Genomic DNA, 72089 nt, shown 5'->3' on the forward strand with positions numbered 1-72089 from the left:
TGAGGTGTGTAACTGGCATATTGGCTCTGCTGACATGAACACCATATGCCCAGTGGAGCCAGGATTACACCCACGGTTACTCTGGTTTGCCTTGCATCTCAGGGTGTAAATACATTGCAGATGTAAGACTTTGCAGACAACCCCTCAGAAAGTAAAGCAAATGTATGTGTGGGTTTGGGACTGGAGATGAGAAGGACTGTGAGCACACCATCAACCAGAACAGCGCAGCAGTGATTAGTGCTTCAGCATGTCACCAACCCCTGTGGCCAACCTGTTGGGGCTTGGAGTCTCCCTACTACTCCAAGTAGCACATAGCACAAAGCTTGGGAAGGGGAGGGGGGACTGCTCATAATAAATAATTTGGAAGTATTTAATGAGCTAGAGAGGATTTCTTGGAGGATCATTTATCCTCTCTCACCTCTTCTGTTTACTTCCAAATGGTATCTTAATTGCTTTTCTCCTACTTGTCCCTCAATTAAAGCCTCTCTTCACTTTCGCCTTTATTTTCAGCAGATGACTTAATTTTCCTTATTTACTTCTTAATTAATGATCTGGCACTTTTTGCCTTCTCTAAACTCATTGCATTGAAAACTGTCCTTAACTACTGTTCCTTGGGAGCAGGAAAATGAAATTTGTTTGCTCCAGACAAAATTAATCTGACTCTTCACTGTGTTTCCTTTCTTCTAATGAAGCCAATGTAGCTTAAATCATTGATTGCATAAAATTATTTTCTGGGATCAGATACCCCTTCTTCTGTCATTTATGGTAATGCAGATACATTAAAGTTAGTTCTCTTCTGTGATCAGTATTTTTCTGCAGGAGAAATCAGTACCTGCAAGAATTGTTTGTGGGATTTAAACAATAGTAGTGTTTTCTACAGTTTTTCACAGGTCTACAATTTTTCCAGTGTCTTTTCTGTGGATGTCCTCTTGGCTATGTGCAGCAGATGTGCATATAACTCTTGAATAGCAAAGTGAGATACATGTAATATATGTGCTCACTGAAAAACTAACAGTGTAGAAAAAAAGGCAATGTACTCACTGGCATGGCTTTTAAACAGATGTAATTTATTCACTTCCTCATAGGTCTGAATCATTTATTTGCTGTGATTTTTTCAAGTAGCACTCTATTTCTAGCTTTTAGCCATATCATCAGTTTGTGAGTAGGTGAAGGTGAATGTGATGCCTACTGCCTGTTTTCCAATTATGCTTAAAATATCATCACACAGAGAATACTAGATTTTGGGTTTCCCAGGGGCAGAGCTGGCCCACAGCTGTGAGCAGGTTGCCCCAGGGCAATTCTGTCTCAATCGTTCCGTACTACAAACCCACTCTATCCCAAGTCTTTCTGCATCATTAAGTGGGGCTGCTTCTCATTACCTAAACAGGATAGTCTTGTGCACAACCTAACAGGTTTTCCATGTGGAGAAGCACACAGCTAACCAATCAGTCTACAGGGGCATTACGTTCTTCAGGAGACCATTGATCACCACACAGAAGTGGACAGCAGCCTCCTGGGAGACCAGGTAAGCAGTGAATGAGTAAGACCGTGCTCACATATTTATGTTGACAGTCAACCCCTTATTCACCAGCTGCTGATACTACTGAAACCCAAGACTACACACAGATCAAAGAAGAGTGAATGGGAAGACTTGAATTCTATGGAAAGAAATTTTCCATATTCTCTGATTGAAAACTGTTCATAGCATCTCATGAGACATACAGGAGACATCCCAAATGAATGATGTATCTTTAGTGCAAAGCGACACTGTGGTGCTGCTGAAGGTAGAGGCAGTTATTTGTGTTCAGCCACATGACACAAATCATTGCACTCAACAACTTTTTTGCCTCAGTCTTCACTGGCAAACTCTCCCTCCACACCTCTTGACCGCAAGGCAGGGACTGGGTAAGAAAAGTCCCTCCCACTGTCAGAGAAGATCAGGTTCATGACCACCAGGGGAACCAGAACATACAGAAGTCTGAGACCAGATGAGATGCATGCCAGAGTCCTGAGGGAATTAGCTGGTGTAGTTGCCAAACCACTCTCTGTGATATTTGAAAAGTCATGTCAGTCAGGTAAAGTCCCCGGTGACCAGAAAAAGGAAAACATTGCACCCATTTTTAAACTGGGTAGAAAGGACAACCCTAGGAACTACCAACCTGTCAGCCTCACCTCTGTGCCTGGGAAGATCATGGAACAGATCCTCCTAGAAGCTCTGCTAAGGCATATGGAGGACAGCAAGGTGATTCAAGACAGCCAGCTTGGCTTCACCAAGAGCAAGTCCTGCCTGATCAACCTCATGGCCTTCTATGATGGAGTAACTACATCAGCGGACAAGGGAAGAGCTATGGATGTGGTCTATCTGGACTTCTGTAAGGCCTCTGACACAGTCCCACACAACATCCTTCTCTAAATTGGAGAGATACGAATTTGATGGGTGGAATGTTTGGTGGATGAGAAATTGGTTGGATGGTCACATCCAGAGGGTAGTGGTCAACAGCTCAATATCCAGATGGAGATCTGTGACAAGTGGTGTCCCTCAGGGGCCTGTACTGGGACCAGTACCGTTCAATATCTTCATCAATGACACAGGCAGTGGGATCAAGAGCACCCTCAGCAAGTCTGTGGATCACATCAAGCTGAGTGGTGTGGTTGACACGCCTGAAGGATGGGATGCCATCCAGAGGGACCTGGACAGGCTTAAGAAGGGGGCCTGTGTGAACCTCCTGAGGTTCAACAAGGCCAAGTGCAGGGTCCTGCACCTGGGTAGGAGCAACCCAGGGTATCAATACAGACTGGGAGAAAAAGGGATTGAGAACAGCCCTGCCAAGAAGGACTTGGGAGTGCTGGTGGACCCAGAGTGCTCAGCATGACCCAGCAACGTGCGCTTACAGCCCAGAAGGCCAACTGTATCCTGGGCTGCATCAAAAGAAGTGTGGCCAGCAGGTTGAGCGGGGTGATTCTGCCCCTCTACTCCACTCTGGTGAGACCCCACCTGGAGTACTGTGTCCAGCTCTGGGGCCATCAGCACAGGAAAGACATTGATGTGTTGGAGCAGATCCCGAGGAGGGCCACAAAAATGATCAGCGATGTGTTGGAGCAGATCCTGAGGAGGGCCACAAAAATGATCAGAGGGGTGGAACACCTTTCCTGCAAGGACAGGCTGAGAGACCTTGGGTTGTTCAGCCCAGAGAAGAGAAGGCTCCAGGGACACCTTATTGCGGCCTTTCAGTACTTAAAGGTGGCCTACAGGAAAGATGAGGACAAAGTTTTTATCAGGGCCTGTTGCAAAAGGACAAGGCTTTAAACAAGAAAAGTGAAGATTTAGACTAGATATAAGGAAGAAATTTTTCACACTGAGGGTGGTGAAACACTGGAACAGGTTGCCCAGAGAGGTGGTAGATGTCCCATCCCTGGAAACACTGAAGGTCAGGTTGGACAAGGATTTGAACAACCAGACCTATTGCAATATGTCCCTGCTCATTGCAGGGGGGTTGGTCTAGATGACCTTTTAAGGTCCCTTCCAACCCAAACTATTCTGTGATTCTATGATTGTCTTTTATGTTTGAATTCTTTGGTATACCTGCCAATAGAACTGCTAAGCAAGTACAGCCGTTGAAGTACATTTTATATGTTGGTCCTACCAGTTGCTTACTACCTCTCAATGTCTCCAAGAGATATTTGTGTGTGTACTAAGGTACGTTTGCTGTATAGTTTAAATTAGCATTAATAGAACAGTATAAAAAATAAGGCACTAATAGCTTTATGAATATTCATGGTAAAGTCATGTGGCTTTTGGTAACATATTATTCTCTTTTGTGAGTGCTTTAATGACTTGCTGTTTTATTCATGCAAACAGTTGCAACCCCTGGGTGTTTCACAAATATTAGAATGCAGGTCTCCCTATCCTCCAGAACAGTAATTAGAGTAATTGTCCCACTCTAGATTTGCCTTCAAAAAAGACATCCATTTGGAGAGCAAAAACACATGACTGGGACAAGTCATTGAGGCACTTTACTTAAAATACATTAAATACTAAGCAGTGACTACTGTACAAACAGCCTGTAAGCCAGAACATGGTGAACCACCTGAAATCAGGCCCGGTTCACAGAAATGTTCACAAGGAGGAATACAATAGTTCTTCAGATGATTTATTTGAAAAGAAAAAAATTAATCAAACTGTGTTCTCCCTCATGAGTATGTAAGTCATTCACACACTGCCTGGGAACTGGTTTAACGACCAAGAACTTGCCAGAACCACACTTCTGAGTCCTATTGCATCTTCAAGTCTGGTCGTAGTCACTGAAGTCAGACCAGCAGCGCTTTGCTTATAATTTCCACACCCACATTGCAGTATGTTTCTGAGAATCACAGAAATATTTTTGAGAGGTGGAATAAAGGTGTTCACTAAGCTTATCTCTAGATTTAATAAATGTGTTAGAACATCTGCTAGTATCGGTGATTTTCAGAGTTCAAGATTATAAATATGTTTCACTGTAATAAAAATAATCTCTGCTAGGTTGCACTGAATCCAGGAAAAATTGATGACAAAACTGCAGTCTTTTCAGAAAGAACCATTAAGAAAATTCATTCTGTTTAAAAAGAACTTCTGATGTTTGCCAATGATGTGCATTGACAGAAAGGAAAAAAAATGAAAGTTTCTAAAAAGATTTCCAGCCAAAGTGCTGATTTCTCTTTCAAACCTATGACGTTGGTAAGTCCAATAAAGCTCTTTCAGTGGATGGATAGTCTATATGGCCCTTCTTAGAGAATAAGTCACATTTAAGAACAGTACTGAATGCCCAACATACAATATTAGTTACCATGTTAAAAAAAAAAAAGTCATATAATTTCCCATTCTGCAGAATCCTGTGAATTATCATCTTCTGCAACTTCATGCAGTTCTTTAGCTCTGTCCTCTGTGTTTAATAGTAAACTATGATTTTTAGGCAGCTTCCTGTTGTGATACATTAGAAGGAACTGTTAGATCATTGTACTGCTCCAGAGCAGATAAAATTGCTATTGCTTATAGAAAATGGCATATGATTCATCTGATTAAACAGTCAGCTGATCAACTGGGAAAATAAATAAAATAAAATAGAACAAAATATACCATTAGACTGAACCATGTACTGTTATTACTATTCTTTTACTAAAAGAGAGATAAAGGCAGCAATGAAATCTCAAGAATGTGGAAGAAATTGTACAGCCATCAAGTGAAAAAAAGTCTTTGCCCCAAACTTCTAATAATCTTAGCCTCATTCTCCAATGTCATCTCCCAAACCATGCAATAAAACCCACCCCTTCTGTACACCCATCTCAATGAAACAAAATCTCAGTCTTATAACCTCAGACCAATGTATGCCTTCCAGCTGTAGCCACAGAAGCTCTGGTCCACACTCAGAGCCCCAGGACTGTCCTTACAGACACCTAAAGCAAGTCCACACGTCCATACTCTGCCCTCGTGGGTCTGGCTCTGTGTCTTGAGCTAGAAACCTAGGTCCCAACATTGGCAGGGTCCTTGCAGTAGATGTTGTACTGGGACAACCACCCCTCCTGTGACATAAGTTATGCAGGAGGCAACTCCAGCACAGAAGGATTTGGTGAGCATCAGTAGCTGCCTGTGTGTATCTGCCAGGGAAGTCACTGCCAAGTGGCAAGTTATCTGCCACTACAGCCATCGCATGCCTTTTTTGAGATGATCTCCGTTCTACCAGCGGTAGATTTACTATACCTTGGGATCTTCTGCTGCTGACAGGGGCAGCACCATGGGCTTACACAGAGAATTTTCTTCCTTCCTGTAGCTTTATAAAATAAACAGGAAGTTTTGTCCACTGTAAAAAGAGGAGGAGACAGCAAGGAGGCAGAATTACTGTTTGAGCAAAAGAACCCGGCAGTTTCATGAATAAATTTGTTGTAGCTCTGAGAGTAGGCTTGCCACACAGACTTGCAATTTGCCTTCAGTTTTCATTGTACCATCCCAGTCCCTGACACTAACACTGGTACAAATCTTACAGGGACTAACATCAGATAATCTCTTTATGTGGTATTTAAAGCAAAATGTCACAAATATTTCCAAACTTGTCCTCGTATGTACTACAAGCATAAAAAGAATTAATTCAGCATGAGTCTCCCTCTCAAGATGAGAAACACGGGTTGAGAGGCAGATCCTCGTCAGTAAAAATCCCTGGGTGTGCCCTAAAATGACATTAATACATGAACTTGTGCCCTTGTGTGAAGAAAATGTCTTCAGACCTAATTTGGCTTCATCCTTCCAGCAGAGAGAGAAGCAGACCTGCAGTGATGGGAACAAAGGTTGCACTTCAGAAAACAACTGTTGGGAAGTGAAGGTGGCCCTAGGAAGGTTTTAGGAACCAAAACAAGAAAATAGACTGTGTGCGGACTCAGCATGTGCCACAAATATAGAAACCCTCACAACCTAAAACCTCTTCCCTAAAGTGGTCCTTACTGTGGACTCTGACTCACTATTTGTTAGCTGGGCAATTTAGAGCTTCTTATAAGAAATCTCAGAATTAGGCAAGAAAACGTTATCTGCCTTGTAGCTTGTTTCATGCTGAAAGGGAAAAGTTTGCCATGGCAGAATAGGGAGGAGGAGGGACAAAGCCCCAATTGGGACAGAAATCCTGCCAGAACCAGTCTCTGCAGAGGGAGGCAGACTGGGGATGTGGCTGGAGATAAAACTGCGATTGCTCTGGTTGTGTCTGTGGCAGGAAAAGGTGTGGACGTCAGCTAAGGTATTACTCTTAAGCTTTTTGCTATTCATGTATCCAGAGCCAAGACGTCTGACAAAAGCTTGCTTCATTTTTGGTCTGAGTCTATCCTGACAAGAACAGGGTGACATGAGCATCCATACAGCACTGCAACTGCTCCTGGCCCTTTCAGGCCAGAAACTCTTACCCATAATATTTGTCCTGTTTCTCTTTTCACTGCCTGCAAGTGTTTCAGGCCAGAAACTCTTACCCATATCCTGTTTCTCTTTTCACTGCCTGCAAGGAGACTTCCCATGAACTTCGGGAGATCTAGCTGGGTGTCTGGGGAGCTGCTCTTCCCCATGGCAGCATGGTCTGTCTCAGTGTCTTGTTTCTCAGAGTTATTGACCACACACCTCCTAGGTCAGTGATTGTCATCGGGTGGCTGGTGACCAATTTTCTGGGCCACCAGCGGGCATTTGTGTTTCTGACAATATAAACAGTAAGTATTCATCCAAGTCTTCTTTCTGAGACTGGTAGCCGGAGTTTTGCACCTTTCCTTACAACACTCTGGGATCATGGAAAGCTTTGGCAGCTCTCCCCCGTGGTGCTGCTCAAGAGAGCTCTGACAGAGGTACCCAGGCGGGCAGTGCAGCTTCCACCTTGGAAAAGCACTGACTGTGGGCATGAGGAGATCTGCACCCATGATAGGGAGGTTACCGTTACACTAATAGCGCCGTCTTAGTGGTCTAGTTAATGGTAGGTGAGCGTGAAGCATCCTAGGAGACTCTAGACAGTGTTCTGCATGGGGGCTTGGACTAATCCTGTTACAGATAGCTTTGGTCCTTTAGGCCCCGAACGCACAGGAAGAGGACTTACACGGCTGACCTATATGGTCTTGTTTACAAGAAGCAGCATATCTTCACTCTGTGCTTTCCATTCCTCTTGGATGTCTTCACACCCTTTTTTAAGGATATGCAGAGTCCGCATTCTTTCTGTAATTGCTATACTCCGTGCAGTGTATGCTGTTCTGGAAAGAAGATGCATTCAGTAAACATTGGCATAATGAAGCCTTCTCTCTTCACTTGTCCACTGGGGAAGAAGAAGTAGCGCTTGGAGGATTGAAGCAACTTTATCTCAGAGAGCTTTTTAAAAGCATTTTTTCTTATTCTGTGAAAAATGGTTTCATGATGGGGGAGGTCAGAGTAGGCTCTTGCCATACACTGCGGTAGCTGAGAACTTTGCTTACTCATTCTGAAGGCGATATTACTAAATTGAAGCAAAAATGTTTTGGTTTTCAACTTTTTAAAGGCAATTTTTTGCACTGCTGCCATCAAAACATTATGGTGCCAGGTGAGATAGCACCTTGAAAGAAAAGCTGCTACTGAGCTGCTTGACAAAAAAAACAGAAAAGCAAAGATTTCTGGGAGAGGATTTAGATTTTAATTTTGTGGACTCATAATGAAACACAGATAAAACGAGTTTATGGAAAATGAATGCATGTTTGTCAGCTGAAATTCTCAGAGGTTTTAGTTTTATAATTTAAATGGCCCAGATTTTACGTTAGTGAAACCTCTTTCAATACTTCAGTGCTAGAATGTACCCATGTGATATAACTCGTTAAATTAATCTTTACAAACAAAGAAAACAGGTAGCATCTCTAATTTATGTCAATTCACATTTGCACACCTCTTGTCAACTCGACCAGAACATTTACTTCAGCTGTCTGAAGAGAGAATCAGATCTTTGAATTTACTCTAAATGCATACATTCGATCAACTACTTCTGTTAAACAGCAAATTGAATTAAGAATATGTGGATTACAGCTGTACTGGAAACAGAGAATTAAAACTAAATTCTTCAAGACAATTGAGCTTGAATAACTCTGAGCGCTTCCTTCAAAGAATCATTTTAAGGGTTTCTGGAGAGATTTTGCTGGGCATTGTATCTCTATTCTGAAAGGAATTATGACACCCTAAATAGCATGACTTCAGTATTGTTCAATGAAGTGCTGTAGTTCATTAAATGGTAGAGGACGGGTAAAGCTTCTTTTGTTCACTTTCATGTAAAAAGCCTAAAGCAAAAGTGTTTAAGCAGTTTGAAAGACAGAAGTTTACCATATTGCAAAATGTTGAACTTGTTCCCCAACAGTTAAGTGGTTGTGAAACCTTTAATAATATGGACATTTCCACTGTGACAAGCACTGATGTGGTAATACATGAGTAACTCACCCATCTTTAGAGGTACACTAACTGGCCTTGTGCAACGAAGAAGCAGATGGGAAGAGGTTTTAAAGCTAGTTGGTTGGATCCAACTGGAGCAGTAAGAAGCTTCAAGTTAGCTGTGAACTCTGCAATTGTAATATCTTACATCAGCTGTCCAATGAGTCACTGTGCACGGTTTTCACTAGACTAGAGAAATGCCCTGTGCTAATTTTTCACTAGTCAATATTTGGGTCTAGATCCTCAAAGAAACTTCACTGCTGACCTGATTTTAGGTGCCTCAATGAGAGCATCAGTATGCATCCCTCTGAGCCCAGCTCAGAGTGCTCTTCCATCCCAATGTCCCAAAGGAAACAAACCGGCCTCTCGATGGATGAGCAATCACTGAAGGGGAAGGAGCACCAGAGAAGTGTTGATGTGGAGCAGGACAGGGCACCTGGCAGCTCTTTTGTGAGGACAGGCTGATTGGGGTCCCGGCTGCTCAGGTGCATGAGATGCCTGTCTACTGCTCTAAGTGAGATGCCTGTATTTTGGAAAGAGATCAGTCTTACAGACATCCCCATGGGCATTTCTAGAAGCTAGCTGAGATGACTACCAGCTCAAGGTCTTGGCTTCTCATAGCCACAAGCCTGTGCTCACTGTACAGAGCAAGGAGAGTGCAAAGTACTTTGGTCATGGCTGTGACTTCTCTAGGAAGTTGAAGACCAGGTCCTATATGACTGAATCTAGGAAAGTTTATGTTCCATGTCAGATCTAGTCCTTTGTCAAGAATAATTTTCTAGAATCATTTTAATCATCACAACTTATTACATATGAGATATTCCCAGAGGTAATTTCTTTTATAGAGGGTGTTTTTCTTATCTACAGAAGACCTTCATTGCTTAGATCTTATTTAGAGAAGTCAGTCTCTGTAGAGAGGTATTTATTTTTAGGTTAAATTAAGTATGCTATTTTTGTATAACGTGCAGTTTATTTCCCCCTCAAATACACTTACAAACATAATGGCCACTGGCTGCTCTACTATGTGTCATGAAAGTCTTCTAAAAATTTAGAGAGTGTATTACATGCTTGAAAACAGTAAGAATCTCTTTGCTTCATAATACCAGATATTATTGTGTTGAGTAGTGACTATTTAAAATTACTTTTGTACTTTATTAGCAGTAAGGAATAGTTTAATACATGATTTTAAAAGCAATGACATTTATGGATATGATGTGGAAAAACCTTTTGGATGGAGAAGCTTATCTTGTACTGAGAGAGAAAATGCTGACTGATGCCAGGAGTTTACAGTAGTGTGCTGGCCTGTTCTAGAAAAAGAGTGTGCATGTTGAGCACAAGGCTGCACTGCTACAGACTGTAAGCAAGATAAAACCTGCTTTAATATGAAAAGCCATTCACAAATCTAATTGCTAGACTTCCTCTGTAGGACTTACTGAAAACTCTTCCACAAAAGATGATTTAACGGGTCTGAAGGCACAGACTCTTACTGGGATGCCACCAGTCATGAACCATTGCCAGGGAAGCCAATGATATTTTGGCAAGAGGCTGCTCAGGGCAGGGCAGTGAGGTGACCACCCTGTGGCTTAAAGGAAGCAGTCCTATGGGAAGCCCGGAGGGTAAGAATGGAAAGTGCAGGAGGAAAATATCACAGGGCAGCAGCTTCTCACCACAGATGGGACCATCAGTGACCTTGGCTGCGGAAAGGAAGGCAGGATTAAATCTCCACGGGGATGCGGAATGATTTACAGAACTTCACACATTCACATGAGAGGACCACAGTCCCAACAAGAGACATATATTGTTCTTTCATCCCTGCATATTTTCTTTCCGTAAAATTAACCCAAATGCAGATAGCACTTCTCCCTGATAAGGCTTAGACTTTGTCTTCAAAATATGACATCATGTCTGCAAACTTTTAACATGAGAATAACTGAGATAGATGAGGGCTTCAATAAACCGTGACATGATATTGTACAGGGATACCTGCAGATGTCTGTTCTGCATCAGGGTGATGGCGGTTAGTGCAGGATTCTTTCTGGGTTTTAGTAAGAAAGGCACAGCTACAGATGCTGTAATAAAATAACTGTTTTAATTAGGTAGAATAAAAAGAGGAATATAGATAGTGAGCAAATCTTGTCTCCCTTCAGATTCTGGGAATCCCACTTTCATGCAGCATCAGATGGACCCTGGCTGCATTTTCCCACAACACACTGCACAGATCCCATCCGTGGAGATGTTCCTCCTCTCTCCCACACAGTGGTACCTTTTATTCTTTGTAAAAAGCAAAGCCATATACTCCCTCCCATCAGGTATCTTCCATAGCACCCACCAGCATGCAGCGCAGGCCAGCATGGGATGTTCCAGCATGGTCCCCTACAGCAGCTACTCATGCTGCTCTCTATGGGCTCCTCAAGCTCTAAGTACAAGGCCCAGTAGAGCAGATATGGCTTGCCCAAGGTCACTAGCTCCTTGAGTACAATGTCTTCCTCAAGGCTCCTGATGCAGTATCGCAACATCTACTACAACAGTACTTAAACAGAAAGGAAAAAATAATTAGCTTTTAATGTAATTAACCATTATTTTGACATACAGTATGTCACAGAAAAAACCCCAACCTTTTAGCTCAGTGACTATGTCACACAGATTCTTCAAAGAGATAATTGAGAAGTATCTTAATGTCTCAGAGCTTAAGCCTACAGTATGATGAGGGATTGTTCAGAGCTCAAGGAAGGATGTGATCATTCTGCATCACTGGGATTTTTTGGTAGCTTAGACAACTTCATAAACTAAACCATAGTCTAACTAAACATCCTGTGACCTCTCTGATCATTCAACCATCTGTGCTCAATTTCAGCAACAAGATAATTGTGGAATTTACCCAAAGAAATATTGCATTGAATGCCAGGTTAGTAACCTGAACAGGTCCTCCTGGCCCTGAAATAGACCAGTGAGAGCTTTTCACCTACTGCAAGCATGGAGCTCACCAAACAGCACATCCACCGAAAAAAATGAAGAAAACAGCAATAAGACGTGAGCACTTGTTTTTTCCCCATGAAGATCCAGAGTTAATATTGAAGATATTTTCACAAAGTAAAGAAAAGTTAGAGCCTTAGATGGGATCTTGGCAAGTGTGCTGAGGCAGTGCAGGTTGAGGGTCCATGTCTGACATGCACAGTGCAACCCATGTAGTTGTATGAGAGTATACATTCATTAGGTCCAGTGTGTCATCAATTTTATAACTGGCAGAAGCTGCATTGTTAACAGGTCTTGAAGCACAAGCTTATTCCATTTTCAATACCACCAGGACAAGTCCTGTCTTCAGCAATTTCCTCTGGTGTTATGTGAATCAGAGCATGACACTGATTGCCTCATGGCCTTCAGTTAGGTATTAAAAGAACAAAAAGATTTCTTTCCTTTAACAAAGGGTAAGAAGCAATCCAGCAATTACAGCTTTTGTTCTCCAAAAGGCCAAATGTATTTGAAGAATTTTGGGTCATAAAATTACTTTAATTAAACTTGAACCACTTCAGGTTGATAGGCTTCTTTTGAGATGTTAATGACTCTCTTGAACCCAGAGAGGTGGTGATGCTGCATCCAACCCCTAAGCCAGCATGTCCCCATCCTTGCAGTTACCATTGCACTTTTTATAGCTAAGCATCAGCTTCAGGTTGAACAGTAGGACTCCATAGCAGAATATCCACAAAGCTGGCAGTGTCGGTCAACAGCTTCATACAAAAGAGAAGCTCAGAGCCCAAATCAAATAGTAGAAACAGGTATGATGTTCTAGCATGCAAAAAGATGCCCATGAGATATACGTATGTAGGGGGAAAGGGAGAAAAAGTAGTAGAGACCGTTTGGAAGCCCATCAGTGGCTTAGTTTTGCTAAAAGAGATTGCCAATTTTTCCATGTTTAATGCTATTCTAGGATACTGTGATGAAGGGGGACTCTGTCAGATTAGGTAGGAATTGATGGGTCTGAGGAAGTTCCTTTTCAAAACAAGATTGGAACAAAAAGAAAATTCAAGAAATTAAAAATAATTGACTTTTATTTTCCTGTCTGCTTCCCTGTTTCCAGCATATCAAGTACAGCAATTCAGACTTTTAAAAACTGTGTCCCCAGGCTATATTTCCTCTGTTAGCCCCACTGTGGCTCTGCCCTGAAGGTAGTTTTTCTTTAAGGGAAGGAGTATCATCCTTAGCCATAATGTCTTTGTCACAGTGAAAGGCTTTTGTCCAGGACCACGTTTAGCTTTTTGGAGCTTTTGATTCTCTTATTTAGACAGGATAATACGGCTCTGGGAACACCACAGGGTTTGGAAACCCTGCTACATGCAGCATGGCATGAAAATAAATACCCTGAATTTGATGGTGTTAGCTTTTGCTCTTCCATCCTTCGAGTGCCTGCTGAAGTAATCATCAGCATCAGCCACTTGCTGGGGACAGGAGATTTTCTGTTGTTTGCAGGTGCAGCCCAAGTCCCTTCCCGTGGTGCTTTTGAATCTCAAATGCCTGTTGGGAATTCCTGAATGCCCAGAGAGCTGCACTGAAAGGAAGAAAGAATTTGGTGAAAACCACAATCTCTCTGTCCTCCTGACAAATCTGAAGTGAGGTCAATACAGAAACGGTTTACTGCTATTTCAGACCTGCCAGATCAACTTCTCTATTGCTTCTACTGGTAATTGCCCAAATTTCCTGACAGATCAGCACTGTGGAAGAGGCCGGCACTGTGTGGGCATTTAAGACTCCCTGGGGAGATGACCAAGTGTCACTCTGGTCGCCTGGGGCAGTGCTTCCTGCTGCCCCACAAGCTGCTGCAGAGGGTTTCCTCCAGCTTCTAAAGATGGTCAAAATGTGATGCCTACGTCCAGCAGCTGCTAGGAAAATGCCCGCTCTTTCTCCTAGTACTGGGTGCAGGCAGCAAACCTTTGATATCTGGGTGGCTGCCCCATGCTGGACACAGCTGGTTCCAGATGGCTCCAGTGGACCCACTGCAGGGCACAGCTGAACCTGTCAGTGAGTCTAGTGGCAACTCTGGGAAAAGATATTTAAGAAAGGCCAAAACACCACATTGCAAAGAGAGGAGTTAAGAAGAAAAAATGTGAGAAACAGCACTGTGAACACCAAGGTGAGAGAAGGAGGAGGGGGAGGAGGTGCTCCAGGCACCAGAACACATTGCCCTGCAGCCTGTGGAGAGGACTTAGGTGGATCAAGTTTACCCCGAAGGACTGCTGCCCATGGAGTAGACCTACTCTTCCCCCGGGGGAAGGAGCAGCAGAGAGGAGCTGCTATGGACTGAGCACCACCACCCATCCCAATCCCCCTGCGCCGTTCAGGTAGTGGAGGAGGTAGAGGATTCAGGAGTGTAGGAGTGAAGATGAGCCTGGGAAAAAGAGGGCAATGGGGAGGAGGTGTTCTATTTTTTGTCTTTCTTTCTCACCATCCCACTCTATTTTAATTGGCAATAAATTAAATTATAATTTTCCCCAAGCTGAGTCTGTTTAGCCCATGATGGTGACTGATAAGTGTCTTCATCTCAGCCCATAAGCTTTTTCATCCTATTTTCTTCTCCTGTCTGGTTGAGGGTGGGGAATGAGAGCAGCTGGGTGGGTGTCTGGCAGCCAGGCAATGGCAGCCCACCACATTCTTTTACCAGGATCCTTTTACTGAATTCTTTATATATACCAGGCATACAGTGCTGACACAGGGAAAAAAAGTATAATTTAGAAATGGCTTAAAATGCAAGAGCCCCTGTTGTCTCCATGCAGACCCCATCACAGTTTGGGTAAAACACATAGATGGAGTATGGTGAGCTATGGTGACAGGTGACAGATTATGAAAGCAGGCAGTTTGGGATTCGCAAAGGCCCCCAGCCCAGATGAAAGTGCCTCATTCAGACAGATTTCTGAATGTTGATGGATTCTTCACCACTTGCCATTCCTTTCCCTTTGTTTCATGCAGATGGATTTTGGTCTTTGCTAGAAACCTTCTGCAGTCTTAGGTGGTGTCCCACCTGCCAGCTGTCTCTGCTCACAACCAACGTTGCGCTCCAGGGTGGAGCACAGTCTTTAGTTTGACTGAATTTGTTAAACACCTGCTGGGACGCTTGAAAGCAGAAGTGTTCTGTTGTCTGAGGCCTGTAAATGGGAAAAAAAACCTGCAAGACAACTGTTCCCCTATGAAGGGAAGAACAAAAGGGCGCTAAAAAAAGACCTTGTTTTCTTCCTAGTAAATACTGCATGAAGGGATGTTTTCTTTAAAGTAACCTTTAGCTCCAGTGTGCAGCGATGCTTTTACTCAGCTAGCTGCTTTTAAAGTTTTTGGCTATGCTTTATAAATGGCAGGGATGTACTTGCCAGGGTGGTGGGAGACTGACATTAACTTCGGTCTGGAGAAAAGAAAACATTTTGCCTGAGAGAGTTCCTCCAGAATTGCCCAGTGCTACTATTTAAGTAGGGTGGCCATCACTTCATTGTTGGGGCCCCCACAAAGGGGTATTAAAAAGGAAACATAAAAGTGTGGCTGTTGCTTCTTGATGTGAAATGCCAACATCTTTCTATCTAAGGCTTAAGGTCTGTTACTGAACAGCCCAAGATGCAAGTTGTCACTCAAGTCCAATGTCTTAGCAAAACCATAGACTTGCAGCTGGTTGAACAGAAAAACTCATATTAAAAATTGTCTGGACTGTGTGTACCCCCAGAGGTCTTTCATGGAGAAGTAAGATGTAGGAACACACTAAAAATAAATGGGGGACCATCTGAACAATCTTCCCACTTTGGACAAACCATGTCTCATTCATCATCTTGATGCCTCTGTGACTTCGACAGATTTTTTTGATAGATGTTCGCAATATTTCAGTACTTTCAAAGATGGGCCTATTCATCTCACAATAATGTCTAACACCTTATTTCTTAATTAATTTCATCTAGTTTTCCAGAGAGCAATAACATATAATGCTGGGCTGAGAAAGAAAGCTATAATTTAATAATCTGCTGATGTCATGGGCTGTCATGAACAGTGGAAAACTACAATTAAATTATAACCATTGGCTCTCAGTGCAATCTGGAATTGATGGCTGTTTCCATATGTAATTAATATACCTATTCTTATTTAGAAACCTTGGGCCTGGCCCATGGTGGCTATAAATTGGTGTTTCCTTGCGGACTTCAAAGGACTACAGCAGCTTAAATTGGCTGGAGATCTGGCTAGTCAGACTTTGGTGACTTATTCTGGGAACAGTGATGAAGTATCAATCCCTTAAAAAAGACAGCCAAGCAGTATTGCCTACAGAAAGACATATGGACTTGCAAAATCACCTTTGTCCAGCTTGATACTGCGTTCCCCGTACCCTGTGCACGTTTGTGCCTGCTTGTGACTCTGCTCCCAGTACTCAAACCTCCCTTTCAGCGGTAATGTTGAGCCTGTATCTAAAGATTTTGGAAAAGATGAACACAAATGACGGCTGGTCTCTTCGTCCCCGTTCAAAGCTATAATCCCTACGCAACCTCCATTTTCTTTTCCTCCAGGTCCTTCTGTTTAATTTCAGTGTGCAATGCTTATACAAAAGCCACGCTGAGTTGCTATTCATTTCATTTCATATTCATCACCAAAAAATGAGGAAAATCATAACTTTTTAGCATGGTTTGAGAGGCAGTGAGCTTTCACCACTCTTACCAGAGCTCGGTGGGTACAGCAAATGTTCAGGACCTTTGAAAATCTGACCTCTTTCTCCTTTATACTTTGTGTGTGCAAGGGCACTGAGCAACTGATCAGATCACATTTTAAATAAGCCATACACTCAGACAAAACCTGTAACTTCAGAGGAACAGTACCCTGGTTTATATCTGACACATTAACAAATTTTACAGGAAAAAGCAAAATAAAAATTTTGCAGCCTCAAGTAAACAAGCTGATTTTTTATTTTTTTAATCACCTAATCGTTCTTTCCCCGATTTCTCTTTCAGAGATTCTGGAGTCTTTTTCCCAACTATCCCTTCTGCCTGGCCATGGGCTGTAATTTCTACCCATGGATTACCCAGCAGAACTGGGCTGTTGGCCATACTCTGCCAGGCTACCAGTGCAATGCACCTGGCTATTTTCAAACAGGTACACAAGATTTGGCAAAAAGAGGCAGCAGCTGTAGAGGGCAAAAAGGTTGAGGAGATTCCCAGACTCTCCCATTATCCTTCAGCACATATGGTCTGCGGACCAGAGCATCCTATCGCACTCTGTCATGGAAAAGTGGACAATTTTCCCTGCTGTATATTCCCTCATTCAAAAATACTCTTTAGGCAAAGCTGAACATTCATGGAGTGAAGAATTTAATTTTATCAATGGGATGGTTTAAATTCTTTTTTGTTTGTTTGTTTGCTTGGGAATGCCTAATCTTTTCCTGTCTTTTTGAAATGACTTTGTAATTTCTAAATATATTGAATCTTATATTGGGAGGAGGGGAAAGAGAAGACGAAGTGAAGTGGAACATTTTACATTACCTACCTCCCACTCAGCCTTTTCCTCAAATATTTTTCATCAAAATTTTCATGTGGCTTCAGAATGAAAACAAACTTCAAACTAGTGAAATTTCCTATAAAATGAAAATCCTGGTTGCCACCTTGCACTAATTTTTACCTGTCTCAAATGTTGAATAAAACCTTTGAAATTCCCGGGGGCACTAAACAGTAGAAAACAGGTTGTGGTTAAAGCTGACTCCTGTCCCTTGCTAGTCCTCTCGCACAGTGAATCCAGCCTTCCTTCCAAATAAGAGAGAAGGAAGCAATCAGCATCGTGCAGTGTTATTGACATTTAATTGATGAGGTGAAGGAACGGTGCATCTGTCTCCATGCATATTTCTGAGTTTTGTGTAGTGCTGGCAGAGAGAAGGGATATTTCTGAGGCAATGTGTGCTGGACACAACTGATGTTTCCATTAAATATCTTTTCTCCTGACGACACAAACTATAAATGTTATGAAATGTCCCCCCAGGTAATTTTGGTGTATGAAGTTTGTTCATACAAAAAACACATATATCAGAAAAGTAATAAACGAAGGGCACAGTGTCATTAAGCAGTGTTTTCATATTAGCATTATGAGGAGTTTGTAACAGGATCTAAACAAAGCCATTAGTCACTGATGGAACCATTAGTAGAAATAACATCACTTGAAGTCCTTTTAGCATTTTTCAGTACACAGATAATAAGAGACTTCAAAATGAGTTTTAAAAGTTCATTTCCAGTCCAATAAACTCTCCTACAACTGGCTAATACCTTCAACGGCAGACTTTTTCATTTTTCAGACTTGGAACAGCAGCTGACCGTTGCTAAAGCAAAACTGAGCTCAGCAAAGGCAGGGAGCTGGTAAACACAGATGTACTGCAGACACAGAAACCTCTCACTGACTTTCAGCTTCACCAGCTTTTCTTTGGTTTCAGGTTGATTGATTAAGACAATTTTGAATCACAGAATAAAATTAATTTCATTCATACATCATTTTGTACCATGCTTAGAATTTTTTTAAATTACGTGCTTTAGGTTAAAGGCATGATCTGGGCAAGAGAGGAATCTTTCTTCCGTCCTGAAGGGCTTGGTTTACCTTATATCCTTTCACATTTTAAAATCAGTTACAATTTGAAGCAGTGATTTTCCTTGGGGGAAAGTGTCATTTTTGTTTCTTACTAACGGTCAGATCAAAGCTAAAATCTGTCATTGATTACCAAAGGATAAAACAAGCAGATAAAAGCAACCAAGCAGCTGCTCATTGAACAGATTTATAGCTGTTTCTGCCAAGGACTTGTATGTCCTTCACAACTCAACAGAGCTGGTCAGAAAAAAAGGCCACATAACACTGGCTTAACTGCAAATCCCCACTTACCACTTATTCTGTTTATTCTATGACTCAGAGAGATAAGAAAAATAGGATAATTACCAAAGACAATAATGCTGTCAGCAAACTGGAACGTTTGGCATTATACCACGACATAATCAGAACTGCACCGAAAGAGTCTCTCAGCTACTCTAACACCAAGGAGAAAACTTCTGAACGTGTCTCAGAAAGTATCCTTCGATCCTGACAGAGGAATCGGAGCATGGAAATTATGCCTCAGGAGGAAAAAGATTGGAAAAGGGGTTAAACGATCCAAAAGAGAGCTTTATCTGACTCTGGCTTTCCTTGCCATTTCCTCAATGAAATTGAAAGATAACAGGAAACACACTGGTTTTAATTAAGTGTTTTAAGAAACACAGTTTTTTAAACCAATTTCTTCTTTTCTCTTTTTTTTTTTTTTTTTTTTTGGTGAAATATTGCAACGATAGCCAGGCTGTAAAACCTGAACACCTCAAAAATATATAAGCTATGACCATGCATAGGCTTGATTAGCAGGTAGGGTGATGACACTGCAGCCTGCGATGTAAGCTGACTTGGGCAACGCTGGGAAGCAGTGTGAGCTGGTGTGCTGGGAACCATGCACCGCCACAGCCACTGGCTCCCAGGCGCTCACTGGGGCTCACTGACCATCACTGGGGGTTCGGGTCTCTGCCTGATGCTGGGGCATCCTCTGGCACAGCCCCCCTGAGTGTAACCACCACTGCACCTTTCAGATCAGGCAATGATGGCAACCAATGCGCTATACCACAGAGTGTTTCAATTGCTTAAAATGACACCGTGACTTCTCATTCTATTCTGGCAACAGATGATGCACAAGCCTTTGCTTTGCTTCAGTCAGTCTGCATCGGTTTTATGAGCTTTGCATAACTCATGCTCCTTCTAGAGTGGGAAATCATTGTCTTTCACGCTCTTGCTCTAACTCACATCTGCATTTAAATAACCCTAATGAAACTAGTAATAGAGTTGCTGAGGACTGAATACGTCAGTGAGTGAATATTTGGATGTAAGTTTCCACCAAGCTGATTGCAGTGGTCTGTCATTCAATTATCAGATCACACTTCTACCATCCAAAATGAAGGAGCCCTTCAAGCAGCAGTAGACAGATGAGTGAAGGGGGAAAAAAATGATCATCAAGCAGCACAAATCACAATTTGGCACTGAAGTAGCTATGACAGTGCCTGTAATACACGGAGTTAAACTGTCATTTATTATGTTAGATAGCCAGATTGGCCATAGTTTGCAATGTCACAGTTTAGAGTGTGTATATAATAGTTGCAGGTCATGCATCATATGCACATAAGTAAGAGTGATAGATTTTGTACCAGGGACAGCTGGAGTCTACGCAGTCATTTAGCTCTTAGGCTTGAGCAGGGCTGAGCTGTGATTTCATGATTTCAGGCAGTGCTGTGGGTCCAGAGAGGCTTCGAGGTCCCTGTGGTGTGGACTCCACAGTTTTCCCATGGTGAGCGTGAGGATGTTGTGTGCTTCAGGGACCTTTGTCTCTGGGTTCTGCTGGATCTGGCCCTTGTTCAAGCCCATCTCTGAACAAAGCTCGCACCTTATTGCAATGTCAACAGTTTCAATGGTGAATAGTCTTTCTTCTCTTTAATTTGTCTGCCAGGGGATGATAAAACAGAAAGATGTGCTGAGGGCAGCAAGGCTAAGACTAACACAGTTCACAGTGCAGGGTTGGTAGAGATGACATGAGTGGGTTTGGTGAACCAAGCACTCTTTCTCCTAAACCTAGCCTCTCAGCACAGCAGGTCCGGGGAAGTCATTCTTCCTCTCTCTTTCCCCCAGTGAGACCACACCTGGAGCACTGGGTCCAGTTTAGGGCTACCCAACATAAGAAAGACATTGCGACACTGGAGCAAGTCCAATGGAGGGCACCAGGAGAGGTGGGGGCTGCAGCATTGAGGGTAAGGAGAGATGGGGAAGCTTCTGGCCATTGTAAGGGCTGGTGATGAGGGGAGCTTACTGCTCTCTTCAGTTACCTAGTCGGAGGAGATGCAGTGCAGGGAGCCAGACTCTTCCCAGAGTTGTGTGTGACAGGACAAGGTGTGACTTCACACAAGCTGAGACATTTGAAATTTGTAAAGTAGTAGCAAATGCATGTCTAACCACTGGGCCCAAGTCTAGATACGAAAAGGAAATAAGGAATGAGCATTCACTTGTGTAGGACTTCGTTGTCCTACTTGGAAAACACCACAGTGATGAGAAAATGGGATATAATGCTCAGATGTAGTATAAATATCAACTATCTGGCTTTTTTTTCCTCTCATGACAATGGTTTGGAAACCATGCCAATGTATTAGCAATTGAAATAATATTACCATAGCAAAACCAGGGCGTACTGAAAACCACTCACAGGCATCCCAGCTGTACTGCATCAGCCAAATATATAACTTGTTGGTAATGTGAAACACACTCTGGGCAATGGGAACTGACATGTCAAGCAAGACAGTCTCTCTGACTATGGAGTCATGGGTCTGAGGGTGGGTGTCTCTCCTGTACTTCCACAGCAACATGTAGGAACAGAGGAGACACAGGAGTGGGAAGTACAGGAATAAGAAAATGTAGGAGGGCATGGGAAAGCTATCAAGACCATTCAGACTGTAGAAGGCGACTTGGGAATTGGTGTTTAGATAAAACCTGTGCTGCAGGCCCAGTAAATAAGGACTGCAAACATACGAGCCCAGTTCAGAGTATGTGTTTGTGACAGAGAGATGCTGATCTACAACAGGACTGTGTCTAAGCTTGCGCTCATCTTGAGGCAGTGCATAGATCTGCACTTGGAAGACTGTTGGAAACTGGGAGACTTTGATTTCTTTCCCTGAATGCTGTCTGGGGTGTAGCAACATGGATCACTTGGCAGAAGCAGTCTGGTGACCAGCCCCCTACACAGCTTCTCTAACAACTTCTGATGTGCAAATAGAAGAGAAATCATCTTCCCTCCACACAACTCCTCTGTTTGGCAAGCCTGATTGTTGGGAAAGGTACCAACAGCATTAGCTTTTCTTTTTCCCTAGGCTTTCAGGCTCAATTATTAAAATGTCTTGAGCCATACTGAATAATTAATTCAGACTTTGTTTATGTCATGAGGGAGGGCAGTTGTTGCCTTGGAACGACCGCGGATAACTTTCAAAAGACAGGGTCTGAGCAAGGAGGACATTTCTGAGCCTGGTCAGTGGCATGGAGCAGCCAGAGGCAGCTGGTGTTCCTGCCTGCAATCTTGTTTGAAGCTGTTTGAAGCAGGACTACCATGCTGAAGAAAAAGTTCCAGGATAAGACATCCTAATGAAAAATAACCTCAGGTGACCCTTCACAGTCAAGGTAGAGAGGAGTTTCATAAAGCCTAGAAGTTCTTCTTTGCTGTCACTACTTTCAAAACCATTTCAACTTTTGAAGGAAGCTTGCTGTCAACACCAGTATATATTTGACTCTGTGGAGACAAAAGTGGTTCAGATGTGCCTTCCCCCTGTGCTGATGATCACCCAGCATTGCCACCCCGGCTACAGCAAAGCATACCTTGCAGGTGGTGGAAAAATCAGGTAGAGTTTTATCAAGCCAGAGGCCAGGCATTGTGGGCTTCCTCAGAAATTAGCCAATGGGTGGGGGAAAAATTCTTTTGACAAGGCATTGCTCTCTCCCACCTCTCAGAAAATACACCTTTCAAACCCTCACTTTGTCTGCCCCTTCCATTGCCTCTGTTGGTCTTCCAGCCACCACTTGCTGCTGAAATACTCCTTGTACCATCTGCTGTATTCAGTCACATGTTAGTTCCTTTGAATGGCTTCTGATGACTTTACAGCCCTCCAGTGACAGCAGCAGTGACAGAGAAGTGTCCTGTGATCCTTGCCTGTGGCAGCATAGTCCCCTGGGAAATGGATCTTCTCTAAGAGACAACTGGGGGGAAAAAAAGTCTCTCATATTTTGGGAGAGTAATCTGGTTTCTCCTGGCAGTGGGCAGTCATGTACCAGTAAGGGTGGGAAAATTTGTCATCTTAGTAGGGGGCAGGAGGAACTCAGTGTCTCTCCCAGCAGCTCTGCAATGCCTGGGATGACCTGATCAGACTGGTCGGGAGCACCCCTTGACATCTCTTTTTCTTCTGTGGAGCAGCAAGCGAGAGCAGAAAACACCCCTGACAGACACAGCTCTAGAGACACCGGTGAGAAGCAAACCAGCATGTCCTCTGCAGTTCTGGCAATAAGAGACCCTTTAGAGAGAGCTGAAGATGTGTATCAAACCATAGTCAACCACAGTGATTTGGGCCAGATGTGAAAGAGCTGCTGTTTGCTCCTCTGCCCCTCTGAATATTTTGTCCATACCTGTTTCCTCAGGTACAAAACCAGCATGTGGATTTAAGTGGCCACCACTATGAAGACTTTTTGGGGAGCTGCTCAAACTGAGGCATGGATAGGAGCAAATAAGTGCATTTGCAGCACCACAACAGTTTTCAGTTGCTGGTTCCTCGCAGCTGTCCTGTTCAGTTTTCCTCTCCATCATCCTTTCGAGGCAATCTTTGCAAAGGAGAGAAACTATGAAGTGTCTGCGGTATCTCTGTTTGCCAGGGGATATCTGTGAGTTGTCCTCTAGCTCAGCAGCGCAGGGTATCTGGCAACGACCAAAGCAAAGCATTAAATAGAATGTGATCTCAGGGTAAATATAATGAAGTTCAGGATCAGCCAATTTGAAGGATGTCACCAAAAGCCCTCATACAAGGCGGGAAGATATTTGCTGAACAACAGCACTGCTGAGGAACACCTCAGAAAATCATAAACATCCGCCTGGTGCAACAGCAGTGGACAAGCCTCATACCCGGGGTAAGCATCACACATTGCACTAGGAGGGAGTTATTTCCTCCCACTCAGTGCTGATGAGATTGCACGTAATTGGCTTCTGGCTCGGTCCCTGAGCAGAGAATTCAGGAACAGGATACTCCGATGCTGAGAGGCTTGAGAAATCAATCATCTAAGGATCTTTCCACTCAGCTTAACATCTACAAGGCCAGATACTCATTCAGGCAACGCCTTCATTGATTTAGCTCAGGTGTTTTGCTTGGAAGATGTTTTTAGCATGCAGGAGAGACAGCCCACTGGAGCTAGGGGACAGCCAGGTGCTTCATGAGGACTTCACAATGAAGAGAGAAAGAGCTCTTGGGACTTTTTTCAGTCAGAAATGAGAAACTGATGATAACTTTCTCCATCAAGGAAAGCGTTTGTCAGCAACTACTGGTCTGAAATCTGACTTCAGAGCTGTGGGCCTTGATAAAAGCTGCCTTCCTACCTGTCTGTCTGTAGTACCATTAGTTTTGCAGCTAATAGCTGATAGACACATCAGTCAAGATTAGTCAAGCTGACATGCAGAGTGCAAATTCTTCCCCATTGGAAAAGGGGTTTTTTAGCCCACTTTGCCTTTGGGAAACAGTCCAGGCTCAGGTTTTTATTTTTGGAAAGAAAGTTTCACTGAAAAGTTTGAAGGAGAGTCTCTTTCGTATTTAGGAGCTGGGTAAGTATCCCTTCATCCTTGCAAAATATCTCCTGCAGGCCTCTCCTGCAGGATAGTGAAACCAATACTCAGGAGGCTTCTCACTAAGAGCTAAATACGTTTCCATTGGTGGGGAGTGAGTGGAAATATATTTACAGGAGGAGGCGAATGCTGTGTACTGTGCTTCTGTACACAGCGTTTCTGCACGCAGCAGACACCTGACCTCGCGCTGCCGGCTACTGACCACGCATGTGCTGAAGCCTCTGAGCCCTCATCAGCTGCACTTTTCTGCATTGGAAGAGGCTTACCAGGGTGAGGGGCCAAAATACAGCCTTTGAGCAAGTGTTGAAGTTCAGGACCGGTGAGCATGAGAAGACAAATAGCTCCTGAAAAGACTTTATTTTTTATTGAAATCTAAGGAAACTGAATGGTATGGAAATACTAGTAAAGTCTATATGTAGAACACAGCAACATCCTGCACTAAACTGAAGATTTTCATCTTCAAGGACTCTGATTTTTCTCAATAAATTTGAAAGTCGCATTCAGACCAGACTCCACATGCTGTATTCGCATCGCCTACTGATGCACAGAGTAAGTCGCTGAGCCACACAGCTGACACTCAACCTGAATAATAGCATCAGGTCACATTTTTAATGTTATGCCATAGTTAGTCGGTTCCTACACTGTGGGCCATAGGTCAGCTGGCACACAGTGACATATTAAGCTGGATACTATCCACCTCACCTCCATCTTGCTTTCAGGGACAGACTTGAAAACAAGGGATTCTTTTGGCTGATGGGAAGTGCTGGCCCACTGCAGGAGGCACAAGGTTACTGGTATCGTCTTTGTGACCATTCCTAATTTTCCCAGTACATCCATTGTGCACATAAACTCTATGCTAATAGTCAGGGAGATAGAGTTTTCACGTACAATGGCTCTCATCTGGATTTGTCCTTCCTTGTGGTAGGTTGGCAGTGGGGAGAGCAAAGCATCCTTTGACCATCGCAGAGGCTTGCTCCAAACTCAGCTTTGAAAGTTATGCTGAAAAAGCAAATCTACAAACCCTCAGTGCAGGACGAGTTGTTGGGTGAAAGCCTCAGAAGAGAGGTAGGTTGTATGTGTGAGCTCCTGATACAGAAACATCTCTCAGTACAACTGGCTGTAGGACTTTGGAAGGTAATAAAGAGTTCAGAAGTAGTAAATGACAGAGTGCTTTTGTGGAGACTTTTCACAGCTGTGTTTGGGGAGGAACCAGTAAGAGAAAGAGGGGAAGAATATCTACCGCATGAAGCCACAGACATATAAAAATGAGAATAGGGCATCATTACTAGAATGTTTTCTGTGGCGATATGAGAAATATCAGTGCATGTGACTTGCAAATGATAGACCACATGATTCCTCACCTGCTGTGTTTTCTTTGGTTATATTTTTAAAAGTTACCGGTTTATTCTCAAATGGTTAAAAGTTGAAGTCCTAATACATCAAATGGTGATTGTTCACCAGGGTAGAAATAGGAGGTTTGGGTTTTAAACTCTTTTTTTGGGGAGGTCAGCTGTGCTGATTTTCCCAATCTGATGGGCACAGTCTCTGCTGAGGCATCTTGCAATGCCCCGTGATCCTCTCTAGACACATGAGAAATGTTCACCTTAAGCCTTTTGTCTTCTCTGCTTTAAAAAGGTCAATTTACACTGACCAGCTTGAAGTGGATAGACAAGAAGACACAAAATGTTAAAATACCTTTCTTTTTTTCTTTTTAAATTCAGAAATATTCTGCAATGGTTATAACCAGGTATCTCAAATGTACCCACAGAAAATTTGTGTTCAGTGCAACATCAGCTGGCAAAGGAGCTGGTCACTACCGAAACAGAGTCTAATCCCTGCAGTGACGCATTTTGGCAAAGAAAAGGTTCTTACTTTGGTCTCAGAGACAGAGGTTTTGCCAAGTAGAAACTGTTCATTTATTTATTATGGTTCTGTGGGACTGAACAAGGGACGTCCTCTCAGTGTTTTAAACTATCCACAAAATGTCACAGCAACGCTCTGCTTTGCGCATATTAATGGTAAACTAAAACTGGATTGCCACAAAAAGGAAATGGCAGGGTTGGTTTTATAGAGTAATTATTCTCAATTAGATAAAACATTCTGCCTAAACATAGCGTGCAGATTCGCGGAGGGGGAAAAGGTACAAGGGATCTTTCCTTTTCCACTTTAACACTAGTCAGTCCTAATGGGGAGTGAAATTCTGCAGAACCCTGTAATTTCCCTAAAAGCTCCCAGACTGAAAATGCATCTCCTACTGATGTCTTCATGTTTTCTTTGTGTGCTTGGCACAGCAGGCAGACATAGAAATGACAGGGGAGATTTGTCCCTAACTCATTGCTTAATCATTTAAATAGATACACCAGCTACTGTATTTTATTCAAAGCCAGAGGTCATTTGTACTATCATGGGTATGACAATATAATATGTCGGAATTTTCCACAGACATAAAATGCTCCATCAGGCTGTGGCTGTTGCTGCTGTAGAGGTAAGACTTTTTCACAGTTAAAAACTATTACCAGCTCTGTCACCAGGAACCTTTAGGCAGGGAAAGTCACAGGCCGATCTAGCTCAACCTTCTTTTTGTCTGACTTTGTAAACAGTTTTTAATTATTATAATTAAAAGGCTGTCAAAAATGTGTTTCATAAAGACAACATTTACAGCACTTGCACATCCCGTGAAGGGTATTTGAAGTGAAAGAGAAAAAATATTCTCACATTTTAATAATAGCAACAGAAGTTCAAATCACTTCATCTGGGGAGTTGTCTCGTAAAAATGCCATCAGAGGGACTTGATTTTAACCTCTTTGAACCTTCCCAGCTTCTACGCTCCTGCTTTTCTTGAAGGTCCTGGTATTTGCAGGCAGCATCGTCCCTGCCTACTCCAGCAGCAAACACAGGCTTGCACTCTCTTCCAAATGCCTGTGTAGAAGCTACTCCCTGCAGGAAGGAGCCTTTGAAAAAATGAATATTTTTAATATTGCAAAACAATCTGTGAAAGAATATAATTCCCTTCCTCTTGCTGTGTGATTATAGTTAGCAATTTTATTATTAGCTGATAGCTCTCTGGAGGCTCTTTTGCTATATTTTGCAGCATGTTGGGGGTGGGTATAAAGCACTCCCTTAAGCAACCAATGCCACTGCTCTATCAGGAATCTGTACAGCCATCAAACATGTCCTAGGGCCCCCAAATTGATCTTTTTTATGTTCCGTTCAATGCTTTTTGTTCAAAGAGGTAAGGAGAAACTCTGCTCCCTGAACCAAGGCAGGGCACAGGATACCAAAGCCAGAGTATTTCACAGGATTCAAGAAGAGACCTTTTCCTCCTCCCTCGCTTTCACAGGACTGTTTCTCGCACCCCAATTTTGGGTGCAACAGGTGCCATTGGGTGGGTGCTGCAGCAGATTGCCTTTGGGCAGGGCACGGCGTCGGGCAGCAGTCCTGCTTCTCCCTCAATTATACGGCAGGCACAGCACTCCAGAGGAGAACGCTGCCAGGCGAGCAAATGGGTCTGCTGAGGACTCCGACAGACAGGATTTCTCACCATTCAGTGCTAACTGGCCAGAGATGGGATTTAATTTTGTACAGCGGATGTATGGGAGTCAGGGCAGCATCTGCCTTATTGCTGTCTGCTCCCTGGCAGCCAGACAGCTGCAGCTTTAATTCAAGAAAAGCTGCAGCCCAACATTTTGGGCCCTTATTTTCTTTTTCAAGTTGGTCCCCACAGCTTTCAAACCGGAATGTGGGGATTTACTCAAGTGTTTCTTATATTTTTTAACGAGAGAAGCTCCAGCAAGAGGGCATCCACTTTTCCTGGACCCATGTATATTTAGAACTGCAGAGCAAGCGGTGATGGTTATAATGCGCCCATCGCTGGATAATGTCTCTGCTTGGTCCTCAAGCAAGAACAGGGACAGTAGTAAATATTGTGTTGGATAAACACAGGTAAAGTGTGCAGCTAGCTGCACATGTGATATTGGGAAAGTAATAGGTAAAAAGCTGAATGAATTGGTTTTCCCCTCTCCCCCCCGATGAAAGAAAGGGTGTGCAGCAGGAGGAGTGGAAAGTCCTGCTGTTTGCTGTTGTCACCACGGGGCATTTCTCAGAAGTAAACACTCACTCAGGGAAAAGCAAGACCAGAATCTGGCCATGTCATGAGCCACCAGGCTGGGACCGTTCCCAGGCAGGGGACACAGACCTCCTTGTCCCACCAATTACAAGTCCCCGGAGTGATGCAGATTCTGCTGCTCATTCTGGAAGAGCTACACAGTGATCTGGTAAATTCAAGCTAAAATGTTTCTCAAGATGGTCTCAGTTTTAAGTTACCTAATATCTTCCGGACCTCCTTGCTTTATATGAGCATAGTGAGGCCTCGAAACCCAGCTGAGTGCTGCAATCAAGGCCTGGAAATGGTGTTATCCTCATGTGCTAGGTTTTCTAAGATATTCTGTCAAGCTTTACGCAGTTCCTTGGGAAGAAAAAGTCATCTCACCCTCATGTGCTAGGTCTTCTAAGATATTCCTTTACGTAGTTCCTTGGGAAGAAAAAGTCATCTCACAATAGGTCTTTCTGCTGTCTTGATATTTAGCTGTCACTACATTTTGATTTCTTTCATTTCAGTCCATTTGATTTGGGCATTTTTAACCTGAACTGATGTGACTTCTGAATTAAGAAATGACAAATTCCCACCACATGAAAAATATTCATTTTTTTCTTAAGAAAGGGCAAAATCAATTAAAAGGACTTGGCAGAATTTTCTGCATTAATGCACATGCAATGTGTATTGACACACATTACGCTTACATTGGAAGTTTAATCATCTTCATTGAACCTATAGGTGAAATGAGTAGCATGTAATTTTCCCTTTTATTTTAAGGCACTTGAACAAGGTGCAGCTGATGCAATCCGAGTTGGTATCACACTGATGTCTTCAGGTACCAACAGATATCTATGGTACAACACAGATCTATGGTACCAACAAATAAATACAAAATACTTTTATACACATATTTAAATGCAGCGTATTTAAACTACCTGATGCAATGAAGATGGAGAAGGAAAGTAAATACAAGGAAAAAACCTATTGTGAGGTAGTCTTTACTTGTTCTAAAATCCCTTTTCAAAAAAATATCTTTAAGACAATATTTTACCATTAAGAGGAAAAAAAAAATCCAATAAAAAGGGTCCCAAATGATGAGATACCAATGACTAGCCACTCTGGTAACACAAGTCAAATGAAACTAATAAATCTGCCATGTAATAATCTATTGCAAATGTGGTTTATGGTAGATTGAATATGAACAAAGACAAACATAGGGTAGAATATAGGTGATGGGGAGAAAGAGAGATTTACTGTCCTCTTAAGCAATGAATTTAAGAAATTTCATTATGTATAAATTGTTGGGTTTGTAGCTTAGAAAATGAAAGTGGGAGGAGATCAATAGCCTTGGTGTCAGCTCCTAGTGATACACTGAATTTTGTAGGCCTGGAGGCACATACAGTTGCCCAGGTGCTTATGCAAATCTCATTTAAAAAGTCAAATTTCACAAGTCTTCAAGACTAGTTTGGAAATTTTGCAATTCCTTGCAAGATTCTTGGTGGTTTCTGTTCCTAGCTAGCATGGAACAATGACTATAATTAGAGACTCCTACTGGTGTTAGTATTTTGTCCCCTGGCCCTAATGAGCACGTCACACGCCCTCCTATACGTCTTCAGTAGTTTCCAGACTTAGTACTTGCTGAAAACCTATTACAGAGTTTGTGACCAGAGTTGGATTGTTTTTTCTTTTAAAGAAATTGGGAAAGAATTCCCAACTCTGCTGATCTTGGTAGGGATAGCGATGCCGCTACAGGGAGCTGGCCTCCTCTGCCACACAGATCTCAGACATACTTTGTACTACTGGGTACGACTACAGAGGACACGCAAAGACCACTGCCTTCCTGGCATTAGTTGCTACCAAGGAAGATGGGACCCATCTCATACAACTACATTTTTCTAAAATTTAACAGCCTAGTCTGATAGAACCATCTGGGCTTCCTCTCTAACCAGCAAAGGAGGAGCAACGCTTCCATGGGGAGATCAGATCAGTCCTGCTGCTGTCACTATGGAATTGGTACCTGTTTTCCTCTATAGATGACAGCAGTGCCCAGATTCCTGGCTCACACTGGATCCCTAGCCCTTAAACAAGCGGTATTAGAGGAGATGAGCTCATCTGGTCTTGTCCATTCAGCCACAGTTCCCACTCCTCTTCCCATCTTGCTTACGGTGCAGCAGTAACCAAATTCCCATCTGGTGCTGTCAGGCTACATCACCCCCACATCAGCCATGCAAGGATTTACCCATGTGTTAACCAGATGTTAACCATTAGGAGGTAAGGGTTCACGAGCACTCATGGAGAATTTGTCCTCAAGAAATTGCTCTGTGCTCAAAATAAGCACTGCCTGCACATCCCCACCCAGGTCATGCACAAATGTATTTAAATTGCAGAGACCTAGAGAGTCCTGGCTTAGAAAGAAAAGCCAGGAATCTCAGTGTAACACAGCAGGTCATTGCGCACTGAAGAGCTAAATACTCCCGGCAGTCATTAAACTTAAGTGATTAGCTTAACTTAAGATCAACTACTCTTTCTGTACTGACATCAGTTGAAAAATTAGAAAGTTATCTGAGGTCATGAAGCTTCTTTTTCCCTCTCAGTGTTTTTTTTTTTATTTTCATAAGAACTTACTACATCCTGATTTTGGCAATTTTTCACCATTTGCAGTAGTAAATAAAGTCACTAAAAAATCATATTAATGTCACTATTTTACTGGCACAGCACTAAATTTTTAAAAAATACTCATCCGTTGTTAGGCAAGGGCTCCACAAATACACAGATCTTCAGGAGATGTATGATGACTGAGAAGCCAAGTTCTTTCTCAGTCCGTGATAAGCTTTTGTACCTTGCGGAGTTTTGTTATAGCTTTTCAAGCTCCTGGTGGTGTGTTTTAAGCCCAGCCAGCAACTAGGACCACACAGCTGTTCACTCACTCTCCGCCCAAGTAGCGTAGGGAAGAGAGGGAGAGAAAGGAAAAAAGAATCATGGGTTGAGAAAAAGACAGTTTAATAGAATAGTAATGGAAGAGAAAGTAACAACAATAATGGTAAAGAATACACAAAAGGAGCGATGCAATATTGCTCACCACCTGATGATCGGTTGCCCAGCCCGTCCCGAGCAGCAATCGTGGGTCCCTGCCCCCCAGCCAACCCCCATTTATATAATGAGCATGGTGCCTATGGTATGGAATATTCCTTTGTTCAGCTTGTCCTGTCTGTACTCCCTCTCAGCTTCTATGGGAAGCTGAAAAAGTCCTTGACTTAATATAAGCATTACTTAGCAACAACTAAATCAACATGTGTTATCAACATTATTCTCACACTAAATCCAAAACACAGAAGCTACCAGGAAGAAAATTAACTCTATCCCTGCTGAAACCAGGACACCAGGAAGCCTCTGTCTCTGATTCAAGGCAACAAAATAGCTTTAAAAGTTTGAGACTTCTAATCCGGATCCAGAGATATTTGACTTTGAAGCTATAATATCTTCCTTCATTCACGGAGATTCCACTTACATAATTTATGAAAGTTTTTCCTTAATAATAATTTAGTGCTAATTGATAAATTTAGGCTAGAAATTAACAGCAGATTCTAGTCAACAGAGTGGTTGATACTAGGAAGAACAATGGGTAGCAGCAAGTGAAACAAATGAATTTAATCAGCTCGTGAGAAGGATTACATGGCAGAGCCAGTTCTCATCAATGAGAAGGACCTCTCCAGACCATGGTCTCTAGTTGTATTTTTTTCCCTCTCTACACAATACAGCTCATGATATGCAAAACAAATCCAATAATTACAACTGGAGAAATACAAAATCAGCATATATAATCAAGCTTCTCTTCTCCCAAACCTCTTCAAATCATTGCTAAACAAGTTTTGGTATCAGATGAACCATTTGCAACACACAAAGTACTACAGGGAGGTTAAGTAACATTGCTGATCAACATCCCAGTGTTGTACCACTTCTGATTTTAAACCTTGCCAGAGTTCACCCTCTTTTCCCACAGCAGGGAGGCAGAGAGCTCTGTCTGCGGAAGCAGATCTTGTAGCTGGGAGGTGGGCAGCAGGAGACAGGGCTGTTCCTGTCACCCCACAAAGCCTTGCTAGCTGTGTCCCTCTAGGGGAGGACGCCTAGGACCACCTCCTAGGAGAGGAGAGTCAGAATGATTTGTTTGTGATTAACAAAGGAAAAGCAAAACAATGTAAAGCTGGAATAAATCCTTTTTTTTTTTTTTTTTGCAGTACTACTTAAACCATACAAGGAAATGCTGGTATGGTACAAGACCTTTTCCAGAATGACCTGTACTTAAGCATTTCTTATTAGAAACACTCAGCCAAATCACTCCACATCAGACGGTGGTCCAAGAAATCATGGTTTCAAAGACAGAAGTGAGAATAAGAGCGCAACAAAGAGAATTAAAAATCAGCAGCTCCTGTTCTACCTGTGTCCCTAACTCAGCTGGCAGTCGGCTGCATCAGTGCTGACGCTCTGTCGGCAGGATGTCATTCTTTCAGCTAATCCCCACATTTATACATTTCTAAATTGTTAGTGTTTCCAACCCTCCCACAGTAACGTTCCACAGAAAACATAAATCATGTTTCTGAGGTATTATTTCTCTAGCCAGTTTAGCAAAACATGTATCATATGTGGGTGTTTAACTCTCTAAACGACAAATTAACTTTGTCTGTGAAATTATGCACCTTTAAAATACACACTATATTTTATATTGCCTCACTATCAGCTGCAAATCTTCACGGTCAATGACTTTAGAAAGTAAATTATAACTAATCACTGAAAGAATTGTTAATTGATCCCAGAGAAACTGTATTGCAAAGAGTCACATAATTTAGGAGTTTGAACATTTAAAATGATATTGTAACATTTGAGTCAGAATTTGATACTCTTCCTTGGCATCCATCCGTTCACAATCTCATCTTCCCTTGAACCTCACAACCTCCCACTTCTTATGTGCAATGCGCATTTTTTTGACCTTGGTGTTTAATGGAAATTTATAGACATACAAATATATGCATTCACTTTTGTGACATTATTTCTCAAAAACATTTCAGGCAAAGTGCTCCAATGTACACATTTCTATCCCTGAGGAGGGGAGGTGAAAGCACGGATATTACAGAAGTTAGCCAGGTTCCTTGAAAATATCACAGTGCAGTGGTGAGCACTGTGAAAAAACTTATATAAAGAGGAAGGGAAATTGATGGGAAAAATCATTCCAGGGTTTCTTTAAAGAGAGACTCACAGAGAGATTATCCTGATAAATATAAACCAGATAGGAGATCTTTTGAGATGTGAACTTTTCCATTTTCCTTTGATATTGCTTCTGATGGTGACTACTAGATGAAACAACAAAAAAAAAAAAAAAAAAAGAATTCAGTCTGGGACTCAGTGAATCCCTGGCAGAGTTATCTTCCAGAACCTAGCTGAGCCTTGCAGTGATCCTACAGGCTCCTTGGAGCCTGCATGATTCGCCCTGTAAGTTTTTATGTGCTGGCGATTTACAGCCTTTGACACATAGGTCAGATACTGATGTCCATAGTTTCCTTGTCCATCTCTCTACCTTGAAGGTGAGAGGCAAGGTGATGTTTTTAATTTAGCAGCTTTATTGCACAATAGGAGTCAAAGGCTTTTTTGTTCACTGCTGGTTTCACTGGTATACAGACAAGAATCGTGGATGAGGCATTTCAAGCATCGTGCACAGAGAGAGCTACTTTTGCTACATAGTGGATATTAGGGGGAGGAGCTAGAGGGGATTTAATCAAAGAAAACACTGTCTACCCTGACTTCTCTTTGCCTGAAGTAGCTTCTGCATCCTGTCTACCACTGTGGACACATCTCCTGTAAGAGGGATGTGGCTATTTAGTTTTCTGAGGGAAATTTCTCAAATTAGCCAATTGGTACCTTCAGCGAGGGCTTTCAAAGAAAGATCACTGATCAAATCAGTCCTTCAAAGCATGCAGTGTAGGCTGCCAAAGAGAAGGCACCTAAAACCTACTCAATAGGGTCAGACTAACAGCTAAAGTGCTGTGTTGTTTGCAATAAAATATTTATGAATTACAGCGTAACCACTAATATTTTGAAAAAGGGTAAAAAAAGCACGTGTTGATACAGAAATTTTGTCTTGTAAGCATGAAAGAAGGACACTCAGGAGAGCAGGATAAAGCATAAGAAGTTTCTCAATCCAAGGGAGGATAGCCAACAGAATAAAATCACAACCATCTTGAGCAATTGCATATGCTGTAGTTTTCATTTCTGTTTGCATGGTCAATGTTATTTGAGTACAGGACACAATACAACACTCCTAGGAACAGACATGCTTTTCTAAAAAAAAAAAAAAATAGTTTATACAGTTTTTTGGCCTGCTGTTTTCATCACACAGAAGATGCTGGTAGTTGTTTACAATTACAAAGAAACAATTAGTATTGAGAATGTTGATATGTCATTATTGTTAATCATTATTATGAAAAAAACAAAACCCAAGGCTCATGTGCATGTGTATTCATACAATTATGCTAGTTTTTCAATCACTTCTAATGTTTCCACAGTTTTCATCATTGCTAGCAAATCAACCCTTATTCCCTATTCCCCAAATCCTATTATTCCCATTTGAATCCAGTAGCGACACAGTAAGAGTCTAAAGTAGAAATGATGCTTTCATTAATTATTTACACTGAAAAGAATTCAACACACCACAGCACGGGAAACCTGTCTAAAACAGAAAGAGAGAAAGGAGCAAACTTGAGAGGGTTGCACATTGAGGATCTGGTCTGAGCTCAGGGAACAGCAGTGGAGATGGGAGAGGATATGGCAAGAGAGGGCCTTCACACAAAGCCTGTTAGATACCATGGGCAGACCTGCAGGGATTGATAGGAAAACGATGTCTTTGCTGGGTTTGTTAAGTTCGATTTCTCTTTGCTTGTCAGGGTTTTTCCAGAAGATACTTTTGTCCCTTGCGAAACTACACTTCTCAAAACCTGAATTTAGCCCTCAAAGTGTGCCAGTGCTTTACAGATCAGCCACTTATTTTCTCTTAGGGAGTAATATTCCAGGTCAAGTTACTGGTGATAACAGGATTGACAGGTTCTTTCCACAGTTCAGAGTTCATAAAACCATTCTCTCTATTAAGAGGACATACTTTCACCTGGACTACTTGAAACAGTATTATAAATGGAACCGGGCACGTTAGCAAAGAAGCAGCACAACTATCAAAGCAGCAAAGAGTTAATTCCAATTCACGACACAAATCCCTTTCAGACCGTTCTCGTCACGGATCCCTCACCCTGACCCCTGGCACATCTGCACGGGCCAGAAGCACAGAGCGGTGTCACTCAGTGCTGGCAGCAAAGTGTGGCTCAACAATGCTCTCCAGTTTGGGACCTGAAAGCTAGGCTGTGCCCCGGTGGCATCAGAGGCAGGATTTTGACTTGGTTGTTCTCGAGCCACCCTGCGTGTCTTCTCTGAGCTGTGTGAACGAGACCTTTCCCTGCTTACTTTCTTGTAGTGGTAGATATGAAGCACAAATGGTTTGAGTCCGTCAGTATGTTTGCCTTCAGCAAGCTCCCTGTCACCCTGCCCTTGTGACAGTCCTGCCACACTATGTGGTAAGATGGACAAGGCTGTTCTTATAAAGAGGGCTACAAACTCACAAAGAGCTCTGGGTCCAAGCTGGAGGTGAAGTGTCTCCATTTAGGGCAACCTCATCCGTGCCCCTGTACAGATGGCCAAAGAGAAGATTGAGATTATTACCTTCTCTGCCCCATCCCTTGCCTATTTCTCTTTCTCTTGTCAGGTGTCTTCAAGTGTAGGGACTCCTATTAAACACAACCAAAAGTGCCCAGGCAAAACCTGCCCAGGAAGACCTGCAGAAAATGACCAGGTTTCCGGAATAATATACATACTTCCAGGAGAGATGGAACGCGCAGTAAGTAGTAATTGGTACCATATCCCCACACACCTAGTAATCCGGGGAGCTCAATTAAATTACTGTGCTGTATTAAGAAAAGTGTGTGACCACACAGTTAATGACACAGAACATGTACAGGGAAAGCAGCAAATCTAAGGTCACATTTCCAATGTCTGGCTTTTTCTACCTTCTGAATGATTAATGATATTTAGGATGCCTTAATATGTAATTTTTGTCTTGAAAGTCACAGGTAGTTTTTTCTCTTGAAAAAGAGACTTTACTGCTGCCCTGAGCAGAGAGAACCCTGAGTCAGCAATAAAAGACAAAGCCACAGTTAAGTTAAACAGCTTTGTGATTGAACTTCACGTGCACTCGTTGAAATGTGGCAATAGGTTCATCTTGCAAAGAGCAGAAACCAGAAATGGATGCTGAAAAAAAATGGAAAAAAATGGAAACCAGAAATGGATGCTGGAAACCAGAAACGCCTGTGCCTGTGCTATGCCATCTTTGCAAGCTATGCAAACAGCTCGGCCTGATACCTATTCTTCACCTCCTTATTCCCCAAAGCTCTGTTCTATCCAGCAAGGGCATATCTTGAAGAGGAGATGAATCATACTCAGCGTATGAAAGATGGATTTGAAAAGGCTGTGGTTGTTGAGGCCACACATGTGAGTACCCCAATGATACGGACGCTGGCTGTCACTGCAGATGCGATGCCAAAAATGCAGAATGGTAAAGCAATGTCATGTAGTATGGCAGATTTTTGTTCTAACCCACTGTAAATACAATTGTCCTAAGACTAGATTTTAGGATAATAACATGGATTACCTCAAGGCAGTGCACTTACTCCTATACTAACAACTATGGAAATGCCCAATCCATTCTAGTGCCAGATTTTTTTATATATGCTAATGATTTAACTAAAGTTGAAGGAAAGTTAATAACATACCTTTTTCAACTCAATTGCTGTCTGAAAAATCAGTACCCCACTAAAATGCAAGTGACTCTCTTTCATCTCTGAGTCACGATATAATAATTTAATATGATTTGGTATGGAATATGACTCACTGCTGTTGAAATCATCGGGGCTGACGTTGGATTGTAAATGCGAGCAGGCAAAAAGTAAGGTTAGGTCCTGGAATAATATAGCAAAGAAGCTCGAGTTTTGAAGGGGAAGGTAGACACCACTGTGAATTATGCAAATCGCCTTCTGTTAGTTGCAGCCAAATATGCATGTCCAGTGGCGGAAAGGTTGGTTCATGCAAAAAAAAACCCGTAGATGTCATACTAAGTGAAAGGTATTGTTGTGTTCACCCACATCCATAGACAGTCATATCCGGCTTTGGGGATCACCTAGCCAGGGATTGGGACTGTAGTCACAAGTAAGATGGGAAAGAAGACACTTAGAACAATTGTCATAAATGCATGGTTTGCAGCTGCTTCTGGCAAAAATAGGGAAATAGCTTTCTTATAACAAAATAAACTCTTAGGAAAAATATCAAATGTGAAGCTGTTGGAGATGTAGCATTCCCACATCGTTCAGTCTAATTAACGAGGGACGGAAATTGGTATTGATGCTAGCTAGCACCCATGTGCAGGTGCAGAATTGGGCTGGCCAAGATGGAGATGTTTGAATTGTTTTTGAGCAAGAGCTGGCACAAAAAAAAAGATGCACAGAAATTGGACTGCTGTAATGATACAGACATATGCAAATGTGGGGACTTGGACCAGGGAACATCCACTGCTCTGTGCTCTCTGGAGAGAAATGCTTAATATCAAAGGTCTGGCCAGGAATACAGATGAAACATGCTTAAGCCTCAGGGAAAAAAGCACTGAGGACAAAGAGGATGAGACAAACTTCAAAGTGCAAATAAAATGACTCCTAATTTCCACTAAAATAGTCAAGTTTAATTAATCAATTATTATGTATGGAAGCAGAGACCCTTTTAGGTATTTCACACTCTCATTTGGCTTCAAGGTGGATTCTGCATGCCTTTCAGCCAGGACTTTCCCAGATTAGGCTAATTCCTACAGTGATTTACACAATTCCCTAAACTGAGATCTAGTCCTGCGGAAAAAGTCCATCTCTCATCATTTCCCATCTCATTACTTGGGGTGACGCGTGAGCTCAGCCGTGGGACTTCCATGGGCTTTGGCAGATGATTCAGGGAAAATACGAGTTGATATCTGTTACAGTGCTGCTTGTCCTTTCGGACAGAGGCTCCCTTCGTGTTGTGAAAGGATGTTCACGGGGCGCCTCCCTCCTTGCAGCAAGCTGTGCCAGGACTAACACTGAGCAGGCTATAAAGAAGCCAAGAAAATGTGTCTTCCTGGCAGACATACATCTGGATATGCTTTTATGTATTTGGACTTTTCTTATGTGATAGAATCAGAAATAAACACAATATAATTAGAAATTCATATGCAAATGAAAGACATGAGCAAGGCTTATGGTTAGCCTGGATATGACTAGATGTGATGGCAAAAGGAAGGCACTGGAAGATGAGAAGGTGAATGAGAAAGTTGAGTGTTGGACATGTTTTGCTGAAAGTGAGGAGCAGCGTGCAGCCTCTCATCCTCCCTGCTGCAGAAAAGCTGTAGCTCCTTGTTGGGATTTCAGCTCTATTCATTGGTGCTCGCTGTTGGGCTATGGGCTGGGAACTTCTCTCAGTCATGCTGTCTTTTTGCACAGCCGCTATTTTCTTCATGTCTTCCATATAATGCACTTACAAGCCAAATTCCAGCTTTAAATCCTTGGGGGTTGGCGGTTTTGTTTGGTTTTGCAATGTAAGGTTGTAAAAATCAGCAGAATCCATGGATAGAAAAAAACTATTTAGTAATCCAAGAAGCAGAAAAGTTTTTAGCTGGTAGTTTAAAAAAAATCCAACCATGAAATATGACATGTTTAATCCCACTATCTGATCACTCCAGAAACTTATAAAACAAATAAAAATAGTCATTTAGAATGACGAGACTTAATGTAGTCTTAGTCAGTGTTACTTTTACTATAATGTTCTGAAACCACTGGCTCCTAAGAAAAAAAGACATAGAATGAAATAAAATGTCACAATGTAAGATGTCAATAATCTTCCCAGCAAAAAGAATAATTTTGAACATCTTTAAAACAAGTTGAATTCACCCCTCATATACTATTCAAGCATGCTGTTCCCCAACATATTCGCCCCCTACATAAGCTGATCATACCTGCCTGTGCAGGAGCAAACAATGTCTGGCTTATATCTTGTTTGGATTTTTTTTTCTTCTTCTTTTTTGATTTTATTTCTTGTCCAGAAAGACACTGTAGTTGCCCAATGAAGGCTTGCTTCATGAAGATTATGTCTAGACGAGTGAAAGCACTTCAATTACTACGCTTTAAGAAGTTACCATCTCCCAGTTGAGTACCCCTCAGGCAAATCCCCTGATTTGTATCTTAACGCACACATGCACATGCACTCATACAACAAAAGTCATTCTGGAAGTTGCTCTCTTCATTAATAAAGTGAGCAGAATTTCTAACAGTTCTCATATTTTTCTTTGTACGTTCTCTAGAAAAGCAATCTGAATTTCATTCTGAAGACACAGGGAACTTGTTTTTGTTAAATGCTATTAACGGTAAAAGAGAATACTGGTATACAGTTAGTCAAAAGGTAATAACTAGAGAGAAAAATATGTACTGTATTCAGTAGGGGTTTTCTAATTTATTTGTCATTTCATTTTATTCTAACTTATGAAGTTCCTGTCCTGAAAATGCATAACACGGTCGTTATTTTCAGAAGGAAAAATAACTCCTGTGCATACAGTAACTGATAGAACTGCTCCATATTTTATTAAAAGAAGGGTCTGAAAGCTTTGAAAATGTGATTGTAAGTCAGTAAGTGTCTGTGGAATACTATTCTCAGCACATACATTTCAAGTAAGGAGGCGACAGAAACTTTACTCCCTGTCTCCGTGCTTACTAATGCTCTGGTGGTTCAAAGCTGCTAAGAAATCATAGCTCCAGCTGAAGTGCTTAGTGCCTTGAATACAGCAGGGATTTTCTTATCATTCCTTTCCTACATTGTCTAATGGACGTTTCTGAGAACTGAGGGTATGCTTAGAAAATAAACAGCAACAAATTATCAGTACAGCCTCCCTCTCTCTTTTTTGGTGAAACCAAGATATTAGAACAAGCAACAGCAAGAATGGCAAAAACTTATCAGGAGTGTGGAATGCAATACTTGCATTTTAAAATGACTTCTTTTTCTAACTTTATAGCACAAGATTTCACCTGTTAAGACTACTTGATATCCTGCAAGGATGAAAAGGTGACCAGAAGAGTCAGTTGATATGTGTCCAAGCCTTACCAGCCATGGCTTTGCACCAGTATATGATCTGAGGAGTGATTTGTATTATTTGAATCAGCTTGTTCTATGTTTCTTGCCCAGGAAAGTGATTCAGGTATCCAATACTTCATTTACATTTAATGGCTGTGAATAACTATTATCATGCTCTAAATTACTAATATTCATTATGATTAGTTTCCGCTTTGGTTAAGGATTACTTTGTATCTGGAAAAATGGTAGGGTTCGTATCTTGTCTTTCAGATATTTATTTCCTTGTCTATAATACCGTATGTTTTGAATTTGCAATTTGCAGCATAATACTTTCTTACCCTTTGAGAGTTTATAATGATTATTTAATACCACAAACAGAAAAGCATAAGCACAAAACTGCTGTGTTGAAGTGCAAGGTGACTCTTGGAAACATGAAACAATTGAGCAGATGACCATTATGTTAAACAAATCCACAAAGTAGGATTGTTCCCAAATAATATTACAAATAATCCCTGAAAATGAGTCAGCAAAATAACCTGGTAGGTGAGGGGGAAATAACCACATTTTCTTATTCTGGAGCAATGAATTAGTTGCAAATCACTGATTTAATTTAAATATGCGTGGATAATAAGACTTATATCCGAGAAAAGATGCAAGTTGTATTTGAACAAGAACTTAATCACTAATGTCCAAATTTGTGTTACAGCCAAAAATAGAGAAATGTGGGAAATGTAAAGAAAGGGACCCTCTGAGTCATGTATTCTCTTGACATGTAAATTGATTTGATGAAACTTGGGCTGTTCATGTTCATCCCTGAAGTCCACTACAATATTCTTTCCCATCTGCATTCATTCCCCTTCTCTCTGAGTAGTGACATTTCTCTGTTTGCTTCTCTGCCCAGATCATTGCCTCACATCACCCCTTCCCTATGACTCAGGGATCCACTGTAGTATTTGGAAAGACTCTGCATTTTCCTTTTTCAAATTCCTCCTCAGGCCTCACTTCTGCCAAATAATAGTGGTTAGGGATGAGGGAATACTGCCAATAACTGGATTATCAATAATTACATCCTCCTAACATTTTAGCATCATGTCCACTGACAGGTTCAATACATTCAGCATCATGTTCCATTTCACACTGAAACACTTTGCGCATAGCATATAGTTCAAAGGCCACAGAGCTTGTACCATCTGTATATACTTTCACAGGAGGCATCATTTTCCTCTCTAGCAGATAATAGACAGTCTGCAATGAATCACATACAACTCCACTGAAAGAAAAATGAATATGACAGTCACAGACAGTAGATGACAAAAACGGTGTTCCGTTTTTATAAATAATATATTGCAGAGATGAATCAATTATGGTTCAAGGGAAAAGTTTTAGCACCATCGTACATTATTTCCTCTCTGATTTGGAAACAGCCCCCTGGATCTGGAAGGGAACAAAGGTATGTCATCGGTTTGGTTATCCAGGAGTCGACATTTTATTGTGTTCATGAAGACTTTATTCTCTCTGATTCGCTGCTCTCATGTGATCACAGTTAGCATTTCTCCACATCCAGAGGAATCCTCCTGGGGATTAGCTAATGAAAAGTGCTGCAATTCAAGAAATGCATCCCCTTTGGCTGCTGTTATTTGCTTTTCTTTGGCAGTCAAACAAATATTGATATTTGAGGGCCTCATCTACTGACTGAAATTTCTTTCTTCGGTCTCTCATATCAACGCAGATTAATAATGCATGTAATCCACTCCCACTCAAAAACTGTAATTTTATTTTTTGTTGCAAAAGCATTTTTTACTCTTAACATTTTTTTTTCAGTTGAAGAATAGATCATTCTTTACCATGGCCACATGTTTCTCCTGATTTGCATAATCACCATGAATTAGATTGCTCAGGACATAGTGCAAACCTGATTCTCTCTTGTGTTTATGCTAACAAGATTGTATAACCAGGTATTTTTTTGTTCACAAGGAGATGTCTGGAAAAAAAAAAAAAAGGGAAAATTCAAAATCTCCTAAAATAACGCAGACATGTATTATTTCTTAAAACCATTTAAAACCAAAAACAAAACCAGAAAAAACAACCAAAATCCCAATCATTCTGTAGCATTGCTGCCACAGTCAGACCCCCCCGTGAGCCCTGTGCAGTTAATGCAGTGTGCTGCTCCATAAGGATACATCTCTGTCTTGCCCTCACCCATGCTTTTGACAGAGCACCAGTCCCACCCCGAAACTATCCAACCGCTGCACAAAGCCAATGGTACTGGGGTGACATTTAGACCAGTAAAGACCTGGAAGGCCACAGACATAGTCATTTGTGTTGCTGGCTTTTGCTGACAAATACCTGTTGAGATACAGGTGCCTCAAGTCCCAGAGGGAATAGATCATGGACAGAATAGCCAACCACCTTCGAGAGGAGAATCCCATGAATCAAGGTGTTCGTATAAGCACTTTGGTACTGTTATTGCATGTCCATTTCCCCTAAATTCTACATTAGGATTGAGCCTGTAAAACCTATAGTAGATACAGGTAACGTGTTGTCAGAACAAGGGAAATACAAGGAGGTCCTTCCTTGTTGAGAACTCCCCTGGAAACAAAAGAGGCCATCTCAGATCTTGGGGAAACTCTCAAGACCAGCTAAATGAATGCTGCAAGATACATTGCTTAAAGGACATTTGTCATATTGAGCATTTAAGTAGCACATTGATTCTCTTTACAGTTTATTTAATATCCTGAGTACGTCAGATCTGGATTCCATTTGCATTTGAAAGACACCCAGTACGGTCAGAAGAATATTGAGAAGAATTAATTCATCTCATCCTACATTAGGAAAGCTCTTTCATGACTTCAAATATTAAGTTCTGTAACAGTGATAGCTCCCAATTAATTGCTTGCAATGACATTTTCTTGTTCGCATAGATTTGCATAGAGAAATTTCCAATACTATCTTTTTACAATTATCTGATCTACCTAGCAAAGTTGGACCATGATATCTAAAACCACAATGTGTGAAAATTAGTCAGTCAGTGCAATGCTAATGGATTTTTGAAACTGATAATATTTGCTATGTCTCTTCAATTTGGGACAGTGATTTCTGACATCACCATTCCTTGAAAACTGTAGTAGAAACTGTTCCCATTTCTGGTGTGGTCTCTTCCCAGGATAATGCAGCTCCAATAGTGCTTCAATCCCACCCATCCTCAGAGGTACCACTGCAGAAAAACATATGGTTCATTTTCAGACAGAGGTAGTCATGATAAGTCCAACTGCCAACATTCAGGACTGTTTTTGTGCTTCCCAGGGCCCACTTCATCAGGTAAATAATTAGATACAAGAGCCACACCTCCCTTTATACATTCCTTAGATTTTTACACAGAAGAAATCAGCAGGACTTGTTCTTGATGTCTGGTTGACACTTTCCTCTTAGCTCTTCTCCTCAACTGCAGAATGATAATGAAACCAAGGCAATTTTGTGAGTAATGCAAGGATTAAAATTTTCAAGATACCACCTTAGTCTAGTTCATAGAAAGTTGAGATGTTCTCAAATGGAGGAATCTATGTTTGTTACAAAGGTCTTTGTATGAAGGCTGAGACTAAATCAGTTGCTAATCTCATTCTCTGAGATTCCCATCTAGGAATGGAGAGGAGAGGACTTGTGCCTGCTCCAACCTACATTTATAATGGCTTGAATGCAAGATAAGCACGTCCAAGTGTCACAAAGTAAAACTGAAGTTACACAATTGATATCTCAATTGAGAAATTTTAGAAAATAATCTTGAGTTCATAGAACCGAAAGGTTTACTTGTGCTTATTTAGAAAAGCTTACCTCTTAAGCATTATTTCGAACTGTATTTTGAGAAATAGTTACATTACTCTTCAGTAAACTCAGAAATTAGTGATTAGACACTTCTTATAATGCTTTTGCTAACTTTATGTTCAATCATTTCACAAAGTATCTGAAAAGTGTAACCTTTTTTTTAAAAATAATTTGTTCCACAGCACAAAGTGCAGGGATAGATTGATGTTACTATTTGTTTCATTTCCCATTAAATTTGCATTCCAAACCTTCAGGATATTATTAATTATAGCCACCTATGTTGCAGTAATTCTTTAAATCAATAAGGATTGAAACTGCACAGTGTTAGACGTGTTCATATGTACAGTTTCATGCAAAAAGTTCATAATGTAGATAGGCACAAGGTGAAACAAAAGGACAACTGTAGTTACACACATTTGATGAGTAGACAGCAGAAGGTATAGATGGAAATGGATTTACCCCCAAAAGCTATGGCAGAGCCAAGAACTGATCTCAGATTATTTGAATACAACTAAAACACACTGTGAAAGTTTACTCCTAAAAGAAAAAAGTTCACGTTTCAGCTCTTGTGCTCTGTCATGAGCCTGAAAAACAAGGCCATCTTAAGGGCTTTTAAGTATGAAAGATTACAATATAGGCACAAAACTGAGATATTGCTGCCTCCTGTAAATGCATAGTACTGGATTTGATAAACAAAATATTTAGCAGTACTGAAAATTAATGATGGACAAGTCTGGCACAATACCCAAATCAAACATCTAGTACATTGACATAATTTTTACTTCTTCTAACTGAGTCTGCTGGAATCTGATTTATTTCAGCCAGCCCTTGTTCCCTTGCAGGAATTGTTGACATAGTATATTATAGCAATCAATCAATATCTGATTAAATGAATGAAGCTCTTTCATTACCTTCAAGCCCAGATTGAATTGCTGCAGCTGTAACGGGAAGACAATATTTTACCTTGCTATAGGGAAACCCCCACCCTGTTTCCAAGCCCTGATACTTATTGTTCAGCTTGTTCAGTTGGAGAGGAAGATTTATGTTTCCCCTTTCCCAGCAGCATTTAGGGACGAAGGCAGGGGATTAACCGACCGTGGGGCAGCTGTGGCACCACTTTCCCTCTGAACTGTGCATGCAGTTTAAATCTTGACTGCTAGGGAGGGAGAAGGAAGGAAGGAGGATTTCCAGAAATGGGCAGTCTGAACCCATACAAGTGGAATTACTTCTTGTCTACATTAGCCACGCTACATCACCAAAAGTGCAAGCCCTAACACTGGGCCTGTCATGTATCTCTTTGTTGCCTGATTGCCAAGGAGATCTGTGCTAAATCTTAGAATCATAGAATAATAGAATTGCTGAGGTTGGAAGAGACCTTTGAGATCATCAAGTCCAACCATTAACCTACGCTGACAAAACCACTTCTAAACCATGTCCCCAAGTACCACATATACCCTTTTTTTAAATGCCTCCAGGGATGGTGAATCCACCACCTCCCTGGGCAGCCTATTCCAACATTTAATAACCCTTTTGGTGAAAAAAATTTCCTAATATCTAATCTAAACCTCGTCTGACATAACTTGAACCCATTTCCTCTCGTCCTATCACTTGTCACCAGGGAGAAGAGGTCAGCTCCCACCTCTCTACAACCTCCTCTCAGGTAGTCATAGAGGGTGATAAGGTCTCCCCTCAGCCTCCTCTTCTCCAGGCTAAACAACCCCAGTTCCCTCAGTCGTTCCTCATAAAACTTGTCCTCCAGACCCCTCACCAGCTTTGTAGCCCGTCTCTGGACACGCTCCAACACGTCAATGTCCTTCTTGTAGTGAGGGGCCCAAAACTGAACACAGTACTCGAGGTGGGGCCTCACCAGTGTCTTTACTGGCTTCTGACCTGTTATTATTAGGAGGCAGAAGAAGAAACAAGGTAGGCTCCAAAACTGCTTTACCAAACATATTATTTGCTGGTGGCCCAGTGGCTGGCTGGTGCAAGCCACCGTAAGTCCAGTGCCCTTGGCAAAGAGGCTGTGAGTCTCTTCTCTAATTGAAACACAGAGTCTGGCTGTGTTTCTTCCTGCTTTTCTCATCTTTTCTCTTTCCATATTGCTAGTTTCATTACTGAGAAGAAATAATTTACCAGAGCTAATAAAGTCATTTTGCAGCACCAGCACTGGTGTACCTAAAGGGAAAGGAGTATTATTGGTCCCTTTGAAATAGCACAAGCAGAGCTAATGGAGGCTAACAACCATGGTAGCTACTGATTGTTTGCTCCTTGACCAGAGAGAAATATGGTCCTGGCTTTAATTTTGTTAATGGGAGATTAAGAAACTGTATTTCCACCAGCCTAACAAACCTTGTTTGAGTGTTTGTGTATCATAGCACTGGCTCTTGTAAGTCCCTTGCAACTATGCACAAAGGTATTTTGAAAATATTACAAAACCAGACTTAAATTAGCTTGGTGCTCTGCAGAGCTGTTCAACGCTAAGTCAAGCTCTTACACGTGAGATGTGCTTTTTTAGTTTGTTTTTGTGCAGTCAGTCGCAACAGAGGTCTGGTGTTTTGGAGCAGAAGCCATTGGCATGTCCCCTTTCCCCTCGTAGCATTGCTAGATGTCTGCCTGGGCTGCACCAGGTCATCGTGGCAGTTCCAGCACCCTTGACTGGCCCCGTCCATCTCCAGACAGAGCAGTTAGGCTGTGGAGTCCTGCAGGCTTCGTTGGGGTTGCAAGGGAGGAGCCTACTCCAGGACATATTTTACAAGAACCTGTTTCTGGAAACCTCCTTGCTTTTGGGCTAAGTGCAGTTGGCCAAGGGTTGCTCATACTCCCACTCCCAAATGCAGCAGGTCCTCAAAAGGAGAGGGCTGCCTGCCATGGAGGAGGCATGGGCTGAGTGTCTTTGCAGCCTCATTGACCTCCTCTCTCCTTCTTCAGGAGAAAACAGCAACCAACACAGACACCTGTGCAGACTTCCCGGTGCAACCAAATCCTCTAAACCCTTTACGCGTTCTGCAAATCCTCACAGTCAGTGGCACAGGCAGGATCACCTCTCCAGTGCCCTTGACTCCCATTTCTCCAGGTAGCGCTGTCATCAATGCCGTAATATATAGCTCTCTTGAGCCACGAGGAAAATAGGTACTAACTGGCTAACACGGCCCATTTTGCTGGCTATAGCTGGAAGTCAATGTGCCTAGGGGAAAGCACAGCACTTAATCACTTACTTTGGGTGCAAATTTAGAGTGTGAATCTCTTGCCAAGTTGAATCAATTATTTTATTGCCTGGAATAAGTGATTATGAAGCTTTCTTGGCATACAATTAGCTCTTTCTGTTTCCTTTTTCCAAGCATTTCGAGCCTTTTAGAAGAAACACCAACCGAGAGAAAATGATTCAAGAGAAAATGATTCAAGGATCACAGGGCAATTTTTATACTTTAATGTTATCTGCAGTATAAGAAACATGACAGTTTCCACATTTTAAATTTAGGGAATCAAAATTAATGTTTTTAAGAATTGCCTTTTATGCTAAGTGAAAGTAAGAGCAACGACTGACTGTAACAAGGGTAAAGCATCTTCCCGATGTCAGAGAGGGATTGTGGGTTAAAAGGTGACCCTTAGCTGCTTTTTCTGATGGTCTCTGTTCTGTAATAATCAGATTTAGAAAAACTTATGTAAGGCAGTTGAAAGTAATTCCACTATATGCAAGACATGTCATGGAGCAGAAGTGACATTATTTATGGACAGACAAAGAAAAGAGCAATACTTTGGAAAAAATCAAATGGCTCCTTCCTTTCAGCAGCAGAGGATACATAGACAAAGTTTTAGGTTTGTGATTCTTCCTACTTTTTTGCAATTTTAGGAGAAATTGTGGGCACATTACATTCCATAAACCTCTATTAACCTTCACAATGTGGCAGATTCAGGCTGTGATGGGCCTAGACATGGGGTGGGAAGCAGAGGAGGAAACTCACAGATGATGACCCTTCAGATAGGTTTCATCTCGTTCGTATAAGAAGATGCCAACAAAAGTGGGAGCTGCTTCAGGCTCTTCCATAGTACAGATCTGTGCACAAAGATATTTGCTCTCTGTGTTGAACCTCCTGCCCCATAATACTGCAGAGACACAGTGTGGCTGAAGGGAGGTCAGACTCTGGGCAAGGGGAGCACAGCAGGCAGCGTCTAGTAGCTCTGTCTAAGGCAACTAATGCAACCTGTTCTCAGGCATTGCAATAGGTGATCTAATCCAATTTGGCAGCCTGTTTCATACTCTGAATTCAGATTCCTTTCTGCATATATTATAGCTCACCTCCATCAAGAGACAGTCATGCCTATTTAAACACAAAAGGGCAGGTCAGGATCGGTGTCGGGCCACTATAAGCCTGGAGTAGTCTTGTTGGTTTCACCAGTGCTCACACTGCTTCCTACAGGCTCAACAAGCTGGAGCAGGGGTTACTGGTAGTGAAAGTCAGCAGTACTTACTGGTGGTGAAAGTCAGCAGTACTTGAGCTGGAAAAAAAAGCCACCCTGGACAACTAAAAAATGTATAAAACTACATCAAAAATTACAGAAAGTCTTTGCTTTAAGTGTCTTAGATTCACAGTTGTTAATGCATGCAGTTAATTATAATAATAATGGGAAAACTAAGTGATGTGAAGCAACCAATCTATTGCAAGTTTGACCTATACAATAAAATGAATATTGCTAGAAGATTTGATTTATATGAAACCTATTAATGTTTTATGTTAAATTATTTTCATCATTGGTCTTAGAATATTTACAAAGTTATATAAAATGTATATTTTCTGAAAGCACTAATAACTTCTGTGTGTAGTAAAGATTTGTAATGTACTAAATAATTTGACTTATTTCACATTCAGAAAGCAGTAGGGGTTTGCAAAAAGAGTAATCAATTATGTTCTGATGATGGTGTTGAGATGGTGGGTTCTTGCTGGTGGGAATAGTCCTGCTGAGTTTAATAGAATCAGTTATATGAACACGGCTACTGGTGAATGTATAAATGGGAAGAAGCCAGGTCTACGACACTGTCTTTCACAGGGACACAGCGGTCCCTTGGTGTCTCGAGGAAGAAAATAGAGCAAACCTCTTCACTGGAGCTTTCTGACATTGGTCAAGCCATCTAGCCCCTATACTTTCACCTCAAGTGTAGTCACTAAAAAGCACACCAGCATTCACCTTTGGGCCACCTAATATTAACTGTGTGGCTGCTAGTTGGAAAGAAAAAGTAGAAAGTGTGTGGCATGGTGATCTTCGGTAACTCTATGCTTCACCTGTTGAATATCTATGACCATATCCTTTCAAAAAGATTTGCATTAACTTCTGCTTCTTTCTTAGGAATGGGAGAAATAGTACCAAAACTTCTGGTTTTGAAGGGATGAGGAGGAAAGACAGAAAAAGCCGCTTTTCTCTACCTGAATCTTTCTGGAAATATAGACACGTACTGCAGAGCAGTTTTGTTTTAACTTTTTTTGTTAAGTTGCAATTTTTCCCCAATTTCAAACAGAGCGGAGAGGATATCTCTGTAAGGAAGAAACTGTGCTCCCAAATGGATTAACTGACTTCAAGGCCAGCAGAGCTGATTTTCATCATCCAGCCTGATTTAATCTGAATGAAATCTCCTGGCCTTGTTTCAAATGAGTTGTGCCTAAGTTGGAGAGAGCAGCCAAAGCCCCAAAACCTTTGCGTTCGCACAGCTCTGCATTCTAAGTGCTGCTGGTTCCCTTGGGAGGAGGAAGAGCAATCCTGGTCCCTGCTTTCTGCTCACTGGCAGAGCAACTCTGCAGACGGGGAGGTTCACTCGATATCCTCCTTATGTGGGGACACAGTCACACCAAATACTAAGAGATGTATGGGATATTTAAGGCTTTGGTCAACCAGCCCATCCAGCTGAGTCCTGTATGGCACTGGTGTTGGTATTTTAGGGCAGGGTGGCCATGTTTCTGCACGACAGCCCAGGCAGATTCGCAGAAATTATTACCCAGAAACTTGAACACCAACTGCTTTTATATCTATGTGCACCTTCTACACGAAAGCACCATAACATGGGTGGAGGGTGGTAATGCAATAACAACCTGTGAGCTCCCAGCTTGCAAACCAACTACCAGTTGTCAGCTGTCTGGTCGGTTATCCGGTACAGCAGTATACTGGCTTGGGGGTTTGCCTGTCATTGGATTTGCCTTCTGCTGCACAGAGAGGGGAAAATCAGCCATGAGTGTTCTTACTTGGGCAAGTGGTTTCTCATAGCTCAGAGAATTCAAAATGAGCAATGGCTCCATTTAATGAGTCAGTCTGGCCTTCTTACTATTGAATAGCAATAGCCTGTGCTAGGAATATATTAGAGAAAGAAAAATAAATAGGAAAAAAAAATCTATTTTGTGACCAATTGCAGCTGTCAAGCTGCTCTCAGACTCTTTCTCATTTTTACTTTTATCATTGCACAAAAGATGTTTGTTTCAGTTTCTCCCTCTCCAGTCTGGGCTGCCTTCTCTCAGGGATGTAGATATTCAAAGCAGAGAGGAGCAAAATGTAACCCCTAGGCAGGAGACAACTCCTTGGAACCCGGAGTTTCCAAAGACAGCAGAGGTCAGTGACAATGCTACAGAAAGAGATGTTTCACAAGAGATTCGTGCTGGGCACAGAGACCTCTAATGTACCCAGGAACAAAGTGTTAATGGGAAGGAAACAAGCCTGTCAGCCAGAGCAGGAGAGGCGGAACTAAAGCCATCCAAACACTGCATTGTCTCATCTCTAGCTAAAATAATAATTGTCCTTCCTATACCCCTGTTCTCCTCCTGACAGCCTCTCTCTGAGCCTCTTTGAAGCAGGGGCTGGACAGGTCTGGGTAAACAAGGCTTGGTTCAAGATTGACTAGTTTGTTTAATTCTAGAGAGAAATATTTGGGTTGGGAAATGCTGAACAGATCTCAGATACTTCCAAGGGTAAGGCTGAGTATTCTGCCTGAATGCTCAGAGTTTAATAGGGCCTATATACCAAGGTGGGCCCTTAATATTCTCCTAACATTTATCCCCAGACTTCAGAGCAGCAGCCTTGCTACACCACAGACATAAAAAACTCATTTATTAATCTAAAGCTTTCTCCCACCTGGCTTTTCTACCAGCTATAACCAAAATTGACTTGTTCCCATGGGAGCTGACATAGCTTCCTGAGCACACCAACCCCACTTGGGAGCAAGCGGGGGAATTTTATGCAACATTTCTCATGTTGCCCCAAGCGTCTGATTCAGGTGTTTCTATGGGGAGTGTAACTAGTCCTTGCAGGACTTCCTACAGTGCTGGGCCAGAGCTAGGAGACGCACAAAGCAAGCTGGCGTTAGATCAAGAGGTAACAGACACGAACTTGAACATAGGAAGTTCCATCTGAACATGAGGAGGAACTTCTTTACTTTGAGGGTGGCAGAACACTGGCACAGGCTGCCCAGAGAGGTCGTGGAGTCTCCCGCTCTGGAGACATTCAAAACTCGCCTGGACGCCGTCCTGTGCAACCTGCTGTAGGTGACCCTGCTCTGGCAGGGGGGTTGGACTAGATGATCTCCAGAGGTCCCTTCCAAACCTGACCATTCTGTGAGAAACCACAGTGTGGTAACTGCAGTGTAGTTTGTACTGTGCCTGGCTGGGATGGAGTTAACTTCTTTCTCAGCAGCCCCTACAGTGTTTCAGATTTGTGACCAAAACAGTGTTGATTATGCACCAGTGTCTTAGCTATTGCTGAGCAGTGCTTGCACATGGTCAAGGCTTTCTCTTTCTCACTCTGCCCCCACAAGGAGTGGGCTGAGGGTGGACAAACAGTTGGGAGGGGACACAGCAGGGACCCCAGCTGGCCAAAGGGATATTCCATACCATGTAAGGGATATCGCATACCATATAACGTCACAGTCAGCAGTAAAACTGGGGGTTTGGTCTTTCCAAAGTAGTCATTGCTTGGAGAGTAAGTGGGCTGTCTGCTGGTGGGAGGTGGTGACTGATTGCCTTTCCATCATTTGGTTCTTTTTTTTTTTTCTCTTCCCTTCACTTATTAAACTATCTTCATCTTGACCCATGAGTTTTTCTTGCCTTTGCTCTTCTGATTCCCTCCCCCGTCCCACTAAAGGGGGAGTGAGTGATGACCAGCTTGTGGGTGCTTAGCTGCTGGCTGGGGTCAACCCACCACACATTATAGAAGTCATTGCTTTCCTGGAGCTGTGAGAATCCTCTAGTGGGGTTTTCTAGAGGTTTTGCTGTGTTTTCTTGTAATATTTCAGCAGTGAGTCAGCTACATACGTTGCAAGACAGATGAGAACAGTAGTTAAACAGGCTAAACCAGATATATGTATTGGGACACACAGAAGATTGTCTACAGTGTTGCCATTTGTGAGATACTCTTCATGTTATTTTCTATCTTTAAATATCTTTAGATTGTTGTAAAAAATTAAAGATGAGATGTGTACTAACAAACAGCAGTATGGATCTGTCGCAATGTTAGGAAAGAATAGTCATGAAATGGACTTTCCAGTCTGGGAAACTAAGATTACAAACTTTGGGTTCTGACTACAACAAAAAATTGTGTTTTCCTGTTTCTTGCCCTACAGGAAAAAAAATGCTAAATAAAAAATCAAGCTTCATGAATTGTTTCCGTTGATTGCAAAAGCATTATAAAAAATTTAATGATGCTGTACATATTCCACTTAAAAGACAGTGGTTCAAATAAACACTTCACACACATCAAAACAAAAAAAAAAGATTGCCGTTAATGAACTTTTTCTAAGAGGCTTGAAACTCCTGAACTTTCCTACGCATGATGAGTTCTTGCGTTCATATTTATTTCTCAATACAGAAAATGCATTTCTGTGCCTGGGGTTGGCATCCATAAGCCGGGTGTGTGTGGCCTGGCAGGTGATGGAGCCGGCAGGGCCAGGAGGAGGGCTGGGGCTGGGGAGCGCCTCCTCCCCGTGGGGTGAGCAGTGCTCTGTTAAAACTTCAGCACCGAGACAGAGAGCTCATCAGCTCCAGGGAGCACAAGGAATCTCAGCCGTGTGCTTGCCACCGAACAGGCGTCTGACTGTCCTGGGGTGGTGCAAAGCAGGAGCTTCCACTGCTGCACTCGCCAGGAGCCAACCTCCACCACTGCTGTTCCTGTCTTTCTGAGGTAGTTCGGGGTGACAGAGCTCACCTTTCCTGCCGCATTCAAAGGCTTTAGTGGGATCTTTCCACCCACCACCCTTTTCAATGCCAAGGGGCTGCATTTAGCTGTGATTTTCCAGCATGATGGCAAGACAAACACAGCCATGGCCCTTGCCTTCATTTCAATGGTTTTACATGGCAGCTAACGCCATCTACCTTTGCACTTGGTGGAGTATTTTTTTGTATCAGAATTTAAGAAGAGATTCACTCTTTTCTAAAAATAAGAGTGGCTTCAGGACACAAGTGTTTAAAGAGACCCAATAATACATAAACCCTTTGTACCCCGCCCAACTCACCCAGGTGTCTCCCATCTTTAACAGAAAATTTTGTTTCCTAAAGCAACACTGATTCTGAGGCAGAGTAGGAATTAAGGAAACCTACAGAAATCTTTCCTGACAGAATCAAATAATCTGTTTCCAGCTGATCCTACCACATATGCTGAATGATATCTCACAGCGACCATCTGAAGAGAACACAAAATATTTCAGGGTGTTTAAAGTTAGTGCAAGTCCTGTATCCTTGTCATTATTAATGAAAAGGCTTAGCTATACTCTCTACTACTGGCCCAAACACCACTAAACCAAAAGTTAGAGGGTTTTTTATCAGCTGTTCCAGAAATATGAGTGTGCTCACCTTCTTCTGAATTCCCCAGGCTTCTCCAATTTCTCCCCTGAGGAACAAGCACATAGTAGCTTTGCGGGCTCTGTGATATCCCCTTACAAACACCTCAGAGTCATGCAGTGGTGCATCCTGAGTGACGGTGGCAAGGGGCAAGGTTGTGTCATGTCTCGGGAAGTGCCAAGTGATGAGGTCCTTCTCCCAGGCTTATGCAGGTACATAACAGTTGAAAGTGTGGTTTTATGACAACATTGGGTATCTGTGCAGGGTATGAGTCTAAAGTGGGTGAGGTTTACTCCCCCCCCAGGGGCAAAACATATGTACTGGATCATATAACCCTGTCCCTTCCCTTCCCTCAGTGCAGCTGCATCCAGCCTGCATAGTAGATATAGCTTTAAAACAGATAGAGCCAGCCTGGGCATGTGAACAAGTGATGGTGTAATGTCAGCTCCGCTATATAACTCCGTACCGTCACTGCTGCTCGGGCCATTAACCAAGTCTGTGTGTGTCTGCCTCTGTCCTGCAGAAATGCAGTAGGTGCACTCAGGGGGTGATGGAGAGGGCAGGGAGCTGCACTGTGTTTCCCAGATTTTCCTGTGTCAGGTGACACAGAACATGTGCTTAACTGGGCAAGATTTAGCGGGGAGGAGAGGGAAAGTGGTCTTTGGTCTTTTTGACATCCCCAGGAAATCTGTGCTTGAAAGTCTCCATTATTTCCTATAAAGACACGTCTCTGACACAAATCTGCAGTGCTAAGCAGAATTTGCACAGTCTGCTTTTGCCCAATGACAAGTAAATTTGTTTTTGTAGATAAGCTTGTAAGGAGAGCACAGCTGCTGCGGAAATGATTGGCTTTAATTTCTCATTTGTTTATGTCTGTGATTTAATTACTGCAATCCCTGTTATCAGCTTCTTTAAACTTTTACTTATTATCGGGCATCAAGAATATAATTTATTTCCTTTTGACAGAAAACTGCTTTCCACATAGTGACAATCCATCAGGTGAAAATGTCGTGTTAATCAGTCTATTCACAAACACACCACGTGTGTGAATGAGAATGACTGGAGTTAAACTGCATTAACGAGGGATCGGGAGATTGCAGGATGTTACCAATAGTCATGGTCAGGAGTAATCATCAGCATCACCTCTGTAAAAACAGGCGTGATTCGAGTGAAGGTTTTCCTCCCGGTTCCTACAGAACCAGGTTTCGATATCAATACACTTGCCGCTTGGCAGGGCCCCTGGCTGCTTCTCTGGTGGAGACATTACATTAGCAAAATGCTTTTCAAAACCTAGAATCATAGACTTTCTTGTGATTAGGCTGAATGTGAAGCAGTTTTTCTTCTCCCTGAACTTTCTAGGCAAAACGTACAGAAATCAAGAAGGGAAACTCTAAGAACCCAAAGCAAAACCAGAAAAGCTGAGTGCCAGCTCCCTTCCTTCCTTAGGAGAAGGAAAGGTTGATCCTTCCAAGCTGAGAGGAACCACGGATTGCTTTACTCCATACTGTTTGTATTTTAAGTGTTACACATTCTTTTGCTGTGCATTTGAAGTACGTATTTCAGTCAGCAGGCAGAGGGCACAGCAAGATCCCTTCCTCCAGAAATTGGTAGTTTTGACATCGTACATGGAAACCCATCTCCACAGCCAATGTGCACCTACAGCACATTTTCCTCGGTGTAATTCTTTCTGCTTGCCTGCTGGAGTGGCTGATTTACCTTTGTTCCTCTGTAACCATGACAGGTATATTTAAGTTCAAATCTCCTGAAGTCCTCGTTCAGTGCCTACTTTCCCATCTAACCCTGTCCCTCTAAGGCTGGTGTGGAAACAACTGCTGCAGGCCACAGGAAGGTCAAAAGGTGTATTTTGAGACTGAGACAGAATATAAAGGATAAGTTTTACATTTCTGTATAGTTCCTGGCTCTGCACAGGGTCTATGGATCTCCTGCCCAGAACGTGGGTTGTGGGTCAGGCCCGCTGACTTCTTTTGAAAGACATATTTGATTTGCTACAGCTGTACAGGTTAAGCTACACTTTAGAAACCATTACATCAACAGTTCTAAAATGCAGGTCTTCAAACATATAAAAAGTTACTAATTTTTCAGAGGGGGAGGAACTGCACATATCCATTATTAGTTGTCATGTAAGAAAAAAAAAAAAAGACTAAAGTTAAAAATTTATAGTTTTATCAGTGAACACCTTGAATGCATTTAAGTTTGACCAAACTTAAAATTGCTATAATTGAACAATAGTATGGCATTCATTTATATTTAAGTAAAGAAAAAAACATCTCTCCAGACCAAAAATAGTACACAATCTGATCAAAATACATAACGGCATCTATATTCTGAGCCATTTGATATCAAACATCAGTCCCTACTTTAGAAACCAAAGCCCTACTCCATGGATTATTCAGTGATTTTGGAGGGGAAACCTGCTTTCTGCAAAGCTCACTTTCGAAAATCTCGTTGATGGAGCCTTTCCCTGCATGTTCACCCAGTTGGTGCTGGGGCTGCTGGGGCTTCAGCTCGGCACCTGGGACACAGGTGGCTGCAGCCCCCATGCAGGTCAGTCAGACTGCCCTGGTCACACACAAGCCTGGGTGATTTGCAGCATCCCTCATTCAAATCCTCTTGGTTTTTCTCTGGTAGTTTTCACCGTCTTTTCCCACTCATTTTGAGTAAGCAAGCGCTGTCATAGTAAAGTATACCGCCACTACTTAATGTAGGGCTTATCAGGATTTGTTCTGTTTAACCTTATGAAATAGAGGGACTTCGAGCATGTGATTGATGCCTCTCCTGAAGCACGCTCACACAAAAAAAAATGACTAGACATTTCAGTCAAATATTTCTGAGTTTAAAAATTTAAACGGAATAAGGTCCCTAACTTGTCAACTGATTGATGTATTTATTGCTTTTAATGAAATCAGACATGAATTAAGCCTACTGGAAGGCTACAGCCTACCTTTGGACAAATGTATTATGCTATTTTGAGTGCTGGAATTCATTTCAGAAGATTACTTAGTGGTGCTGCTAAAATAAATATGTTTTGCAGAAGGAAAATACTGGCAGCATGGCACGTGACTGAGGAAAAAGGATCTGTTCATAAAGGATTCTTCTATTCGATTTTATATGAATAAATTAATTAGAATCCATGCAATTATTGTGCTCCTAAAGGTCTGCTGCCTGTTTGCTGTACAGTGTACTGAGTTTATTATAAATCTAATGCTATTATGCTTTTCTGAATGACTCTTGGACGTCTTTGCTATGAGATATCTTATAGCAAACATGTCTTCCCACATTCACTGTTACAGGCAAAAAGAAGTCACACACAAAAAAAGAAACAAAACAAAGAAAGTTTTAAAAATATGTATTTAGTTCAGATTTCTTCTAAGTGCAACATTCTTTAAGGATGTAAATACTTAATTCTAAATTTTCCAAAGTGACCAATTATTTCAGATGTCTTATTTTGGATACTTTTTGTGTTGATGCTTTTTCTATGAGCATAGAGCAAATCCTATAAAAAAAAAAAAATAGCAGCATTTCTTGGTGGCTATTACAATGTGAAATTTGAAGTCTAGCAGTAATTTTCTATACTACATCTTGCAAAGGATTTGGACATCTGTCTGTTATATTTTCCCAATACCTCCTCTCATTGACATCTATTGGGAAATTCAAAGTTCTCAGCAGTAGGTTTAGTCACTGTTTAAAGCTTGTGAGTTACAGGGAAATTCGGATATTCTCTTTCTGTTTCCTTGATGGTGACAGCAGGCATTCTGGGCATCAGAAACAAGAGTTAAACTGAGAGATAATACCTGTAGATCTCATTTCTGCAGTTTGGCTGGGCTCAGCTTGGAGGATATTGCAATGTAAAATGGGTTCCTGGAATTGTAATGGTTTTTTATATGAACTCTTAATGCTCAAGACTTGGTTCTGCAAAGTATGGAGTCCTCTGAAACAACCAAGTCAAATGACTTGTGACACGTATTCCTGAAGACGATGCATTTCATAGAATCACAGAATCATAGAATGGTTAAGGTTGGAAGGGACCTTGAAGATCATAGAGTCCCACCCCCCCTGCCATGGGCAGGGCCACCTCCCACTAGACCAGGTTGCCCAAGGCCCCGTCCAGCCTGGCCTTGAACACCTCCAGGGATGGGGCCTCAACAACCTCTCTGGGCAACCTGTTCCAGTGCCCTACCACCCTTAAAGTGAAAAACTTCTCCCTTATGTTTAATCTAAACCTGCCCTCTTCCAGTTTATAGCCATTCCTCCTCGTCCTATCACTCCATGCCCTAGTAAAAAATCCTTCCCCAGCTCTCCTGTAGGCCCCCTTTAGGTACTGGAAGGCCACAATAAGGTCTCCCCAGAGACAGCGTGTTGTTGCTTTAGATGTGAACACTTGCCTTGGATGAAGCCAAGAGGAATGTCGCTGTAGCAGTTTTGTCTCTCCCATTAGATGTGATATAGAGCACAGTCTATAAGTGATGGTACCTGTGAGTAGCAGAGGGACCTTGCTTACCCTGCCTGCACCAGCCCAACCTGCCCTGCCACACGTGGGATCTAGCTTCTAGAGGGGCCATAAGGCTGTACAGTGCTATCTGAGCTATTCAGAAATGTCTTACATGAAAGATTGCAAAACACATCAATTCTTCAATTCCTTGAAGTGAGTCCTTGTGTTTTAGTAAAAGCTGCGAGAAAAGAAGTTGAGAAGGATTTGTGCCTTAACAAAAAAATTTTTAAAAATCAATTATCAGTGTTCCCCAACTGGTAGCCTGTACAGATCCATGGCAAAACCCCATGATGAGTCAAATCACGTCTTCCTCAAAGAGCGTGTCTCTGCATTTCCATCAGGAAAATATAATCAGAGGAGGACTGTGCTGCCTTTCCCAGCAGTGGAAGAATGAATGGTCTCTGCTAGGATTATTTGTACAGGAAATTTGATTGCTAATATGCATTAAAAGGTGATGTTAAAATGTTATGACAATGAGAACTACCAAGATCAATAGAGGGAACTGATGTTCTGGAAAACCAGATCCAATTAGGTGGAGATCTTGATGCACTGAATACGTCCGTTCCGCACGGGCAGTACATCACAGCCGCAGCAAATGCATTGAGTTTGCTGTTCACAAACCAATCTGTCTCCAGTTCCTGTCACGGAGAGACCTGCAGGAAAACGTCAGAAGTGCCCAAGAGACTTAGGAGTTCCAGGCACTTAAGTCCCCTAATGGGCCACGAGCTCTTCGGGCAAGCAAGCTGAGCAGGGTCAGTGCTGAGCATGTAAGCCATGCCTGGGGCCACTGCCGAAGCATCACACTGGCACCAGCGCCCCAGGAAGGGCAAAAAAGGTGGTAAATGAATCAAATAACCATGCAAGCTGGCAAGAAAGAAGAATTTCCTCACAGTTTTGGAATATGTCTCCCAGAGAAAGAATAGAAATACCTGTAACCACAGTTGTTTAAGGGAAAAAAAGCTGGTACAAATACGCAAAATTATACTCTGGCTGTTACTTATCTGTCTAAATGTTCTGTCTCCTGCTGTGTTATATTCTGTAACACTCATGCGGCATTTCTGCCTTTAGTAAAACACATTTTGAAGCAATAGAGAACAGATAGTGTGGGGCTTTTTGCCTAGAATATTTGATCAGATTTTTTCTGTCAACTGCAGGTTGAGACTTGGAATGACTTCTCAATCCCCTGTGCTTTAGAATGAGGCAGAAGATATAACTTTGGTCCTGAATCTTAATTTCTTAATATGAAAAATGTATGCCTATAATAATCATGTTAAGCTTAGAGGAAGGATAGATAAAGCATTACAATAATATTTTGGGCTTATTTTAATATGATTTAGGAGCCAGCAAAGCAATCTCGCATAAGCTCTATTTTGAATGTGAGGCCTCTCCTGCTAAAATACATTCTGTGCTTTGCCAGATGAAATCTTATTACAGTAAGGCATAAGGAAAAAGGAACAAATGTACATGTTTTATTTAACTAACAAACTGCAAATTTTTAAATTTTGCTTCCAGATACGTTGTTTTAAATTTATTTGTAACACGTAATTAAGCTAAGATTGGATTTTCTATAGACACAAGGGTTAGTACAGCCTACCTGCTCAAGCAATACCAGAAATCAAATGCAAATTAATTGCAAACATAAACCAATTGGAATTTCTGTTTGACCTGAAACAAGTAACTGTGAACAGACACCAATATTCCCCGGAAAGTTTTGACCATATGTTACATAATAGTATTAAAGGAAAAGAAATCTGGAAATAAAAACAAGAAAAAAAAAAAAGGAAGAAATAGGTAAGAAAAAAATCCGAGCACTAAAAACATTTCCCCAAATTCCTATTACCACTTTTGTTATTCGTCTGTTTGGCCAAGCACAGAAAGAACCTTCCTCGTAACTGCGGTGAACAAACAGAAAGAGGGCAGGCAGTGTGGCAAGGAGCTTTCAGGGCCGAGATGTCCAGGAGGTGGGAGCATGGCTCAAGGCAGCTTTCATAAAGTCACATGTGTTGGGAAGAGCAACAGACCCAAATCTTAGAAAAAAAAAAATTGCCTTCCTGCTTCCTTTATGTCATTATTTTGAAACTAGCATTACCCTCCAAGCTTCTCTGTCTGCATTTATTTAAATTAAGCAGAAAGTTTATGTATAAAGGTGAAGCTGGAAATCCAGCAATATTAAGGATCAGAACCTACATGTGATGTTGTACAACTGACTGTGCTAAACAGCAAGTAAAAATGAAATTACTCTGTCTTAAGGCTATATGATATTGCTAGAATTTAGCATACTTTTTACATCTTTGTAGCATGAGTTTTTCATAAGAAAAATCATAGTGATTTGAGCAGTAAGTCAGAATCCATCTTCCCTTAACTACTACTACAAATTCTGTAACGCCCACTAACACAGTTCCTCTGGGTTTTTTTTCCTGTTTCCTTCAGCATAGCGCTGTTCTTTGTATTATTTCAGCATAATTTCTTCTGGTTGAACTAATAAAATATGATTCTGAAGTGAGAGCAGCCCTTGGTCCCCTGTGGGGTTGGGGTGGAGCAGGGCGGCTTCTGCAGAGGAGATGGGGTTCCACTGTGAACAGGCTTTCTCAGGAGCTTTGGGTTTTATTTACTTTGGTTTCTTATTTGGGAAAAAACTCCCAAATCATAGAATCATTTCATTCATAGTATGAAAGCTCAAGATGCTCTAACACTAGTTAAAGATCATAGCATTTTGCTAGCAGTAAAAATCCACATTGATCTGTTCTTTTATGTGACAGTGCTCCTGATGTATGAGCCCCAAATGATTCTCCACTTCATTTGTTACGTTACAAACACTGACATGAACAAGGTAAATGTTTTTCTTCAAAGAAAATCATGAAGAAATAAAACAAAATAAAAAATCAGACAGTTCATGTAAATGCCAGATGTTATTTATAATGGAATGAGAAAGCAGAACAGAAGTCTGTACATGGATAGCTCTTCTGATTATGAAGAAATTTCAAATGAGGAAGCAGAATCAAAAAAGTGTGATACTGTATCCTCTAATATACATCAACCTGTTAAGGAACTGATGGAGATATCTCTCCCCATAGTTCTTCCAGGAAAACGACGGTCTCCATGCACGCTCCTGCAAAACTGCTTGTGGAAAATAAGTATCAAGGCTAAATTTCAGTATCCCCTTTTTAAGAAATATACTGATAAACAGGAACTAAATGAGAGAAAAGATGCAATAGAGATTACAAGACTGAAAGTGGTCTTATTTACAGTTTCTGTATCATAGTTAAGGAAAACATTTTTCTCAATATTTCAAAATAGCCAACAAAGATGTAGAAGCTGACTGCTAGGAGCAGAAGTAAGACTAAATGCATTTTCTGTCAGTGAGGATAACTCGCCTTTGCAATAATTTCCTCAGGGAGTAGCAATCCACTGGTAATTTCTCTAGTCAAAATGAGATATTTTTCTGAAAATCACGCTGTAGTTTACATAAGGCTTTACTGAGGAAGTCCTAAGGCTTTGTACTCTCAGAAACACCCTATCCACCGATCAGCAGGCTTCAGATACAAAGTTCTGGCTAAGCTTCTTATAGAAATAGAGGTAAAATCTGAGGCATGCTCATTGCTTTTACACTTACTGAGTTTGGGGCACTCATTTCTTCACCCCAGTGCCCTGCAGAAGCCTTGGACTGGAATTAAGAGAAAAAAATAGCCTTTGCTTATTTATTATTGGATTATGACATTTTTGGGGGGACCCCCGACAAAAAAAAGGTGAGATCTCTGCTGGTCCAGATGCTATACTCACAGAGAAAGCTGTATCTGCCCCAAGGGTAGAGGATGCCACCTTGTGCAGCAGGCAAGCACAGCATTTGATGGCACATGCGTGGGATGCAGAAGTTAGACAGAGCTCTGACCTCAGGATGTTGCTTGGGACCACCTAGCAACGGGCATACATATAACAAGGGGTGTAGCCGCACCAGACCGTCTGTGCTTAGACTGGAGTGAGTCGGTGTGACCCAGGATTGACTACCCCTCAACGGTCTTCTGACCCAGCTGCAGCCATGTGGGCTGAGCTCTCTGGGGCAGGACTCCTGTTCTTGGGGTCAGCAGCAAAGCTGCGCTAACAGAGTAGCCACCCGGCCTCAGGACAACTTGCCATAGCCTCCTGGTATTTTGTCTGCTTTCCACAAGGCATTTCTTTTCACGCCATGAGCTTGTGTTACAAGCCGGAGAGACCTGGCAGCACCTTCTCTGCTCATCAGGGACAGTGGCCTCAGCTCTGCCTTGTAAGCACAACCACAGCAATGTGCCCACCCCAGCAGCGATGAATCCACTCATGAATGAGCCCACAGGTGTTGGAAGAGTTAGTTAGGTCTTTGACTCAGCATCTAGGGAAGTATTTTCCCCAGTTTCTGAATGAGTTTGTGTCACTTCTTCTATGAGGAAGTTGGTCATTTCATTAGTAGTTACACTTAAACCTTGAACCACCTTAGCTAGGCCCTCTCTTTCCTAAGGGTTTCTCCCTTTGCCGTGGAAGAGCTGTGCAAGGCCCTAGACATAACATGTTTTCAGCCAGCACCATTGTATTGAGTACAGGTGGATGCAATGATGTATTTCCCTTAAAAAATGGATCTCCTGTTCATCTACCAACATAATGATTTGTCTCATTCACCTGGTAGCTCAGAATGGTGACAAGATAACAGCCTACCTTCAGTGCAGTGTGCACTTTGATATCTCTTCAGTGTTTATTTTGTCCTTACTACTAACTTCACATACAGACCGTGACTCAAATTTAGTGAGACTTCCACTTATTCTACCACTCAAGTCCTGCTGAGTACGCCTGAGGCTGACAGCTCCCTTGCTGCCAGAAGGATGCAACATAAACCTGTCAGTTAGTGATATTATTCCCACAACACCGTGCATCTTTCACAGGATGAAAGGTCACGTGTCTTTGAAGGAATGATAGAGCAGTTCAGTTGATCTCCATACCAAGAGCAGCTGTGTTTCTAGAAGTCCCGGCCACGGAGTAAGAAGACAAACTGCTCCTTGAGCATTGTCCATGCTGGGCTAGGCCAGCCTGTGTGTTAAGGCAGTGGCATCAGTCATTAGAGAACTTCAATGTGGTGCCCTGTCTTTTATTTCTACTGCAGAAGTTTTGAGGCTCAGTGCCAGATGATCAAAGCTTCAGTTCCCATAAATCTTCTGTGCATACCAGCGAAACTGTTTGTCCCCAGCACGTTAGACAAGGCGTTCAGTATTTTGCAGAAGTAGGCTTCTTAGCACAGGTAACCTTAGTCCATCTGAGCTAATTCTCCCTAAATTCCAGTCTAACTTCTCAGTAGCCAAACACCACATCTCCCCACCTTACAGTCACCCCAGTGCCCTCCTTCCTGGGGGAGACAATTCCACCAGCTCATGAGACAGTTCAGGAAGCAACAAGTAAGATGGAGGTGTTATGCAGTCCACATTATTCATCTGTATAATTTAGTGAAAGTGTCCTACTCTTCTTTTGAAACCCAAAGATGTTTCAGTTTGCATGGCAGGACTGAGGCTTATGAAGGAGTCTCTAAGGGGTCCATCCACCTTGCTCTCTGCCTTTTATTATTCAGAGATGTGCCACAATGAATTACAATCAATCTTCTTTTCTTTAGTTCATCTCTATTTAACAGCACAGGTGGAATGGTGCAAAGTCTTAGCTTTGTCCACCCTGTTGTATCAGTGTTTTTCCGTGCATTTGAATGGAACTTCCTATGTTCCAACTTGTGCCCGTTGCCCCTCGTCCCGTCACTGGGACTTTATCCCTTTCTTGTATCAGTGTTATCTGTCATTTATTGGTATCTGTCTTTCAGAACTATATGCTTTATGTTTTCCAGTAGCTCTGCATTCGTAAACCATTGCCGCAGACTTCCTGTATATCTTTGGACAGACCATTTATGAGCAGAACTGTGTAAAGGGTTTGTGGTGATTAAATTTGGTAGACTATTTACTAAATACACTATTTACTATTCTGTTTCTTAATATCTCTTTGTCTTCATTCCTTATCTTAAAAATGCAGATAACAGTACTGAGATATAAAATGCCTTTCTTTGACTAATTTAGGTTGCTTACTGTCCTGGGTAAGGTCTTTCATTTACTGTGTTTGCATAGAGCATAATTTAACAAATCCATCTCAGGCAGAGCTGTGGTTGGTACCTCAGGACATACAACTACACCTGTAAAGTGTATTTTAACATGTTCCACTTATCTTAAAACTGCTACAAAGAGGGAGCACATTTATAATGTCACTTTTAATGCAACTTTGCCATCAAACTTCTAGTTCAGTTTTAATGTTCCCAAAACTATTAATCCTGTCCATAGCTGTAGACCAGATTAATATTTTAAGCAATTCAACTCACATTTAATTTGGATCTGAAAAGACATACACAAAGGTAGCTCTGAATGTTTGAAGAAACAGGTTATTTTTTTCTTAATTGTCTTTAAATTCTTTCCTTCTTTAGACATAAAATAAGTGGGACTTAATTCACCAGATTTATATATAAAGTAGGAAGTGAATCACTGTAAAAGTAAATGTTCCCCTGTTCTCACACTCTCTGTGGTATTGATACATTTTATGGGCACCATCATTGCCAAAATGGGTTTGTGAATCTTTCAAAAATATTTTTAATGTCAATATGCATGAAGCATCTTACAAAAAATGTAACAATGGAAGTGGCATGTGAGTAAAGAGCGCTTGGCAAAAAGTCATCAAAATCAGTCTTTGCCTGGACTTCAATAGATTTAGATCAAGCCTTAAACATTTTAACATTGATTTAGCACTCAAGAAAATCAAGAGTAATGGAGAGGAGCTGGGTGACTAGAAGCTGCAGTTATGCTTCTAAAAGCATGAGACAGCAGTGTATGGAGATGATTTCCCAAAACAAATAGAGGCCCTTAAGGCTGCTCTAAATGAAGTCCATAAGGAGTGTCCATAAGGAACAGAGAACAGTAGAGCTTCTTGGGATATTCCTATTAGTCTTTTTCCATCAGGAGACGTCACCTCCTCAGAAAGGAACTGTATCATGAGAAACAGGTTCATTTTGTGAAAGTTTTGCAGTAGCCACATTCTCCTTTTCTCCCTTGGGGAAATCTACCTGGTTTTGCACTCAATGCTGTATTGAGTGTGGAGGAGCCTGGGCAGCCTTGGTCCTGGCTCAGGAGCACCCTGGGCACTGATCCCAGAGCCAGGGATCCCGTGCACCAGGGATGGCTGGGATAACTGGCTGGCACGGATAAGAGACAAGTCCTGTAGGATATTTCTGCTCTGAAGTAATTCTTACTTCAAAGGCCAGTAAAACTCTGGAAAACCCAGCTGCTTCCTTAAATAGGAACCATTTTTACTGATGACAGAGTTTCCATCATTCAGGGTACATACAAGTTGTTAAGTGTCCTGATGGGAGATGGACACACAGCATGTTACTAGGTGAATATATCTGGAGCTGCATGGAGCTGATCAGGTAAAACAGCAAATATTTTATGCCTTGATTCAAAAGTCAATTCCATGGAAACTTTTACTTCTGTGCAGGTAAAATAAAGTTACATTTTCTGTCCTTTCTTTCCCACTGTGCAGCTAAAATGTGAAAAATTGACCTCGCAGCAGTTCTCGGGCACTTATTAAAAATACCACTAACAGCTCCCAATAAAAGCTGTGCTGACGTAGGCCTACACAGGAATCACCACCCAACAGCTCTTCACCCAGCCATAATCCCACTGTCCTCAGGACAGATCCACACACCCCAGTCTTCAGCCTCTGTGGCCATGGCACCCCAGTCATGTCCCACACAGCTGCCTTTCTCCCTTGGGTGCTAGTGTTCCCCCTGCAAGCCTGGAAGGTGGTTGTCCATCCTTACCTGGTAAACAACATCCATTTGTTCTCCCCAGTCCCTTCCTCTCTCTCCCCTCTCCTCCTGTAGCTGGACCTGATTTTGCCTGTCTTCTCCACTAACTTTAGTCGTTATCCGTGTTTGGTAACTTCTTTGCCTGCTGGGGTTATGAATGTCTTCCACAAGGGCACAAATATCTCTAAGAGCATCCACCCACAAAGCTGTCAACAAGTTCAGAATGAATATGCCTCACTCTCTCAGGTATGGACCATACTCCCTGGTCCTGCAATGCTCAGGCTTCGTGACAATGCCTGTGACTCCAGCTTTCTAAATTAGTCTCTCTGACAGTCATTTTCAAGAGCATTTTTGCATCACCAGTGATATGCTGTCATAAATATTTCACTGTATTTAAACCCGGCAGGTAGTTTTCTTCTTATTTCCAGCATTTCCGTCCTATGCAGTTTTGATGGGATACCTGAAAGAAGATTGAGTAATTTCCACTTAACATCTGAGCTTCAATTTTAATTGGGTGTCAGGTCAGGTTCTGAATTCAAATTGATGTGTCCATTGCCTTTCTTCCCTTCTTCTCTTCGCTATTCTCCTGATCATCACTCCCATGGGACAGCGTGACTTTTGCAGAAGCTGTTCTAATGCTTTTCCCATCCAGGCTCAGTGTGTTGCCAGGGTTCACACAAAAGTACATAGAAGAAAGATGAGAAATCAGAAAAACCCACTCAGACATTTCTCATTTCTTTTAATGTGCCTTAAAATGCCACAAATTAACATAATCCATCTTGGAGAACTGGTCAGAACATTGCACTTTTAAAATGTAGTGGTTGTGAGGGGTTTTTTTTGAAAAAGGGCGTTTTCCATTAATGTTCCTCCTCTTTCAATAAAAATAAAAGCCAAAGGAGAGTTCTTTGGAAAAATTAGGTTGTGGTCTCCTCCTTGTCCCCCCACATCTTTCCCTGCTTTGCTGTTGATAACAGAGGGCAGGAAGGAGACACCACGTTCATCCAAGGTCTGCACTGCCACTGCCACTGCCACCCACTCTCTGCCCCCAGACCTGCTGCTTTGTTCCTCAGGCAGGTGCCAGGGAGCTGGAGATAGCAAGAGGCATCAAACATTGTTGGAGATCCTCCTAGGGGCCCCCCTCTGATTGCCACAGAAGGGCATGGCTCCTTATGCACACCTTTGCCTTGGTAAGAGGGGAAAAGGAAACGAGTTTAAAGGCAACAAGTGGTTTTGGGGGGAGCGAAGAAAATTCAGACAAGCTGAAATGTTTCAGTGAGCAGCTTTGGAAAAATAAGATTTCTAGAAATTGTTTCCACCGTGCACCGTTATTCTATTCCAGCCAGCCAGTTGAACCGCTTACTCACTGGACATCTCTCTGTAAAAACCAAGCCTGCTCCTGATTGCGAGTTTGCACTCTTAAAATACTGCTTAAAAAGTCACTTGCAGTCCTGAAAAAAACAGAGACAGACTGCCTGTTAGCTGAGCAGGAGAAGAGTCTATGGATCCCAGATAGGTATTTTCTTTGATACTGTCTTTGTGTCTCTTCCATTCAATGTCAAGAGTGCAACTTGCTCCCACAGTCAATATGATCACCAGTGCTGTTGATAGTCCCCTGCTGCTACAGGGGACCTTATGGTCGATCCTCTGCTGCTCACCCTGCAAAAGCCTCTCTTTGGGCTGCAGAGCAAGGGGTTGGCCTGAGTGACCTGCGGGGTCCCTTTCAGCCTAAATTACTCCATGAATCTATGAAGGAGACATTTAGCTCCCAACCAAGCAAGTGAGAGGTGGGTACGTGCTTGGGCAGCTGGAAGGCGAGTGATGGGGGATGTGTTGTGTGTTGGTTGATGGCTGAATTTGAGGGGAGCTGAGAGCAGCTGGTGATACATGGGCTTGGTGAGGGGCAGGCAGCAGGGATGTCTGGCCAGGCGTTGATTTCTCAGGTGAGGTGGGAACACCAGTTTCGGTGTGTTTTGTGTAACTTCTTGTGGACTCTCTCAGGGAAGTACGATGGATGATTTAATGAATCATTATGAGTGTGTGGGCTCTGCCTTCCAGTGGGTGAGATCTGTTTCACTCCAGCTTTGTCTCACATTATAAGAAGTAAAAATGTGCTCTTCTGGAACTTTTTATTTATATTTCGCAATAAAAGCTCTGACAGCTGAAATAAAGCCGTTCATGGATTTATTCTTTTCAAAAGTACAGACTCAAACTCACAGACAAGAAGAAATTGTGGGAAAAGAAATAGAAGATTTGGACTTTGAAGGAAAACAAGTAATAAATGACAATAAAGTGAGAAGATGGTGGGCAGGTGGCATGGCTTTAGGCATCAAGGCCGACAGCTATTTCTCACTGTTTTCTGTCTCAGCTGAGTGGGACTCAAGTAGAAGAAAAGGCCGTGACAACACCACCCTGTTTAGAGAGGAAGGACCAGGGATGGTATCCCACTAGCCATAGTTTTTCAGCACTCAGGAGACAAGGCAGTCCTCATGACAGGACATTATACCTGGGTAAGTAATTTCTGAAAGCCTGTAGAGCACCTGTCTGCGTTTCTGGTGCCAAAGGAGGGTTTCTGGTGCCAAAGGAGGGTCTAGGTGCTCGTGAGATGAGATGAAGCTTTGAACAAGACCTCTTGCCTGCTTGTGCTTTCACAGTCTGGCTCGCATCTCCTTCATTTTTCTCTTTCTTTCCTGCAAGTCACTGTGAGCTTCTGCTTGGCCCGTGCAGAGAAGACATGGTCATGGGGAGGACTTTCTGATGCCAAAGGAAGTCTGGAAAAGGAAAAATGTTACAGATTGCACGTGCTGAGGAAGATCATAGCTGCGGAGGAAGGACCTGAACCACAGAGGAACAAGTGGTATGTGCTGTGTGTGTTTTAAAGTATCCTAAACATCCCCGATAAGAGAAAAGGAAATTTAAGAACCAGGCATGAGGCTCGTGAACTTTCTGGTCTCGTATTACTCTTATGGTATGTGTCAGACCATAATAATATGGATAATGGGGTGTTATACAATAGGCTAAATATACTGGTGACATAGGCAATGAGGATAAGTGAGAACAAGGAGAAAGATGTTACCTGCAGATTAACTCCCTTGCTACTGCTGGTATTATACAGTCTTCCAGATTCTGTCTTTATCTCTTCAGTGCTGGAATTGTTTGATTTTGGTGTCTTACTTGGAAGTTAAACTTTCTACATAGTTCTAATCATTAAGGAATTAACAGTTTATAAAAGATGTTCTAAGAAAAGCCTTTTTTCTATTTAATTTGTTGGTTTGAGATACTGACTTTCCAAGGTTTATGCACAGTGGAATGCTGTAAGGTAACAGTTAAAATGTACTAAATAAATATTGAGGGATATCAGAAAACTGCTCAGGAGGTTATCAGTCTCCCTTTCAGCCCCTGCTTCTCAGTTGTGAGAAAATCCCTCAGTCCTTGACTCACTTTCTGCGAGGAGTTTTCCCAACCATCTCTTCTGGGAAAGGTGCCAGGGTAGCGGGATGATGGCTGGGATTGCACACGTGCTGGAGAGCAGCAGAGGTGGTGTGGGCACTGACCTCTACAGGCGTTGCCCTTTGAACGTTATTACCATTACGCGCTCACACGAAGCCACAGTAATGAATGCGTGGCAAGTTTCCCACCAGCCCATCTGTGGATGAACAACCTTATCACTGCGAAAAGTGTCATGAGATCTTTAGTCACTGAAACGAGGCGAGACTTCAGTCTTGCATGCAAAGGGCTGTCTTCATGAGTGGATATTTCAAACTTCTTAGCACTTGGGCAAAAGAAGCGTGTGCCTACTGTCCTGACATAGTGCATTGCAGACCCTTGGTGATTCCCAAACCCCGTCCTGCGCCACAGCTTTACAAATCTGCTCGGCTCATTCCTGCCTGGTGATTTAAGACAGAGCTCACAGGCGAGCGCCTCAGCTCCAGACAAGGCTGGGCAGTGACTCAGGAAGGGGACCAGATTACCTCCACTGCATTTCATTGCCTGACTAGAAACCCAGTGCAAGGGATACCATTGCTTCATCAAACGGCTATCGGGTTTTTGCCTGTTCACAGTCTCTTTCTGTGCTGAATGTTAAAAGCAGAACTTTTCCTTTTTTTTTTTTTTAATCGTTAAGCCCTCAAAAAACAGATGCAGTGGCACAGCTTTTCCTAATCTTATGCAGAGTGCCTGAAAAAAATTAGATGGCTTTATGGAATGAAAAGCCAAATGTAGCAAAGGTGTATGTTTGCAACAGATTATTTCTCCTAATGATAACTGAGCCCTTACATGCACCAAAGCTAGGCTTGATTCGTTAAATTCTATTGTTATTGATGAAAGACTTTAATTTTTTCCCCATCTCACATAGGTTTATTAATTCTTAAATCAAATATACATTATTTTGTTGCTTCTCAGCCGAAAATGCCTGTTCTGAGACCAATTGAACTAAAGTGTGGGGTGTCTTTTTTCACTCTGGCAAACAAATATAGCAAGATCTTTGTGAATATTTTTCATTGTAGGAGTCTGTGTTTCAGTTCTGGTCTACTTTACTGAATATTTTGATACTGCTTTGTAAGATATGTGGCTGTATTTACTTGCTTGTCTCTGGATATACAATGTTTATTTTTGAAAATAATTCTATTTTTTTTTCTTTAAGAAGCAGAGAACTCTGAAAATTGAAAAACAGAGCTATTTCTTCTGCTTTGGACTTTCCACTTTTCACTTTGGAAAATTTGAGAAAAATGAAGAAAACTATTTTAAAAGTTAAATTTAAAAACAATTAACCCAATGGGGTTTCCTAAGCATTTTTTTTCTTAATTTTCTATGAAAAGTTTGCATTTTAAAAGTGTTTTTAGCAAAATTAACCATATCGACCAATTGTTACAAATCAGCTGTCATTAAAGACATAGAATCTCGATAAAATAAGAACCTTTTTTTCCCATGTTCTTTATTAAAATATGGATATTATAGATATTCAAAACATTAATTACAAAATGCTTTTCTATATCCCTCAACATTCTCAGAAACAGAAGTGCTATGCTATCATAAGAAAGTTCCTAATTTACATTCAGGATTGATTGCAAATTGCACTTGGGAGTATATTCTGATAGTATTTCCAGACCCATTCTGATGACTCAAGAGGTCTGGATAAGATTTGAAAAAGACAGGTGGTCTTCTAAATGTTTCTTTTGCTCATCTCATTATTACCTAAATATCACTTTATATGCAGTAGATTGAATTGGTCAAATGTCCAGATACATTTCATTGCTGCTGTTATGGCTATTGTTATCATCAATATTATTATTAATAAAAATAATAATGTTTTAAATATCAACAGTAATAACAACAACAACAAGACAATTATACAAATATTATGGCCAGTTCTGCCATCTGTTTCTGACTAGCTTTCTGACAGAAAACTTGGCTTAAATGGTAGGGGGTTTGGAACTAGATGATCTTCAAG

Source organism: Charadrius vociferus, unplaced genomic scaffold, assembly GCF_000708025.1.
Source record: "Charadrius vociferus isolate BGI_N301 unplaced genomic scaffold, ASM70802v2 scaffold31, whole genome shotgun sequence".
NCBI lineage: Eukaryota > Metazoa > Chordata > Aves > Charadriiformes > Charadriidae > Charadrius > Charadrius vociferus.